Source organism: Anabrus simplex, chromosome 1 (assembly GCF_040414725.1).
Source record: "Anabrus simplex isolate iqAnaSimp1 chromosome 1, ASM4041472v1, whole genome shotgun sequence".
NCBI classification, from domain to species: domain Eukaryota; kingdom Metazoa; phylum Arthropoda; class Insecta; order Orthoptera; family Tettigoniidae; genus Anabrus; species Anabrus simplex.
In genome coordinates, this window is record NC_090265.1 from 1072919145 (window position 1) to 1072991233 (window position 72089).

The 72089-nt window shown below is 38.6% G+C and overlaps 1 protein-coding gene across 1 annotated transcript; it reads right to left on the reverse strand.

The window, feature by feature from the left end:
• Positions 1-1480: 1480 nt before the first annotated feature.
• On the reverse strand, positions 1481-55312 carry LOC136876184 (uncharacterized). The gene is made up of 4 exons (XM_067149925.2): positions 55000-55312; positions 52812-52947; positions 35449-35589; positions 1481-2215 (listed from the first exon to the last, which is right to left on the reverse strand). The coding sequence occupies exons 1-4, from the start codon at positions 55116-55118 to the stop codon at positions 1589-1591; spliced, it is 1023 nt and encodes a 340-aa protein (XP_067006026.2). The 5' UTR covers positions 55119-55312; the 3' UTR covers positions 1481-1588.
• Positions 55313-72089: the final 16777 nt, after the last annotated feature.

The window sequence follows — 72089 nt, forward strand, 5'->3', positions numbered from 1 at the left end:
CTTGTACATTGATTGAGGGAGCCTTAACTTTTAGTAACCGTTATTCACTGGAATCCTGCATACGAAGGAAATAATTCTCGGCCCTCTGGAATTCGGTTGTATACAGGTCTTCCTGTACATTTTATAATTAGCAACTTGTATTTTGTACTCGTTTAATTGATAGTCCATAAAATACAACTATGTTCTTAGTAAGAAATTGAAATATACATAGAGAAAATTATACACTTATTTTATTTAAGCTGGAATTCCAAACCACAAAATTATACTCTTTCATAATACCAATCTCAAAAATTATTATATTTCAATTAGTGTGCCACCAAATAGTATAATGCCACATTAAATGACATAGTTCAGAAATAATTTCATAATACTTACGGTTCATAGAAAAATTAAAATTCTCCTCCCCCAATACTTCCCCGACACAAAAGTGATCGGCTGAAAATGGTCCTCAAGTACAACCACAATCGAAAGGAAGGAGCCCATTATCATACATAGTTCCTGGCTGGTTAATGTGACAGCAAGTCAATAAGTATCTGCAATCAATTTTTATAATTTCTTACAAAAAGAGTACACACTTTTTATTGATACATTTTTCAACATAGTCACCCTGCTTTTCAATGCACATGCTCCACTGTTTCACAACCTATCTGATACCATCAGCAAAAAAAGGTTTTTGGTTGTGCTGGTTCCTTCACCTGTTGATTTCATATGCAGAACCATGGCTAATATGCATATGGTTTGCCATCTCATCAACAGTCACTCATCTGTTATTCAGGATCATATCACGCACTTGTTTAATAATGGCCTCAGTTACAGCTGAAAATGGACGCCCAGATCTCTCCCCATCCTTCACGCCCGTGCAACCCCTTTTGAACTGTTCAATCCATTGGTAAACACTTTGCTGTGGAAAAACATTGTCCCCGTATTGTGCTGACAGTCTTCTTCCTGGTACACCCCAATACCATACAAAAAAAACGGATTACGGAACGCTGTTCTTCCTTGGTGCAAACAGAGAGTGGCGCGGCCATCTTTATGTCACAACAGTGCAAGCTGTACGGATCTGCTAATGCTGAAACATACCACAGACGTAGACAACGGTGTCGTCTAGCGGCTGGTGAGCAAACAATGCCATGGAGCCAACTTAAAGACAATTAGAGCAAAATTGCAGATACTTATTGACTTGCCTGCGTATATGCCAATAAAACGCTGCACTTCTATGATTTTAGAATGAGTTTAAAAGAAAACATTCACTACAAATTGCCCTAAATGCTGTTTGTCATTATCCTAACATAACAGAATCATGCAAGTTTATTGGCAAGTGTGTATTGGACTACTATGTATTAAAGGAAAGGCAAATTTTTATTACAAAATGGGGCCAATTTTCTTCTGTAGAAGAATCCACTCAGTTTTTGTGTCAGGAAGTGTATCTTCAGTACACATACTAAGATTTCAGTCTGAAATGAAAGGAACATTTTTGTCAACAAACTGGGGTTTAATGAATTAACATTACAATACTTTACAAAATTCATCTCTTTTCTGTCCATTACCAACTTATGTAGGTACTTTTGTTCAAGAGAAGTTGCATTAACTAGCTTTCAGCACAAACATGATTAATACATACACATTTATTCACACAACTCAGCTGCACATTTTGCACTGCATGGAGAATTTGATCGAGTTTTTCACTTTGATTTTTCTGGAGTTCATTAAATTTATCATCTATTCTTAAGAATAAAATTTTCTCTAACTGACTGAACCGTTGGTCAATGTACAATTTAAGTTGTTCTGCAACAGCTAACACTTCCTGCGAGTTTGCGGTTGAAATCTTCGGACTAGCAACACTGGGTCTCTCTTCACTTGATTCACATCTCCCCTTCGGTGATAAAGCAGGAATTAAATCTGCAAGATGCCTGGACATATGACTGCCAATGGGATTACACCGAGTCAAATATTCAGCTTCAAATATCTTGAGCAATGCTTGAGGGTTTGGCATTGGCTGTGTTTTGCTCTGATCTCGGTAGGACGTATAGTACATCTGAAGAAACTTCTTGCATTTATCTGCCTTTTCTGTAAGCTGGTGACTGGAATCTTTGAGAATTTTGTTGACATTCTGAAAGTTCACAGTCTTATCAGAGAAGGAAAACTGTTCTGTTTTATCAACTGTTATATGGATACCATACAGCCACATTCTTCCTTTGTTCCTTAACCGTGCAAACTGGAAAGAAAATCACACAATCCACATTATATTAAAAAATCAATGTACAACTTGGAGCTAAGCAGCATCTTATAAAAGCAGAAAATGAGATTTAAAAATCAGATCTAGACTTAGCTATAAGACAAGATAAATACATACAAAACAAAGTTATGGAGCAAGAGATGATGATGATGCTTGTTGTTTAGAGGGGCCTCACATCTAGGTCATCGACCCCTAATGGTACGAAATGTGACGATAAATTAAAAGCCCAAAATCCTCCACTGACCAGAATTCAAAATGTGAGGACGAAGAATGAATGGATGGATATGAATTTAAAACAATCAGTGGATCCTTCCCGCAATACCTCACATTCACAGAAACTGATGTAAAACAATAGTATTACTGACCAAGGGACTGCTTCTATAGCACAATACTGAATCGATGATACTTGCAGTCTAAAGGGGTCCAAAATCCAAGCCATCTGCCCCTCATAATGGTACTTATTGCTAGGAAAGTAGGACCATGGTATTTGTCATGTTGCAGTACTAATCAAAAGTAGCGTAGACTCATGATATTCCACACATTATGCTACTACTCAGAGGTAATGAAATTCGCACATGTAATACAGACCTATAGTGTTTCGCACCTTGCGGCGCCATTTACAGGCAACGCAAACCTATGGTGTTCATCACATAAGTGTACTAACCACAGGGACCCCACACTATCCTGTGGTGTTCCTCATATAGTGGGTACTAAATCATAGGCAAGCCAGAACCATGGTGTCGCACATATAGTAGTACTAATCACAGGTGCTGTAAAAGCTGACATTGCACTCTGTTGCTACTAATCACAAACCTATTTTGTACCTAACATAGTGGTACTATGCGCAAGTAAAAGCGACCCATGGTGTTCACTGCATTGCGGTACAAATGACAAGTAGTCTCATGATTCTAATTTGATCATCCCTTGGTCGCCCCTTTTAGTCACCTCTTACGAAAGGCAGAGGATACCGTGGGTGTATTCTTCATCTGCGCCCCCCACCCGGAGCAAGAGATGGGCAATAGACTTGGCTGAAGGGTGGAGAACTGTTCAAGATGATGAAAATGATGAACAAGAGATGGGAAAAAAAAGAATTAAGAATAGCAGCTTTAAAAAAAAAAAAAAAAAAAAAAAAAAAAAAAAAAAAAAAAAAAAAAAAAAAAAAAAAAAGTTACCAGTACATGAAAGGTCTGGCCTGCACAGTAACTGGAAGGTCTGAATCCACCTGTCAACCACCTTTAAAATGGTTTTCCATTTCTCTGCATAAAAATGTTGAGCATCATTAGTTACTCAGTCAACTTCAGTCATCATCTACATGTACCAGTGTGTGTGTGTGTGTGTGTGTGTGTGTGTTAGAAAACTGTGGTAGAGGGATGACTGGAACAGAGCTTTAACTGTAACTAGTGATCTAAAACAGCAATAGCTGCTTGCCAATTGGATGGCTGTTTAAAAATGTTAATAAATTAGAAACAGTAAGGAACAGAATACCTTCTGCTAAGTCACTGAAGGTAGCAATTGAATCAGTCGGAGGAGAAAAAATTAAGTCACATTTTCTCATTTTTCAGGAAAAAGTAAAAACTGTTTTCCCACTGAAGTACAACAATTGTGTCCTTGTAATTTTGTTTCCTGTTTTAATATAATAAACAGTTTTAAATAAAAATATAGTGCAACACATTAGAAAAATAACATTTTGAAAAAATGGACCTGATTCCTTTCTCCTGGCAGTTTTCAAGCAAGAATTCAGTTTCTTTATTTTTCAATACTACAAAAATGTGTAAGTTGCTATTAGTTTCAACATGAGTCCTATTAACTAATTCTGGTATTAGTAACTATTTCAGGCAAGTAAAAACAATATAACACCTTATTTTAGCATTTCAATAACCCTACACTTATCAAACTGAAATAGTGAAAGAATAATGAAAATCAATGTAACATTCAAGATTCATTTCAGCAATGGTTAAGCAAAGAGTTAGGTTCTTGATCAATTTCAGTTTACCAGAGTCATCCCTCCAGAGACTCTTCATGACTGATCTCAGCACTGCAGTGGATAGTAGGAAAAAACAAACCCCATGGCACTACATCCCTTGAAGGGCCTTGGCCTACCAAGCAGCCGCTGCTCAGCCCGAAGGCCTGCAGATTATGAGGTGTCGTGTGGTCAGCACGACCTATCCTCTCAGCCGTTATTCTTGGCTTTCTAGACTGGGGCCGCTATCTCACCATCAGATAGCTCCTCAATTATAATCACGTAGGCTGAGTGGACCTCAAACCAGCCCTCAGGTCCAGGTAAAAATCCCTGACATGGCCGGGAATCGAACCCGGGGCCTCCGGGTGAAAGGCAGGCACGCTACCCCTACACCACGGGGCCGGCAGCAGATAGTAGGCTACTTCATTATTGCATCATAAAATAACCTTGCTTCTTCACCTTACAAGTATCTTAAAAGTTTCTTTATGTTCTCCATTTTCTTGTTTTGTTTTTTTGCTAGGGGCTTTACGTCGCACCGACACAGATAGGTCTTATGGCGACGATGGGATAGGAAAGGCCTAGGAGTTGGAAGGAAGCGGCCGTGGCCTTAATCAAGGTACAGCCCCAGCATTTGCCTGGTGTGAAAATGGGAAACCACGGAAAACCATCTTCAGGGCTGCCGATAGTGGGATTCGAACCTACTATCTCCCGGATGCAAGCTCACAGCCGCGCGCCTCTACGCGCACGGCCAACTCGCCCGTTCATTTTCTTGTTAGGAACCTTTCCAGCATGATATGTGTTTTCGAGGTTCATGGAGAAGATTGAAGATTGAAACTGTTAATGTAAGGAAGAGCTTTACCTATGCCCAGCTTATCACTGCAATACTGAAATTCCTTAAACTGGGATATGCTGAAATACTGTTTTTGATTACTGAGAATATCACTCTTTGCTGTTTCTTGAGACAAAACATTTTTTGTTGTAGTGATGAGGCCACTATTTATCAAAATTCAATATTATTTTCGTCTCCATCATTATCACAATGTTGTTATGCTGTTGAATATTATATTCACATATTCCTTTGAAGCATATATATTTTCTATCAGTTTTCTGCATTTCTTTCTGGCCTGTGTCATCCCCAGGCACATTCGTATCACTCAGCACACGATTTTTGTTTTGCTCAGGTGCTCCATCTTAAAACGTGTGAAATTTGGTTGTTTCTGTGGATAGAATTTGGGTACAATAATGTTGTATGAATGAACAAACCTCATTTGCTCCCTTTTTGACCTCATCCTTGTGATACAGATAAATAGTGGAATGCTTAGTTTTGAGGTCATAAATGCAAAAGCATTTCACCCACAACTGCCGTAAGTAACATGCTTCCTGCAAAGGCACTTTGGGTAGGGGCAAATTCTGTATCAAATTAAAACATATCCCTCACACATGATTTTCTGCCTTACACTTGGTTTCCTTCAGAAATTTATAAGCCGAGCTCGATAGCTGCAGTAGCTTAAGTGCAGCCAGTATCCAGTATTCGGCAGATAGTGGGTTCGAACCCCACTGTCGGCAGCCCTGAAGATGGTTTTCCATGGTTTCCCATTTTCACACCAGGCCTTTCCTGTTCCATCGTCACCATAAGACCTATCTGTGTCAGTGTGACGTAAAGCCAAAGAAAAAAGATTTATAAAATTTTTTGCTCCATGTTTTGTGAACATCTAGATCTGCCTGCATTGCTCTTTTGCTGCTGTCTGATACATGGGGCGATTTTAATTTACTTCTCCTAGTTCCTCATATTTACTACACATGTCAATCTGAGGACAACCAAAAGGGTAGTTAAAATTTTCTTGGAAGTACGACCTGCAGAAGTCTTATTTTATATCGAAATCTGGATGCTTGTTATGCATAGTCTTTATATCTAATCATGCGTCCAAGTACTTTACTTCATTCCCACCATAACACATACTTTTTAATGAGAAAGAGTCAAAGTGTTCATGTATCAGATTTAAGATATTTGCAGGGATTTTAAACATACATGGATTTTTTTAAAATGTTGATTTGTTTGGAATTTTGCCTTCAGTAAGCAATAACAAAGAGGGGACGTCTACCTATTCAAAACTAGTTAAATAAAGTTTAATTATCTTTATTAACACGTTGATGACGGTGCATTGTTTTCCGGGTTTATTCATTAGGAACAAAGTGAAAAATCAGAGATACGTGAACTCTAATGGATATATTACATACTATTACATATCTTAACACGCTGACTGCCAGGACACATAGCAAGAAATGGCCCGGTGGCCAAAGCATTTTTTCTTCTCTGTATGTAGTAAATAAGCAGTAAAGCAAAATTCAAAGTGATATTTCACCTAAGTGTTCAATGTACGTACGAAATACAATAAAAATTCCCAGCACCCCGAGGTACCGCCGTGGCCCCATAGAAAAGTTCACTGCATGGTTTTGCCTAGATGGCCAGAGCGGTACTAGAAGCTTGCATTGCTTGACAGTACACATTGTAGATAACAGAGCATGCCACGATTTGTTTACTAGCACTTAGGACTACAATCGCAAGGCACTCATCTTACAGTAGGGTGTGTGTGAAAAACTTGCGAGATATTTCTAAGTTACTTTTTTTTACCAGTGAACTGAGAGGTTAGTTATAAAAATGTAACCCTTTTCTTCTCGAACTCGGAAGATAATTACACAGGCCCTTCAGTATGAGAATTCTGGTAAGTAGTGTCCATGTCAAACTGATCTATTACGTTTTGCAACACAAAAAACTCTTCACCAAATTAAATTTGAAATACATTTATTTCCTATTTTCTCCATGCCAAATGCTCAATGGTAATGCAAAATGTTGCTATGTTGTCAATGAATGTTGTCAATTTAGAAAATACAAATACGCTCATGTTTACGCTACATTTACTGTGAAAAGCGTAGAAATCAACTCAGGTATGGGAGCAACAATTTGGAAGGAATCAGTGTGGCCTATTGATTAGGTAAGCATAAGCTCGGGGTGAAAATGGGAAATCACAGAAAACCATAATCAGATTTCCTGACAGCAGGATTCAAACCCACAATATTCAAAATCTTGAGCTTGTGAGTTGGCTAATCCGGCACACCTTAGCGAATGGCCAAACTGATTGGACAAATACTCACACATTGCCAATAAAAGAAGTTTGAATTAATAAAAAATAAAGACTATATTTTGGAAACCAAGCACGCCAGTATTTGCTCCAAGGCCAGACATAGCAAATTCAACAGCTCAGCGGCCCGCCGGCCCGGCAGAGAAAGTCATATAGTACCTAGTACTGCCGTGGCCTCATGAGTCACTCACTCAGCGGTACTATGTACCGCTCTGGCAACCAACGTGTTAAGTACGGCCTATAGGCATTAGGGTGCACTGTGTCCACTGTGTGCTGAGACCGCCCGGTGAGTCTCATCGTCCACAAGTAAGGCACAGGGTTCGCGCGCACTCTGTGACCCGCCAGCGACCTCACTGAAACTGGCGGTCTTTATGCAGAACAATTAGGTGGTGTCATAAAGTTGCACTGGAACTTCTGCTTGGAATGGCTATTGTGGAATGCACTCATTTTACATAATGAAGTAATGGGGAAGAAATTGCAAATTGGAAAATTTAGAGAGGAGTTGGTCGTTGGAATTTTGGGGAAGAGTGTGAGAACAGCAGCTACTCTCTCCACGTCTCCCAAATGCAGTCATATTTTGAAGGAAACAGAAGAAAAAGATGGCCAAAATAGAAAAGTATGTACAAGTTGCGTCAGTTGTTATGCAGAACTAGTGAGCATCCGTGACAGAACTTATGCTCAGAAGCACTGCAAGAAAATGTCCACGTACTGTGAGGACGGTCCCAAGAAGCCATCGTTGTGCCTGCTTTGTTTCCATGAGCAACACTGAAGCGGTACCTCACATTGTTACATTCATTCCCCCTTTCTTTTTTTTTTTACCATCAGTGTATTAGTTTAACAAAATATTAACTGTTTTAATAATCCATGTATACGATATAATTTTCTTTATATTATTATCTATATATTAAAAAAATTGATGAAAACTAAAGTCAGTCATTCCGGCCATTCTATCCGATCGATTTCCTTAATTTTTGTTTTAACTGAAAGGTATTCATGCACAGATTTGTCATCAGGTACTATAAATCACTTAACTTCCGCCTTCCTCAAATAATTTTATTTTTTTTTCAATTTTTTGTCTCTTTGAAGGAATCATATCTTTGGTTCTAATTGAGGTACGGAGTTCGTTTTGGCCTAAGAACACTTAGTAGACCAAGCTCTTTAATTTCAGCTCTTAACTATTCACATTGGTTGATTTTGAAGAAAGTTATGAGTGCACATTCAATTTGACGTTTCATTTCTTCAACATTTTTTCTCATTGAAGCAAGCATATCTTTCGTTCTAATTGAGGTACACAGTTCATTTTGGTCTAGAAACACTCAATGGATCAAGCGCTTTCATTTGAGATAATAACTACTTAAATTGGTAGATTCTGAGAAAAGTTATAAGTACATTTGTCTCCATGACGAAGATCTTTGAAGGACTTTTTAACAGTTTGGTGCGTAGTGTTGTTCCAAGGAACATTTAATTCAATTTCTTTGTGTGATGTACTTTCAAGTGTGTTGTTGACATAATATTACATTCTATTACCACAGCAGATCATGTGCTTTATTTCATTAACTCGAAACTTTGCAAATACATCCGTGAGGATAGTAACGAACAACACCATACTTTGTACATTGCAGGCATAGCCAGCGGAAAACTGCTAGTTATTATTAATAACAACGATGCTGTTAAATATTCAACTCCAATACAACCGAGTTATGAGTTTCTGAACAGTGTTAACCTGAATGTCTCTATTCTTATATTTGTAGATATTTTCTTCATAGAAAATGATTTAAGTAATGGAACAAGCATACTGAATAATTTCTTAATTATCGTAGCTCCTATGTACTCTCTGCATGTCCCACTGTATACGAAGTTAGTTTGCCTTATGTAGAGACGAACCAGAAAGGACGAAAGCATAATCTGTGAATGGCGTGCGATGCGGCTCCAGTACATATATTGTGTCACGAGACTGCTGGCGGGTCTCACTGTCCTGAAGTAAAGATTTGGCGTGACCCACTGGCGGGTCTCATAGTCACCAACATGTTAAATGTTGGGACTAGTTTCGACCCGGATATTTGAATTATCTTCAGTCTTAATCACAAGATGAAAAAAAAACCATGCAATACAATCACCAATAATACACTGAAATTGGCATGCCTAGACTTGTTTATATAATACGCATATGAGCACGTGTGAGTCGTAGGTGAGTTGTAGTTGTTTACATACTGTATGTGTCTGGAATTAAATTAGGTAACTTTTCCTCATTGGGAATAAAGTCTTGAAGTAAAATAGTACATTTAAATGAAAACACAATCACAATTAAAAAGAAAATCAAAATAACACATTAAAAGCTTCTTCCAGTATTATGTAGGTATTACAATGTCTTTTGATATGTTTATAAGCCTTGCACTAGTGTTGATATTAGGTGTTTGACATATAAGTAGATGTGTTGATCCACAAATTATGTTTAGTAGCTAAGGCACACAACTAGCAATTTACTGTGATGTTCAAAGGGGACATTTAGTTCTATACCTCTTATATTTAAATCATTAGAAACTGAGTCTAACCATTGTCATTTTGGTCTCCCTCTACTTCTCATACCCTCCACAGCAGAGTCCATTATTCTCCCAGATAACCTACCCTCCTCCATTCGTCTCACATGATCCCCACGCCGAAGCCGGTTTATGTACACAGCATCCATCGAGTTCATTCCTAACTTAGCCTTTATCTCCTCATTCTACATATCCTCCTGCCATTGTTCCCACCTATTTGTACCAGCAATCATTCTCATTACTTTCATGTCTGTTACTTGTAACTTAAGAATGAGATATCTTGAGTCCATCCAGCTTTCACTCCCATAAAGCAAAGTTGGCCTGAAAACAGACCAATGTAAGGATAGTTTCATACAGGAGCTGACTTCCTTCTTACAGATTACTGTTGATCAAACTGTGAGCTCACTGCATTAGCTTTACTGCACCTTGATTCAACCTCACTTACTATACTATCATCCTGGGAGAAGACACATCCTCAATACTTGAAATTATCTACCTGTTCCAGCCTTGTATTCCCAATCTGACATTCAATTCTCTTGGATTTCTTACCTACTGATACCAATTTTCAAGTTCCAAGATATTAGACTGCAGACTTTCGGCACAATCTGCCATTAAGACCAAGTCGTCAGCATAGGCCAAAATGCTTATTATATTTCCACCTAACTGAATCCCTCCCTTTCAGCAGATGATCCATGTAAACTATAAACAACAAAGGTGAAAGATTGCAACCTTGTCTAACCCCAGTAAGTACCTTGAATCAAGAACGCATTCTATCATCAATTCTCACTGCAGCCCAGTCCGGCTCCATGGCTAAATGGTTAGCGTGCTGGCCTTTGTTCACAGGGGTCCCGGGTTTGATTCCCGGTAGGGTCGGGAATTTTAATCATCATTGGTTAATTTTGCTGGCACGGGGGATGGGTGTATGTGTCGTCTTCATCATTATTCCATCCTCATCATGATGCGCAGGTCGCCTATGGGAGTCAAATCAAAAGATCTGCACCTGGAGAGCCGAACATGTCCACAGACACTCCCGGCACTAAAAGCCATTTCATTTCACTGTAGCCCAATTGCCAACATAAACGTGTTTGATTGATTTTAATAATCTACCCTTAATCCCATATCCCCCAGTATGGCAAACATCTTTACTCTCAGTGTTCTGTCATATGCTTTCTCTAGATCTACAAAACATAAACATAGCTATCTATTCTTCTCGTAGCATTTTTCAATTACCTGGACATACTGAAAATCTGATCCTGACAGCCCCTCTGTGGCCTGAAACCACACTGGTTTTCATCCAACTTTCTCTCAACCACTGATCGCACCCTCCTTTCCAAGATTCCAATGAACACTTTGCCTTGTATACTGACCAATAAGATACCTTGATAGTTGTTGCAATCTTTCCTGTTACCTTGCTTATAGATAAAGTCCTGCACGGATGCAGATATCTGCGAAGTTAGTGTCTTATGATCACAAGTATAAAAATTGGAACCTTCCACCTAATCAATACTGTTATTTATTATAAGGTACCCTTAAAATATTTTTACAATGCAGTACCGGTTTCGACTCTGTGTGTGGGTCATTTTCAGCTGCTGAAGAACATTAGTCTAATTAAAAATGACATATAATATTTAAAACACTAATTATTCTGAATTTTGAATGACTAGTTCTAAATTACACAGATGTGTTACAGTATTAAAACATACTTGCATGAAAAATAAGTCTGAAATGTTCACCAGTTCATTATAATGTCAGTGATCTTGATGTTAATTCACATACTTATTCATCTGATTGCAGCGTTACAATGTTGATACTCTTATTTTTAAAAAAGTCTTAATACTAAGTTAAAAGGTACTGTATTTCGTAAAACTTGCATCAGTAGGAAGTTTAGTAATAAATTATCATAGTCTTGATGTGCTTGTACAATGAAACAGTGTGAGTCAATTTAAAATCTTCTTATGGTTTGCTCAGGGTAAAGATGTCTGGGTTTGATATCCCATTAACTAAAGTGAGAATGTTTCCTTCTTCAAAACTGCGATCTGTTGAACTGTGTCAGATTATCTAAGTAGAAGAAAGAATTTCACTGTTAGCGAATGTCTACAGAACGTGTTATAAAATGTTGATAAAATGTTGCATATGTAAGTTACTTACTTACTTGCTCTCTTGGCCTGTCGTGTGTGTTTGTCGGAAGCACGCCGTGCAATGCTTTGAGTACGCTGGGGGCTGGCTATTGCAGCACTGGAGGGGAGAGATGGTAGGGCAAGGGAGAGGGTTTGGGGAAGGGCTGGGGTGGGAGGGGGCATGTCCTGCGGAGGCTTGGTTGTGTGTTCTTATTTCTGTTTATTGACTCTCTTGAAGTAAATGTTTTTTAAGGGAGAGATGGCGGCATTGAAAAGGATGTTTGTTTTTTCTGTTATTTCATTGAGATTAAAATTTGGGTTGGCAAATTGACCCATATTGATATAGAATTCCTCCAATATATTGAGCCATTAGAATTTATGCTTAGAATTTCCATATCGTTTTCGATATTAGAAAATTTATGTTTATAATCTTCTATGTGTTGTCCTATGTATGAAAACTGATTGTGTTTCATGGCGTTTGCGTGTTCATTATACCGGATGAAAAAACTTCTGCCAGTGCCCCCGATGTAACTGGCCTCACAATTATTGCATTTGCATTTGTTGTACTTGTTATTTTCGTTAACGAATTCAGTATTATGCAGGATAGTGGCATTATTGCATGAAGTTCTAAAGCCTATTCTTAAATTCTTTTAAAGATGTAAGTTATGGGATGGATATTAGCATTGTTAAAAGTAAAAAAATATGTAGTATTTCTTTGTTTTGTTTTCTTTGATTAATTTTGATTTTGGCTTATATTTCATTTTTTGGATGACATTGTTGTTCGAATCTTAGTTGTATCCATTTTTTTTTTTTGGCTATTTCATGGATTAAGTTTAGTTCCTCGTTTAGGTCTTTGTGAGATAAAGGTATATTAAAGGCTCTGTATATCATGCTGTAGTAGGCTGCTTTTTTTATGGCGTTGGGATGAGTGGAATCTTGCTTTATTGTATTTGATGTTTGTGTAGGTTTTCTGTATATTGTATACGTTAGGTGATCTTCATGCTTGGTAACAGATATGTCTAGATAATTTAAAGATGATCTCTTTTGGTCTCCACTGTGAATTTTAAATGAGGGTCCAGTTTGTTTACCTGTTCTAGTATGTTATACTCATCTGTGAATCATCTGTCTAATACAAGAAAAATGTTGTCCACGAACCTACACCAAAAGAAAACATTCTCAATTTTACTGATCTTTGAATGTTCTAGATAGTCTATATAAATTTCAGCTAATATCCCTGAGGCAGGTGACCCAATAGGGAGGCCTTGTTGTTTGTAGAAAGTATCGTGAAATCTGAAATAATTGTTACTGAGAGCAAATTCTAGCAGATTTATAAATTCTTCTATTTCTAAAATGCTTAAGCCACTATAATTTTTTAGATTGGTTTCTATTAGTTTTATTGTTTTTTGTATGGGTATACTGGGGTACATATTAATATTATCATATGATACTAAACTATGATGTTGCTCAATTTTCAATTCTTTTGTGATTTTGCAAACTTCTATTGAGTTCCGAATTGCTCTTTTAGCTAAAAATACGCAGTGCTTCTTAAGGAACGTTTGAATGAAGAGTGATATTTTGTATGTTGATCAAAAATTTACGATGGGCCCCATAGGAACATTTTCCTTGTGAATTTTAGGTCGGTAGTCTGGGATTCATTATGGTTACTTTTTTTTTCTATTGGCTTTACGTCGCACCGACACAGATAGGTCTTATGGCGACAATGGGGCAGGAAAGGGCTAGGACTGGGAAGGAAGCGGCCGTGGCCTTAATTAAGGTACAGCCCCAGCATTTGCCTGGTGTGAAAATGGGGAACGACGGAAAACCATTTTCAGGGCTGCCGACAGTGGGGTTCGAACCCACTATCTCCTGAATATTGGATACCAGCCGCACTTAAGCGACTGCAGCTATCGAGCTCGGTATGGTTAATTTTGAGTTTTCTTGTTCGTTTAGAAGGAAATGGGTGTAAGTAATATTTTTAGATTTTTCTGGATTTTGATGGTTGGATCTTTTTGTTTTATTTGAAATGTGTCATCAAGGAAGCATTGTTTGGTTTTAGTTATGTACTCATTTTTGTCATTTTGTCATTTTCATTTGCCTTTGTTATTAATAAGTTGTTGTTCTTATGTTGTATGCTGTCAATGGCATTTTTGTTGTTGTTGAGTTTGTTAATGTATTGTGGTAATCTTTTTTTTTTTTTTTGACTTAGTATCTAATTTCATTGTGTAGATCAGACAGAATTTTGTTTAGAGCATTTTTGGTTTCTGCAATAATGGTGGTAACATTTTGGATATTGCAGTGTTTTTCCAATTGTGTTTTCGCCCCTTGCTCAATATATTGGTTTCTGTTTCATTAAAGTTATGCCTGTTAAGTTTTTAATGGGCAGCAGAATATGTGCTTACCGTCTTCATTTGGTTTAATGGGGACATTTCTGCTGGGGGCTCTTTCTTGTTTATATTGATTTTGTGAATGTTTCAGTGCATTTAACTTTTTATTTAATGTGTTCCGTTTACAGATTGCTAAATTTATTAGTCTATCTTGAGTAAGTTGTTGAAAATTGCCCCAATAGTTTTAGGGTAAATCATGGGATTGCTTAAGATGTGTTTTGTAGAGTTTTGTGTTGAGAAATTGTTTCTTCCTATGGACGAATTTTATCTTGTCTCTTAACCATATTTTGTTGGTCTTTATCCGTGTGTTATGTATTTGAGTGGTGTTCCTGTGTCTATTGTTACGTCTTTTGAGAAAATTTGGTTAGATCATTCAATAGGCATTCTCTTTGAAAAGCAATGTTTTTGATTATATTTGTTATTTTAATTCTTTAGGTTCTGATAGTGGTAAGCAGTATGTTTTGTCTAGTTGGCTGTAATATCATAATCTAGTAACTTCATTTTCCATATTGATGACTCCAATGATCACAAGTATAAAGATTGGAACCTTCCACATAATCAATACTGTTATTTATTATAAGGTACTTAAAATATTTTTACATTGCAGTACTGGTTTCGAATCTATGTGTGGGTCATCTTCAGCTGCTGAAGAACCTTAGTCTAATTAAAAATAACGTATAATATTTAAAACACTAAGTTACCTATTCTAATTTTGAATGACTAGTTCTAAATTACATAGATGGGTTATAGTATTAAAATATACTGGGAAAAGAAATTTAAAAGTTTAACACGTTCATCAGTTCATTATAATGTCACTGATCATGATGTTCTGGAAAAAGCTAGTTAACATGTTTTTTACTTTTTTATTGCAAAGGTAAAAAAAAAAAACAAGTTAACCAGCTTTTTCCACAAGCCTTCAAGCACAAACATGATTGGGACTTAAAAGAGAAGATTTTAACTTCTCGACTGGAAGCTGACATATGTTTTTTTAGTATTTTAGTTACGAATAAGTTTTAATTATACTTTAATAACATCTCAAGTAGTTGGTGATAAGTTAATCAGTGTTTTTTTTTCAAAAATGCTTCTGAACATAAGCTAAAAACGAGACTTAAAAGACATTTTTATGTTCTTATTAGAAGAAGAGAAATTTTTAACAATATTTTAGTTAAGGACGAGTTATTAATCACTTTTTAAGCATTCTCCACACCCCCCCCCCCCCCAAGGTCGCTACCCCATCCTCTATCAATAGATAAAAAATGTTAAGTTTCCCATGAGAGGTTATCAAGGCTAACATGAGAACATATATTGTGCATACTTTTACCATATTCACACCTAAGGTTACGTGAATATAGCTGATGATGACTGCAAAGCAGTCGAAACATATACTATTAATGATTATAAAAAATTGCCAAAGGCAAATAAAGGTAACCATTAGGTGACTAAATATTTCTTTAATTGTTAGATTGTCATATGGATACGGACATGAAGTGGATAGTTTGAAATAAAAGAGTAGTGATACAAAAATGTTGCAAACTTCGGGCTGGAAAGACTAAGGAGTAAGGAGACAAGCTGCTGAGTAATCAGGATGTTCCAAGCTGTCAGTGGAGAGATGATGTGGAGTGACATTATTACCCAAATAAGCTTTGGTGGAGCTTTTAAAGGTGGGAAAGAACATAGTATGAAGATAAAATTGGAATTCAAGAGGAAAAATTGGGGCAAAGTATTACCAGAACAAAAGAAGAAAAATTATAATAGTTTGATGGAGAAAGAAAGACAATAACAGAAAATGTTACAGCAAATAAAGACCGCCTTCAATCAGTCATCACTGATCTGCATATAGGGTTGTCATCCACAGGGGCAAAACATTGGCAACCAGGAATGAGATAGCTGGAAAATTTATAATGTCCAATAACAGACCATTGTCCGACTCGTTGGGTGAATGGTCAGCGTACTGGCTTTCGGTTCAGAGGGTCCCGGGTTCGATTCCCAGCCAGGTCGGGTATTTTAACCTTAATTGGTTAATTCCAATGGCACGGGGGCTGGGTGTATGTGTTGTCTTCATCATTATTTCATCCTCAGCACGACGTGCAGGTCTCCTACGGGCGTCAAATAGAAAGACCTGCACATGGCAAGTCGAACCCGTCCTGGGATATCCCGGCACTAAAAGCCATACGACATTTCATTTCACAGACCATTTATATTGGTATTATAAATTTACTCATTCAGGACAAATATTTCAGATTCCCTACGGGAATCAACATCTACTGTATATCATCTGATGGCCAAGCAGGCATCAATTTTGGTAATGAGACAAAGTCTCAAGTGCATTGACACTGCCGGTGGCTCCAAGTAGCCTACACAGTGGCCTCCACGGTATGCACTAGCCATGCGTCTTGGTAGGTGTGCTAGGTACCAACTGATGAGCCCAACCTAGCACATGGGGGCGAAACGCTGGCAACCAGGAATGAGTTCGTTGGAAAATTTATAATGTCCAATAACGGACCATTTATATTGGTATTATAAATTTACTCATTTGGGACAAATATTTCAGATTCCCTATGGGAATCAACATCTATATAATTTCCCTAATTGTCCGAAAACGGCTGAAAATATTTGCAGAGACTTGAAAGATACTCTGAAAGGGCTTAGGCGTTTCTCACAAAGACATTAGCAAAATTACTTCTGTAGCAGACCAAGAAAGCAATACTGTTAAGGCTCTTGGCATATACAAATGTCTTCCATGCATGGCCCATATTATTAATATGTTCTTGGGACATGTTATGAGCAAAACCTTTTTGAAAGAAAGTGTTCCTGATGTTTTAGCTGTTATACATTCAGTAAAATCTCTCGTTGTGTACTTTAAGAGAAGAGGCCTATGTGTGAGATTACAATCATCTTTACAACCAAATGGTACCACTTGGTGGAACAGTTATTTTGGCATGCTGCATTCAGCTCACTGCCATATAGGTGGTGTGAAATCAGTTTTAGAGAATGAGGGTGCCTCTGATAAAATGTTTGGTTATGATCAAGTCATTACATGGTTGCTTATAGCATTCCTTAAACTATTTAAGGAAGTCATAATTGATCTTGAGGGTGATGAGGTGTCGACTTTACATCTAGTTTCTGTGATTTTATGCCTTAAAATCCCATTGTAATCTACAGGATGGCAATGAACAGGTAAAATATTTTATTTCTTTTAAATTGTAATGCTAGTCCTTTCATATACTTAAGTGTGAGAATATTTTCATACTAAATGAATGTTCAGTACCTGAAGCTTTTGAAACAAGTTGGTGGTGGTGTCCTTGAGCACAAAATGGAAGCCACTATATTGCACAACATTTCAACATTTTTGGTGCCTAAATATTGCACGTTAATGAAACTAAATGCAGGAGAACAAATGTCTGCCTTTGAGGCAGCTCAACAGCCGTGTGCTGAAGAAAAGATTCTTCATTGTAATTCATTATTTTCAAATTACATATTTCAATATTTCTAACATTAGCATAAAATGTCAATAATTTGAGCATGTATATTTTCAGAGCAGCTACCCAATCAAAATAAAAAAAAGAAGACTCATCCTCTTCATAAGAAGATTCAGGTCAACGTAAGAAAGCAAAATTTGACAATTGGGCAGAAAACTCTCAAATGCTACACAAGGTCAGTAGGTAGTTGCAAGAAGGATTTATTAGCGACAAAAATATACTGCGGTGGTAAAAGATAATTCCCAAAGGTTTCCCCGACATGCCAGTGTAGCATGGAAAGTGCTAAACACACCTACCATGAGTGCCTCCATTGAAACAGTCTTCAGTTGCTAGGAGAAATTAAATCAGTGAAAAACATTCACATCTTGATGCCAAAGACTTAAGACCTCATAGTAGTACACACAAATGTCTGTGCATTAAATATTGGGATGCATTATGTATGAGGGGATCACAAACTAAGAGAATGGCAAAATTATGCTTCTAAACTAAGTGATTAACTTAGGTTTACAATTATTTGTTTTTGTGAGGAGGGTATTACCAAATTATTGAATGTATTTAAAAAATGAACTGTAAAATGAATTTGTTGTTGTTGTTGTTGTTGAGATATTTAGAACTTGTACCCACAGTATCTTTCACATTCTACAGTATGTACCTCTTTGCTTCTAATCCTCTTGAATAATTCCACAATATATTCAATTTATCGTCATATTTACATCAACTGTAATTATGTTTATTTAAATATTGAAATACTCGAAATACTCTGTTCAGAAAGCCTAATTTTTATTCAGGTTACTATTTTAATAAAGAAAAATATTTGTTAATTAGTTACATACTATTCTGTATTACAAAATATAATATATAAATTCAGGTAAGTAACCCTTTTCCTGTTTGCATTCACGCGAGTCTCATACCAACACAATGAACAAGCAAACATAAAACAAAATGCTACACTGTTTAGTGCAGTACGAAGAAGAAAGCAAGCAAGGCGGTTCACTTGAAGCCTGCCCAAGTTGGGCTGAGCTGGACCTGGGCAGGAATGCAGGCTATTTGTACTGTTGTTTACATGCGACAAGTTTGCCTACCTACTTTCCAGGCAAGCATGGGCAAGCTGAAAGCGGAGTACGTACACCTCTGATTCAAACCCTCCCTCTCCTGAATGTCAGCTAACAGCTATGTGACTGCTTGATCATTTAGCAAGTCTTAAATTTATCCCTCCCATCTGCTTTTTATGACTGTTAGTGTTACTGGCATCAGTGTTATGCCTGTCTTCTTTGCAAACCTATTATTAATACTTTCATTCTTTCTGTTTTTTTTTTATAATTTCTTACAAAATTGTCTTCCCACTGTTTAGATTGTCTCTTATTCCAGTTCCTAGCTTTTCTTCTTCACCAATGGTTGGCTGTTGAGAGAGCTCTTGCATTATTGTACCGGTAGTGAAAAAGTAGTTAAAACTTACGGTATTGAAATTATTTAAATTTTGTGTGTGCATGTTCCATTTAGTGCCATGTATGTATATATTGGTGTTTAGTGCTTGTTGGTAGAAATTGGGAGTAGTGTATTTATTTGAATTTTATAACAAGTAATTCATTTGGTGTCAGTAGATTACGTTTTCTAGGTTAAGTAGGCTAGCTAGGTGTACTTTGTTTCGAATTTAGGTTTAGGAAATACTTTAGGTAATAATATTAACTTTTAAAACAATATTTTTAAATAACTCGTTGTAATTTCCGCCGCTACTTTTCCGATATTTCGTACAGATATCCATTCAAACTATCACGAAGGTAATAATTTATTACATTAAATAACATGATAAGCCTGTAAACATCGATTTAAAGAGAATTCACGGTAATTTCACTGGATAATTACGGTACTTAACAGTTTTTTGGATTGTTGACGATTGTTGCTACTTGCACATGATAGTTGTGTAAATAAATACAAAGTCAGCTGATTCATTATTCCGATAATTTGTAGTCTTTGTACTTTGTACTTTCCACCTTTGTTTATTCATCGAGTAAAAGTTAATAATCAAATTCCTATATCCCAATAATATTGCACTTCAAGCCCCCGGCGTGGTTTTGACGGAACTTATAGTAGACAACCTCTTATTCTCAGCATTTAAGGACACTTTTATTCTCCGTCTCGCGTAGTAGGGAAAATAATACTAATCCACCAGCGGTAAAAGTTCACATAACCACACTTCAGCTGAAAATTGTAGTGCAGATCCATTGTAGTGTAGATACAGTATATTTAGATAGTGCCATATCTTGCCCGCTATATTCGTGTGTCATCTTACGTGTGTATCTATTAGAGTGTAGTACTAATAATAATTTGTCTAAACATTTAGCTTTGTTGGTAATCTGTGAGTACAGTAGTTCTTGCAAATTTCATTTCTGTTTGTGCTTAGTAGTGACATACGGTACCGGTATTGTAATTGGGATACGTCTGAAAGTATTTTAAAAATTACTGTAGTGTACTGTACAGTAGTATACGAATAATATCCTATCAGAATTTAGTGTGCTTATTTTATTATTGCAAAATATTTGTGTAGTACTGGTGTAGTAGAGGTATCCGTAGAAACCCTTACTAAAATTCAGTTGTTGTAATTAGGATAGGCTTAATTGCAGTTTGTAATTGTGTAGTTCTTGTGTATTCCTTTCGATATTCAGTAACTAACAGCAGTTTTTATCCTGTTAGCGGTTGTAGGATAAAAAATAGAGTACGACTAAGTAGTACTGTAGTGTAGTCGTATATAAATTACCTTATTGTTGTGTGATCTTTGAGTACTATCCCAGACAATATACCCCTCCGTTCATTTATTTTTTGCAAATAAGTTATTTTAATTTTAATTTAATTTTTTCCGTAAAGAATGGCTAAGGAGCGCGAGTGTACGTACTGTGAGTGTGGCGAGGCATTGAGGGGTATGAGGAAGAAGTTGGAGAGTTTGAGGGAGATAATTAGGATTCTCACAGAAGACAGGAAGGAAGATAGGACTCCCTCAAACAATATACAGGTTACAGTAGGTGTACAAGAGGGAGGAGAAGGAAAGGGGGAGTTGTAGAAGACAGGTGATCTAATGTTCTAAGGGGAAGGAGATTGCAGGCTAAGGGCTCTATTCACGATCAGAATTCAGGACAGGTGTCAGTGCGAAATCGGTACGAGTCACTCCAGGTAGAACAACAGAGGGAAGATGAGGTGAGATGTGTGGAAGTAGGAGGAAGGGAAAAGGTAGGAAAGGGAAATGTACAGTAGAGGATAGGAAAGAAAGGGAAATGTACAGTAGAGGATAGGAAAAGACAGGTGGAACAGGGTCATGGGAAGGAGAAAAGGGAGGAGGAAGTAGCTTCTGCAGCTATCAGGAAAGATAGGGCTGACCAGGAAGGGAGGGGATTAAATGAGGTGGGTAGAGTTGAGACTCTGGTTATGGGGGATTCCATCGTTAGACACGTGGGGAAAGTGTGTGGAGGAAAGGGAACCAGGGTAGAATGTTATCCAGGAATTAGGTTGAGGCAGATGTTGAGGAAAGTAGAAGAGAGGGAGGAGGGGAAGGAGAAGGTGGTAGTTTTTCACGTTGGTACCAACAACGTAAGGCAAGCTGATATAAGTACCAACATAGTTGGAGATGTGTGGGATCTGGTAAATGCAGCACGGGTGAAGTTTAAGAAAGCGGAGATTGTTATTAGTGGAATACTGTGTAGGAGGGATACTGACTGGAGGGTGATTGGGGATTTAAATGAGACTATGGAGTGGGTATGTGGGAAACAGGGAGTGAAATTTCTAGATCCTAATGGGTGGGTAGGAGATAGGGATCTGCGCTCAGATGGCCTTCACTTAAACCGCAGTGGTATGTATAAGTTAGGAAATTTGTTTGGAAAGGTAATAGGAAGGTACATTCAGGGAAACGGGGTGGCCTAGAGAGCGGTGATAAGGGAACAGGGAACTGGAAATCAAGTAGGGATGACATAAAATTGTTAGTGTTGAACTGTAGAAGTATTGTAAAGAAAGGAATAGAATTGAGTAATTTAATAGATATATATTTACCAGATATTGTAACAGGAGTTGAATCATGGCTGAGAAATTATATAATGGATGCAGAAATTTTCTCACGGAACTGGAGTGTGTATCGTAGAGATAGGATAGGAATGGTGGGAGGGGTATTATTCATTCTGGTGAAAGAAGAATTTGTAAGCTACGAAAAAGTTAAAGATGAGACACATGAAATTCTAGGTGTAAGGCTCATTTCTAAAGATAATAGGCAACTTGATATATTTGGAGTGTACAGACCGGGAAAGGGTAGCACTGACACGGTTTCAGAATTATTTGATAAGATAATCAGCTATGTAGAAAACGACATGAAAAGAAATGTGATTGTAGTGGGAGATCTGAATTTACCAGATGTCAATTGGGAAGGAAATGCGAACGACAGGAAGCATAACCAACAAATGGCAAATAAGTTAATATGGGAAGGACAGTTGATTCAGAAAGTGATGGAACCAACCAGAGGGAAAAATATCCTGGATGTGGTGCTGATAAAACCAGATGAGCTCTATAGAGAAACTGAAGTAATAGATGGTATTAGTGATCATGAAGCTGTTTTTGTCGTAGTTAAAAATAAATGTGATAGAAAGGGAGGTCTTAAAAGCAAGGGCGGTTTCTCCATAAGACGGCAGGTTTGCGCTACCCCCATTCATTTTTTATGTTTATTTTAAGTAAAGTTTTATAATTTGGATTACTTAACTACTGTATTTTCATTCAACAAGACAAACCTTTCAAGAGCTTGAAAGAGCAAATAATGACTAAAGAAGACCACAAGCCGGTACTCTTAGATATTCACTGCAGGAGCCAGAAGTTTGCAGCAGAGAGTCAACCTGAGGTCGGATGAAACCTGGGCTGCCCGAGGAGTACGCGGGGCTGATCGACGGGTGCTTTTAGGCTACTAGAGGGGTGCGCGGGGAGAGGAAAAGATAGCCTGGCTTCTTATACATTGCTTAAATGGAGGTTTATCAACCTGGCTCCTCCTACCACGGCCGACTTGATGCAACGCTCTAGCTAGCTCCTTGCAGCGCAGCGAGGGATTCGATCGGCCGTGCTCCTACGTAACCAACTCTAGCAAATTTGCTAAGAGACCATTGGCGCTCAATGTGAGAGTCTGTTATAGAACAGGGATGTCACCTAGCGACATTGGATGGAAGTTCATCTGCTGGATCACAGCCGACTGGATCCCTCTCTGCACTCTGTAAGGAGCTAGCTAGAGCGACACATCAAGTCGGCCGTGGCTGGATATATAATTAATAGCTTTAAATTTGAAAATAAAAACTGCCATTTCTTTCAGTATAGTTGTGGGTTGTGAGCTTTGTTATGTGCGTACAAGCTAAGTAGCTTATTGATTTCACTGTGTAAACATTCGTGTCAGGGTGTGTTTTTGTTATTGTGCGTTTTTATCAGTTAGTGGTATTTTGCCAGATCATGAATTTGGTGCAGTCTTTAATGTCTGGGCCGTTTCCGCAATGGACTGCCGAAGAAAAATCTGAGGTGAAACGAATGGATAGGCCCACGCGGCTTTTAATTTCAAAACCAAATACAATACCAGAATTAGGCTACCTCAAAGTGTTTAATTTCAGTATGGTAAAAGAGTTCTTAAAGGAAAAAATGTTACTGGGTTGTAGTAATATTCCTGAAAATAGAAATGTAAAATGTCTGTTTTATTGTTAATAATAAAAAGTATTGTTGATGTACCTGGATATGAAAATTAGGCTGTAATCATATTATATCAATGGTAAAAATTGTGCACCACTGAACTTTTAAACCACCAGCCGCCACTGCTTAAAAGTAGGACTATTAGGCAGTACCATATGGCTGATAAAGCAGGCATGAGGCAGTTTCTAAAAAGTAACTATGATCGGTGGAAAACGGTAAATAAAAATGTAAACAGACTCTGGGATGGGTTTAAAGAAATTGTTGAGGAATGCGAAAACAGGTTTGTATCTCTAAGGGAGGTAAGGAATGGTAAAGACCCACCTTATTATAATACAGAAATAAAGAGACTAAGAAGGAGGTGCAGACTGGAATGAAATAGAGTTAGAAATGGCTGTGGAAGTAAAGAGAAATTGAATAAAAATGTTATTTGTTTTACGTCCCACTAACTACTCTTTTACGGTTTTCGGAGATGCCAGGAGAAATTGAAGGAACTTACTAGGAAATTGAATCCAGCAAAGAAGGCAGCTAAGGATAACATGATGGCAAGCATCATTGGCAGTTATACATATTTTAGCAAAAGATGGAAACGTATGTGTAGGTACTTTAAGTCAGAAACAGGTTCCAAGAAGGATATTCCAGGAATCATTAATGATCAAGGGGAGTGTGTATGCGAGGGTCTTCAAACGGCAGAAGTATTCAGTCAGCAGTATGTAAAGATTGTTGGTTACAAGGATAATGCCCAGATAGAGGAGGTGACTAACACTAAAGAAGTATTAAAATTTACCTATGACAGCAATGACATTTACAATAAGATACAAAAGTTGAAAACTAGAAAAGCAGCTGGAATTGATAAGGTTTCAGGGGATATACTAAAGACAATGGGTTGGGATATAGTACCATATCTGAAGTACTTATTTGATTATTGTTTGGTTGGAGGAGCTATACCAGATGAATGGAGAGTTGCTATAGTAGCCCCTGTGTATAAAGGAAAGGGTGATAGACATAAAGCTGAAAATTACAGGCCAGTAAGTTTGACATGCATTGTATGTAAGCTTTGGGAAGGCATTCTTTCTGATTATATTAGACATGTTTGTGAAATTAATAACTGGTTCGATAGAAGGCAGTTCGGTTTTAGGAAAGGTTATTCCACTGAAGCTCAACTTGTAGGATTCCAGCAAGATATAACAGATATCTTGGATTCAGGAGCTCAAATGGACTGTATCGCGATTGACCTGTTTAAAGCACTTGATTGGGTGGATCATGGGAGCCTACTGGCAAAAATGTGTGCAATTGGACTAGACAAAAGAGTGACTGAATGGGTTGCTATATTTCTAGAAAATAGATCGCAGAGAATTAGAGTAGGTGAAGCTTTATCTGACCCTGTAATAATTAAGAGGGGAATTCCTCAAGGCAGTATTATCGGACCTTTATGTTTTCTTATATATATAAATGATATGAGGAAAGGAGTGGAATCAGAGGTAAGGCTTTTTGCGGATGATGTTATTCTCTATAGAGTAATAAATAAGTTACAAGACTGTGAGCAACTGCAACGTGACCTCAAAAATGTGAGACGGACAGCAGGCAATGGTATGTTGATAAATGGGGTTAAAAGTCAGGTTGTGAGTTTCACAAATAGGAAAAATCCTCTCAGTTTTAATTATTGCTTTGATGGGGTGAAAGTTCCTTTTGGGGATCATTGTAAGTATCTAGGGGTTAATATAAGGAAAGATCTTCATTGGGATAATCACATAAATGGGATTGTAAATAAAGGGTACAGATCTCTGCACATGGTTATGAGGGTGTTTAGGGGTTGTAGTAAGGATGTAAAGGAGAGGGCATATAAGTCTCTGGTAAGACCCCAAATAGAGTATGATTCCAGTGTATGGGACCCTCACCAGGATTACCTGATTCAGGAACTGGAAAAAATCCAATGAAAAGCAGCTCGATTTGTTCTGGGTGATTTCCAACAAAAGAGTAGCGTTACAAAAATGTTGCAAAGTTTGGGCTAGGAAGAACTGAGAGAAAGAAGAAGAGCTGCTCGACTAAGTGGTATGTATACCAATATAATGGTCTGTTAATGGACATTATAAATTTTCCAGCTAACTCATTCTTGGTTGCCTGCGTTTCGCTATTGTGTGGTATTTTAAATTTACTCATTCAGGACAAATATTTTAAGTTCCCTATGGGAATCAACATCTATATCATCTGATGGCCAGGCAGGCATCAATTTTTGGAAGTGAGACATAGCTGTCCTAGTGCATTGGCACTGCTGGTGGCTTCAAGTAGCCTATGCAGTGGCCTCCACGGTATGCACTAGCCAGCGTATTGGTAGGTGTGCTAGGTACCAACTGATGAGCCCACCCTAGCACACGAGGGCGAAACGCTGGCAACCAAGAATGAGTTAGCTGGAAAATTTATAATGTCCAATAACGGACCATTTATATTGGTATTATAAATTTACTCATTCAGGACAAATATTTCAGATTCCCTATGGGAATCAACATCTATATAATCTGATGGCCAAGCAGGCATCAATTTTTGCTGATGAGACAAAGTCTCTTAGTGCATTGGCACTGCCGGTGGCTCCGGTTAGCCTACGCAGTGGCCTCCACGGTATGCACTAGCCAGCGTATTGGTAGGTGTGCTAGGTACCAATTGATGAGCCCACCCTAGCACATGAGGGCGAAACGCTGGCAACCAAGAATGAGTTAGCTGGAAAATTTATAATGTCCAATAACGGACCATTTATATTGGTATTATAAATTTACTCATTCAGGACAAATATTTCAGATTCCCTATGGGAATCAACATCTATATAATTAAAATGTCTGTTTGTTTGCGGTTAAAAAGTTTTTAAAAAATGTTTGTCTTCGTGACACTGTTCAAATTGTTGAATGTTTCTTCTTCCGTTCCTTCCAGGTAAGTTGTTATATATTATGAGTTTGTTTAAAGTGCCTTTGATTGAGTCTAATGTGGAACTTTGAAGCTGATTGCTGATCAATTTTTGGAAAGGGAGCGAATAGACATAGTTTTTAAGCTGACCAACTATGTAATCATCTGTTCTCATACCATTAACACACTAACCCCTACATTGTTTTTAATATCATTTAATTTAATTGGTATTTTATTAGTTTTTAAGAGAATCAATGTACCTACAAATTAACGTGTTTAAAATCTTAGCAATTCACCTAAGCTTTAATAACAGCTGAGGATGTTCCTAAGTAGGAACGAAACATGTACTGTTGACAAATAAAAATTTGCTAAAAGTCAAATAAAAAAGTATCAAAACGGTGGAAGAATTTTAATATTGTAAATGTCAGTGATTAGATTTTGATACGGAAAATGAAGCTGATTACTTGCAATCCTACACCAAACCGTTATAGATATATGGGAAAAACAACAACTATCAGAGGACGAAACTAGGTTTGATCCATCCTTTACGCAAGAAAGGAAATATAAGAGATGTGAACAATTACTGTGGTATTTCTCTTCTGTCAGTAGCCTACAATATCTTGTCACTATCCATCCTTGAAAGACTAGAACAGCAAGTTGAACACAAACTCGGTGAATACCAAGCAGGTTTTCGGAAAGGCTGATCATGTGCACAACAAATACTTAACCTAAAGACCATAAATAAGATACCATATGCTGAGAGGTTGAACCTATGTATCGACATTTGTAGACTTCAGGAAAGCATACGACTCCATCAACCGTGATGTATTGCTTAACATACTTGCAGAAATGGGAGTCGATGAGAAACTGCTGGCGATAATGAGGGCAACGCTAACTAATACCAAATCCAAAGTAAAAAACCAAGGATGTCTCACTGACACCTTTGAGATCAAGACAGGCGTTCGACAGGGAGATGGGCTGTCACCTCTTTTGTTCAACCGCGTACTTGAGAAGGTAATACAGGAGTGGCGAAAGACGTTAAAAGAAAGAAACCCTTACAAACCCTTAAGGATTGGGACAAAGAAAACCGGAGTGGAAATAGATTGCTTAGCGTTTGCTGATGATATAGCCCTGATGACAGAAAATTTCGAAAGTGCAACAGAACAAATCAATGTGTTGAAGGAAGTAGCAGAACAAACAGGTTTACAAATTTCCTTTCAAAAGACAGAAGTAATGTTGAACATCAAAGATGATACGGCACAACTAATCACCAAATATGGAATGATAAACCGTGTTCATAAATTTAAATACCTTGGGGAAAGGATCCAGCAAAATGGACTTGACAAAGATGCCATAGCAGCAAGAATACAGAAAATGAAAGTCACTTTACAAACGAACCGCACCATATACAACAAAAAGTGCTTTTCTCTGAACACAAAAATTCGTCACTACAACACTGTCATCGAACCAGTATCGCTGTATGCATCTGAATGCTTTATGCTGTCCGAGAAATGTTTGCTTGCGGATTTAGAGAGGAAAGAAAGAGCTCTTACACACCATACTTAGCCCAAACTGCAAAAATGGCATCTATATTAGAAAATCCAGGCAAGAAATATACTCTAAGATAGAGAAGATCACGGACACAATGCGTAAAGGCAGAGTTCGCTTCTACGGTCATATACTCCGGATGATTGACTCTCGAGGACGAAACGTATCTTCAGTATATTTGACTCAAAACCGAAAACGGCAATGCCATGGTACGTTCATGTCAAGAAAGATCTTAAAGAACTGGGCATACAAGCAGAAGATGCACAAGACCAAAATCTTTTCAGAGCAGCCATCAAGACTTTTGGGACTTTCCAATGAACAGAAGAACGCCGTGCTAAACACAATGAGCTAATGAAGACGATTTGGATCAAGCTAGATAGACAGATAGATAGATTTATTTATCATGAACAAATGCTAGAATGTAAAGTGAGGCTTATCGTGGTCCCTAGTTGGCCGATTAGCGAAGTTGAATGAATGAATAAATAATGTTATTGGCTTTAAGTCCCACTAACTACTTTTACAGTTTTCAGAGATACTGAGATGCCAGAATTTAGTCCCACAGGAGTTCTTTTATGTGCCAGTAAATCTACCGACATGAGCTGACATATTTGGGCACCTTCAAATACCACCAGATTGAGCCAGGATCGAACCTGCCAAGTTGGGGTCAGAAGGCCAGCGCCTCAACTGTCTGAGCCACTCAGCCGAGTGAAAGGCATCACCTGAAGTGAACAGCATGTCAAGGAAGTCAATCTGACATCTTCAATTAAAATCTCATGAAACAGGTACCTTTACAACAAGTGCCTTTCTTGAAAATGTTGGCTCAAACTAATTTAACATATGGCAGTTTTGAAAGTTATTTTTATGTCTTTCTGCTGAATTTCCTTAAGCATGCTACCAGTTCTCCAACCAATCTTAGTTCTGATATCAATTTCACAAAGAATAACCTACAATGTTTCTTTCCAATAGGTCCACTTGGAAACACGCTTGTTCAATCGTTGGGCTTTAACTTTTGTCCAGTTCTGTCACATCACCTCCTGGTATAGCACCTTTCTTTCGTCAGTCCAAGGGGTACCTTTCTTCTTCAGAGGCTTTTCCTGGAAACCACAGAATTGTTCAGGATCCATCTCACAGTCTGTCTGTTTTGTAAGTGTGTCAGCCTCAGTCCTTTTATGTCCCTCTCAGTCTTCATCAGTCAGGCCAGATGAATGGGTAGTTTATCAGCCTGTTGGAAAACAATCTTGCTAAATGATTATAGAAAGCTACCCTCCTTTTTGTGGCACATCACACTGCCCCTCTATCAGGGAGCAGAGATCTGAATTGTAATGTCTCTGGTATTCCCCATCTTCCAGTACTGAGCCTAGGCTCTTTCTGGTAATTGTCCTCTCCTTGATTTCCAGTTTTTCAATCAAGCCTTTTCTGTTTAAAGACAGACACTCCATGGCATGCAGAGCTATCGGGCAATGATTGTTAAGTAGGGTTTCAGCTTCAGGTTGTATGGCAAGCATTGCTGATTGTAGATGTTTTGAGTCAGTCAATAGGGCAGTTCCAACTTGTTAACACATCAAGGTTGAAGGCCTTATGCCATACAGGCTGTGTCATTTATTGCGGAGAACGAAGCCCTCACAGCGTACGTTCTCTGGTTTTCATCATTATTACTATGAAAGAAACGTACTATAGACGGCAAAGCTGTGTCGACTCAAGGGTAGTGTGCACATAATGGTGGCCGCGCGCAAACATAGACTGAACTACAGTGATTTATACCAACTGAACAGACCTAAGCGATCACACATAATCTTTATTTACTAATTATTACATAGATGTATCTCTTACACAAACAATTCTGAATGGCCTAAAAAAAACAAAAACCTCAAAATCAGCCATATTTTATTAGTTAAGCTTATACTTTGAATTTTTAACAAAATGAAAAACCTACTCATTTCAATCCACTGCTTCAGAGGTAAGGGTTGTATAAATTGTCTCCTTTAAAAATAAAGAAAAACATTTTGTTTTTGTATTTGGAAAAATCTACTTCCTCTCAGCGTGGGACGACTTCTGCTACCTGGCTACCCTGTGCTGCGGGAGGAATATAGCTCCAAGTGTACTATGAGTAAAGGCTTTTAGTTAATTGGGCGTAAATGACAAGCGGTTCAATTAATTTTACCATAATGTTCAATTTTTTTTATTAGTGCATAAACACAAAGAGCATAATTTACTGGAAATACCTAAGGTCAGTGAAGTGGAGGAATCTTCTGATGCTTTCAAATCAAACAAGAGAGATGGCTGAACCAAGCAGCTATAACCGGTTTGTTTTTCCGTTTTTTTAGTAATAAGACCTCAGTTCAGGTTTCTGTACTATGCTCATTAACATACACAATGGATAAACTACATACATTTCCTCCACAGTACACATTCATTTGCATTCAATCAGAACGGAAATAACATACCGTGTGACTGCATATGATGTTAAGCATAAATATCTGTGTATTCTACTATCACCTTTACGAAATCGACAATAGAAAACAACTGAAAATTTCACACAGGATATAAGCTGTTGTTTGCAGCATTCTGAGACCCATAATCTGCCGTAAACATTTCCCTTTGCCCTCTGTAATTACCCATGTCTTCTCACACAAACCCTTCATCAATAACATTACGGTCAACATTTTCCCACGTATCAAAAGCAACATCAATGTCACGATCACTACTTTCACTCTCAAATTCTATATCCAAGTCCTTGTTTAACGATACCAAACTTTTTGTATAATCATTCGGTAAAACATCGTTCATTTTCAAATTTGTGATCACAAGAAAACGTTTAGCTGCCGTGATGTCAACAACAGAACTTACTGGTTTTTCAGATGCGACGTACCATATACAATCCATAAGAACTCGATAGGCATATACATCAAATGAAAGATCCATGTTTCGCCTATAAATATGTCTTAATATATTCGTAATAGTTCAAGAACTTTTCTCTAGATAAAAGCACAAAGCAGAAGCTGCTATGCACGTACAATGTACGTCACTCCGCGACAGAGAGTGTTGGGGAGTTTGCGTGTAATGGACAGCACTCCATATTGAGTGGTGAAGAGAGGGTAAACAGGAGTAACAACAGGGGTGAATTTTTAAAATGAGTATATCTAAAATATATCTCAAAAACGTAACATGTTACAGACATGAACATTGGTATTTGGAATATCCTGTAAAAGTAAAGAAATACGCATAATTTGTTTTCTGAAAATCCACTTAAGGGGGAAGTGTTAAAGGGAGTGAATTTTTAAAATGAACATATCTACAGTATATCTCAAAAACTTAACATATTACAGACGTGAAAATTGGTATTTATAGTCTCTTTTAAAAATAAAGTAACATAATTTTTTCTTTCGGGAAAACATTGACTGAAAACGGGGTTGTATTCTTTTATGGGGATACTTCTGCAGCCAGTCCCTGCTATGAATGGTGTGAAAATATTGCTCATAGGGTCAGTTGGTGCATGCATTTCAGTGGGCTTGGCAGACTGATGTGTAATAGCAACTTCTGGCTTGGTGAGGAAAGCAACGGGAAACTACCTCACTCCTCATTTCCCTAGTACGCCTCTTCAGTGATGCCTAGGCCATCTATGACAGCTGATGGCGGAACTGTTGAGGATCCAACCAGCCTTCAGGCTGAGGACTAAACATACATACATACTTATATCTCAAAAACTGCAGATGATACAGACATGAAAATTTGTATTTGGAATCTCCTTTAAAAATAAAGGAATATGCCTTCTTTTAAAAGCATTAAGCTCTTCAGGCTTTCTCAGTCGTGAAAATACCAGTGTTTCGCCCCAGTGTAGCAGTATTGATGCATTCTTACGTTTTTGGAAAATCCAATTAAGGGAGTGGGGGGATAAATGAATTGAAAAATGAGTAGAATTCTTTGTATGAGGCTACTTATATCTTGAAATTGAAGGATGTTACAGACGAGAAAATTGGTATTTAGAATTTCCTTTAAAAATAAAGACATATTTAGTTGAATGGGGAAAGTCCATTGTCACTCTCACAGCTTTTACAACTTTTTCAAGGACACAATTGAACGGGGAAAGTTCGTTGTCAACTTGTCTCGCTGAAGGTTTTCAAGCTCTCAACAGAGATAGCCTAGACTCTGTATCATGATCCTCCTTTTACATTATACAGCTCCTGCCAGGTCGGGGCATTCATGGCACTTCTCCACTTTCCTCTCTCCTTCCATCATTTTGTCCCAGTCGAGCTTTCTTCTTGCACTCCTCTTTATTGAATCGCTCCACCGTGATCTAGGTTTCCCTCTCGCTCTCTTTTCCTCAAACTTCATCTCCATCATCTATTTTGATATTCTTTTCTCCTCCATCCTCTTTACATGTCCAAATAATCTTATTTTACTCCTGTCAATTCTCTCATTTAGGTTTTCCATTCCTGACCTCCTTTCTCACATCTTTGTTTCACAATCTGTATTTCCTTGTCTTTCCTATCATACTTCCTAGGTATTTCATTTCACTGGCTTGGATTCTACTCTCCTACCTATTTGTAACTGTCCAGGTCTCAGCTGCACAAGTCAATATGGGTGCATAACAATTTCAAGGCTCTGACCACCAATTTTCAGAATCCCTTTCCCTTGTCTTTCTCCTCTTAATATCACCATGGTCTTGCTTTTTTCTGTGCTTATTTTCATACCGTACTTTTCAATTTTCTTGTTCAGTGCATCAAGTTGTTCTTGTACTTCCATGCTGTTTGTTCCCCAGATCACAATATCATCTGCAAATAGTAATAACAAATAGTCCAGTTTCATTTCTAAACCATTCCATCTCTTTTTGACCATGGTTTCCCAAACTTTCTCACTGGGAACACTTGTATGCCTTTGTTAGATCTATGAATGTCATGACCAAATTCTTTCCATATTCCCAATTCTTCTCCACTAATTGCCTCATGCTGAAAATTGGATTCAATGTAGATCTTCCACCTCTAAAGCCATACTATTCCTCTTGCAACTCTCCTTCTACCGTTCTTCTCATTCTCCAAGTATGTTTGCCACTTGTGAGATGAGTGTGATTCCTCTATAGTTATCACACACATTTTTTGTCCCCCACCTTCTTAATGGCTGGTGTTATTAATCTCCTTCCTCAGTCTTCTGGCACAACTTTCTGTTTCCATATGCTCTTTAACAATATGCACACCCACTGTAGTCGAACAGTTCCAGCAGCCTTCAACATTTCCACTCTAATGTCATCCATCTCTGGTGCCTTCCTCATTTTCATTTTACAGACTGCTAATTCCACCTCTTACTTTATTATATCATCTTCTAGTGCTGAGTCATCACACCGTTTTAATGTCTCCTCTGCACAATTTTTCATATTCAGCAGTTTATCAAAATACTCTCTCTGGATCTGTTATCAACTTCCTTTTTCAGCAGGTTTGTATAAACTCTTCCTTTCTTATTACTTCACATAACTCCATACAGCATTACAAGCACTTACCAGCTTATGGTGTAGAAAGAATGAGGCCCTTCCTATACATCAAGATATAAAGCAGCACACTACAACTAGGCTGAAATCAAGAAAACCTGCATGGAAGACAGCTTTGGACCTGTCTCGTCCTCGGTTCAATTCCAGGAAAGCCTAGAGAGAAGAGTGGAGGATGTCGTCTCCCCGTGGTTTATGTGACATCTTACCCCGAGCATAAAACCAGCTGCCCCCGTGCTGTCTGGTCAACCCTGAACAGGATCCGATGTTGTGTTGGTAGGACTGGTGCAGCCTTACATCTATGGGGATGGGTAGATTCTCCCTGCTGTGACTGTGGTGCTCAAGTGCAGTCTATCAAGCACATAGTTCTCAGAGGGCCCCCTACGTGCATTTCCTGGTTCCATGGAGGTATTCCATGAAGTAACACTAGAAGTGATTACATGGTTAAAAAATTTGGACATTAAAATATAAAAGTGAAGTCCTGATGCTGTTATCAACTCGTATATTTGTATATTCTGTACTATTTTTGTATATTTTGATTGTCATGTACACATCACACACTAATAATAATACTTCATTCGTTTTCTGATCGCAGTGTTCCTAATTCATCTAAATCTCTACAGGCCTTCTGTGCATCATTTCAGTTGAAAATTTGTGATTTTAAGAAGTGTGGTAATTTTATTCTTGTTCTCTGCATCTGTAATTTTGAGTTCCAGCTGTTTTGAGATCCTCTTGAATTTCTTTGATCCAATGCCCTCCTGTCTTCTTTCCCAGATTTCTCATTACTAGTTTTCGTAAAATCCTGTTTTCTGGTAATCGTAAGATGTGAAAGAAATAAGTGATTATTTCCTCGTGCTGGTAACTGGATCAATTGATAGACTGTTTCATTGGGGAGGATTCTCCAGACTCCTTCAACCTGATACTTTTTATTTATACAAGTTCTAATAGTTCTTCTTTCAGTTTTGAGGAGCTGATCAGTTGTTCGTTCATTTTTAATTTGGAACAAGGTTTCGCAAGTTATAGTTTTGTAGTGTTGGGTCTTAGTGTCTACTGACAAACATCTTTTGTTATAAGTTGACCAGGTTAGAAACTGTACTTTTTTCATTTTGTTGGTTCTATTTATCCACGCTGCTTTCTTGCTTAAGTTGTGCATAATGATTTCTCCAAGGTATTTAAATTGTAGGACTATGTTAATTTTTTGATCATTTATGATGACTTCGTTTATGTCAAGGGGTTTCATTGGCATGATCTCAGTTTTCTCAAAGGATATTTGTAATCGTGTTTTTAATGCAGTTTTCTGAAGACTTGTGATCTGAGCACAGACTTCTTCCATGTCAAGGGCTAAGAGAGCTAAATCACCTGCAAACCCTAAGCAATTTGTCCTTATTGAGGGTTTTGCTCCAATTTTGATTTTAGGTGGGTTTTGTTCTTGCCAAATTTTCATGCTGTAATCTAAAGCCACATTGAAAAGCAGAGGGGATAATCTGTCATCGTGTCTGAGGCCTGTATTTATTGTAAAAGCATTTGACGTTACTCCCCTGAACTTTACCTTTGAAACTGTGTTGATTAAAGTTCATTCAATAATTTTTGTTAATTTAGGATGAAGGCCATATGAACTGAGGATTTTTAAAAGAGTGGGCCTGTGTATACTATCATAAGCCTTTTAGAAATCTATGAATGACATAAACAGTTGTTTATTTATGTATTATTATTATTATTATTATTATTATTATTAAAAATTAAATCAAATTAAAATAATAATAATAATAATAATAATAATAATAATAATAATAATAATAATAATAATAATAATAATAATAATAATAATAATAATAATAATCATCTTCTTCTTCTTCTTCATCATCATTAATTGAATATATCAATAAAAATCAACACAAAGTCTAGGTTTGAAACTTTTTACAGAAGACCTTGAATATTTCACCATTATGAACATACGCTGAAGCAAAAACAAATAATCAATTAATTACCTTCAGTAAACAGTCTGAAGAGGGTTGAACAATGCTGATTTCTGCCATATATACAGCCATGTTTTCACATTCATCAATGAATTCACCATGAGCAGTAGTCAGATATTCTCCACACTGTCCATAAACTTCAATTATTCTAGCCTGTAAAGGTAACGAACATAATTAACAAGTATATTTCCTAATGTATTCAGGTAAAACAAAGAGGAGGATAAATGGCAAGTTCTGACATTTTTCTGAGATATTAGGCTGTGTTAATATCTGATCAGCATAATAGCCTTCGGTCAAGATGGCACCGGGTTCGATTTCTGGCCAGGCTGAGGATTTTAACCAATCTGATTAATTTGTCTATTTAGGGCGCTGGACGTTTCTACTTGTATTAATATACATCTTCATTTACAAACATATTCACATACAAACATCACAGACACATGTAATTGTGAGTACCTCCCTCCATAGAGGGTTGACGTCAGGAAAGGTAATTGGTGATAAAACTGGGCTAAATCTATACGAAGTGCTGGCCCCAAATGAATTGTAAAAATGCCAGAAAGAACATCAGGCCATGTTAACATTTTTAATATATCGATATTTCAAACTACACTTTGGTAGCCCTTATCAATTACAATAAATGAATTTCATTTTTTTTTTTCCATATGAATTACAATTTTAAGATCAAAGAATTGAGTTTAAATATATATCCATCTGTTCAATACTGTACAACTACTGTACAACTATTTCGTTATAAATTATGATAAAGGGTCAATTTAATCTTCAATTAGGGCATGTTTCGGTCCTTGTATGGACCATTTTCAGCTGACGTCAAAAGTACAAGATAAAAGAGTACAAAGACATTTAAATCAAAAATAAAATACACAAACATCTTTTAAAACACCTTATAAAATAATTGCTGCTTTGCATCTGAAAAGGATAAAAACAAACTATTTTCTTTGATGTTCTTTGAAAAGCAAAATAAACAAAGTTCAAAAATTGTTAAATAAAATTTAACAAACAGGCAAGTTTAGAACATCTTATAAAGGCAGACCAGAAGGAGGAGTTAGCATCTTCTATGGAGACAATATAGGTACACCAAAACAAGTCCATACAGAAGAAAATCTGATTCTTATTAAGACAGACCGATTAACTATTATAGGTCTCTACATAAGCCCGGCTAGGAATGTGGATGATGCAGTTGAACATGGAGTGAATGCAATAACAAGAGCAAAAAATGACTCGACAGTGATTCTTGGAGGTGACTTCAACTGCCAAATAGATAAACAGGACTATAGGACAGAACTCATTCTCGATATACTACAGGAAGAAGGCTACAAATTAATAAATCAGGCAGATGAAGCAACCTATATAGCTCCTAATAGCAGAAGTACTATAGACCTAGTTTTCGTCAAAGGTAGCCTTGTGGTAATGTATAGAAACCCAGTTGCCATCCTGAAGAAACATGTACCTGTTGCCATTCTAATCGAGATAGGGGGACAAAACCTCATAAACATGAAGAGCCTACAGCAGTACATCACAAGAAAAATTTGCCCAGAAATGCTAGAGAAGGAAAATGATTAAATGGAATCCCGCAAATGATTAAAGAAGGTCTATTGAACTTGGCACTAGACATTGTTCTAAGCACCCTCAAGGAAGCACAAATCTGGTTGACACCAAGAACAGCCAAACTGTGGTTTGATAAAGAATGTTACAAACTCAGACAAGAAACTATGGAACTCCTCCACACAGCACGACAAATGAATGAGAACTCCATATTTACAGAGTATGCAAAGAAGAAAATATACAAAAAACTGATTCAACTAAAGAAAGCCCAGTATTTAGAAACCCAGACACTAATGAAAGCAGAAGAAGCCTTAAAAGATCCTTTTATAGCACTCAAGAAAAGGTCCACAAGTGACACTCCTGAACTTCCAATAACATCCTGGCAAAAACACTTCTCTGAGACCCTGAACTAGCAAAATCTTGAGATGGCTCTCCCACTCCGAAAGAATATAAATAATGCGACTTTTCTCATAGATCAGGAGGAAATCAAAATGACAATTCAAGCCTCAAAAAACAAAAAAAGCACCAGGACCGGATGATATATTCAACGAAAATTTGAAAGACTCATGTGACCTATTGATACATATATGGTCCACCCTATTCAACACATGCATGACAACAGGAGAAATACCAGAAATATGGAGACAGGCTGATATAAGGATGCTCTACAAAGGCAAGGGAAACAGAGAGAACCCTGATGCCTACAGAGGCATTGCTCTTGAAAATAACATCTTGAAGATATATACCAAGATTCTAGAGAATAGACTCATTTTAGAAACAGCAAGATCGATACCCGAACAGCAGTTTGGCTTCATGAAATGCAGGGGAACTCTCAACGTAATCCAAAATCTCATCGGCAGCATACAGAATGCAACGAGACATCCAAAAGGGAAATATTACGTTGTTTTTGTTGACTTCAGCAAAGCTTTCAACCTTCTAAACAGAGAAATACTCCTTGGTAAACTGGGAAGCATAATCAGATCAGATAATCTGCTGACAATAATGATAAACAACATCCTGGCACACAACACAGTCACAGTTCAAGATGGCAAGACATCTTCGGTCCCCATAATACAAACAAATGGAGTGCTTCAAGGTGATCCACTCAGTCCCCAGCTATAGGCGGTGTTGATATCATAAACACCACTCACAACACTTCGGTTGCACTATATATGTATGCAGACGACATAGCCATAGGTTCAAACAACAGAGACGAACTCCAAGAAGTAATGGTTAAACTTGAAGGCTATGCTGCAGATGGTTTTCCGAAAGGGAAGAAGAATCTCACACAATGACAGAATGCAATGTGGCAGGAAAGACATAGAAATCGTAAAATTGTTTAAATACCTCGGAATAACACTTCAACCTTCAGCCACCTCATTTAGAAACCATATAAAGGAGAGGTCTATGGCAGCAATAAAAAAAAAAAAAAAATGAAATGGCGTATGGCTTTTAGTGCCGGAAGTGTCCGAGGACAAGTTTGGCTCGCCAGGTGCAGGTCTTTAGATTTGAAGCTCGTAGGCGATCTGCGCGTCGTGATGAGGATGAAATGATGATGAAGACAACACATACACCCAGCCCCAGTGCCAGCGAAATTAACCAATTAAGGTTAAAATTCCCGATCCTGCCGGGAATCGAACCCGGGACCCCTGTGACCAAAGGCCAGCACGCTAACCATTTAGCCATGGAGCCGGACATGGCAGCAATAAAAAGTATATATATCAGTGAACCCACTAGATTGTCTATATCCACAGCCATGACTCTGTTCTACACCAAGGTGCTTCCAGTACTAACCTATGGGCTAGAACTAATCTGGGAGAATCTAACAGTAACTGACTTAAAGACCATAGAAAACGTTAAGGCTAGATTCCTTAAAAGGATTCTAGGAATCTCCAAGATGTCACGCTCAAGACTGGCATACGAGCTAGCCAAAGAAACATTTCTAATAGAAGATTTGAGAATCAGACTGCCACTCCCATCCACACAGCAGGAACAGAAATTGCTCCTAACCAGACAAAGGAAAAGGGCAGAGATTGACTCAGACTTCTACTCAACAGATGCCATGTTGGACCGAAGCTGGACAGGAGCAAACAACGACCTAAGAATCGCCTTGAACAGACTAGCGGTACATGGATTTCACCAACAACTATGTGCGCGCCGAGGTTTTCACGACTCGTCTCCACAGTGTGTGTGTGTTGTGTAATAAGCACTGTGAACTGTACCATTTCAACAAATGTACGAGAACAAAATCATTACTGGAATATTGTAAATCATAACGGTCTGTATACCATAATGGCCGTTCGGCTGCAATATATTCTTATTATAAAGTTCTTGCTGATTAGTGTCTAAAAATAGGATAAAAGATTGATACTTTTGGTGTTCAATACAAAGCAATAAAACCACTGGTGAATAAATCAAAACTTAAGCATCAGTTTTTTATCCTATTTTTAGATGCTAACTGGTGTTTCTATGAACTGCACTGTGTGATCCAAAACATACATTCTTCTGTTGTCTGGCAGCAAACAATGTTTGGCAAATTCTGCTAATCTGTAGGCCCTCTTCTTTCCTGTTGAAACATTAGTCATGTTTCATTATCTGTATGGCTTCTCGGTAGAGATGAGCATGATACTGATGGTTGATAACCAGAATTTGAAATTTCATTTCATATCTGGCATTTGAACAGCATCCCACAACCATTTCATAATGGAGTGAGAAGCACTGGGAGCTCTCTCATTCCTGGATGTGTTCATGAAGAGGGAGGGCTGCCATCAAGCCCAGACAGCAGGCCTAGGAGTTGGTCTCTTTCAATCAATCATCAACTATCTGCATTTAGGGCTGTTGCCCAGGTGGCAGATTCCCTAAAATTGTTTACTTAGCCTTTACTTAAATGTTTTCAAAGAACTTGGAAATTTATTGAATATTTCCCTCGATAAATTATCCCAATCACTTATTCCTTACTCTATAAATTAATATTTGCCCAATTTGTCTACTTCAATTCCAATTTTATCTTCATATTATGATCTTTCCTACTTTTAAAAGCTTCACTCAAGCTTAATGGTTTAATGTCATTCTACGCCATCTCTCCACTGATGGTTTAGAATATAATGATCAGTCAACCAGCTTGTCTCCTTACTCCCAAGCCTTCACAGTCCAAAGTTTGCAAAATTTTTGTAATACTACTCTTTTATTGGAAATCATCAAGAACAAATCTTGTTGCTTTCCTTTGGATCATTTCCAATTCTCATACAAGGTAATCCAATATACTTGAACCATACTCTAAACGGTGTCATAACAGAGACTTATACACCCTTTCCTTTACATCCTTACTACAACCCCTAAATACCCTCAAAACCATGTGAGGAAATCTGTAATCTTTCTTAACAACCTTCTTAATAGGATTCTTCTTCTTGCTAGGGGCTTTACGTCGCACTGACACAGATAGGTCTTATGGCGACGATGGGATAGGAAAGGCCTAGGAGTTGGAAGGAAGCGGCCGTGGCCTTAATTAAGGTACAGCCCCAGCATTTGCCTGGTGTGAAAATGGGAAACCACGGAAAACCATTTTCAGGGCTGCCGATAGTGGGATTCGAACCTACTATCTCCCGGATGCAAGCTCACAGCCGCGCGCCTCTACGCGCACGGCCAACTCGCCCGGTCTTAATAGGATTACCCCAATGAAGATCATTCCTTATATTAACACTTCAGTACTTACACCTCATCAGGTACTATCACCCCATTAACACAGTAATTAAAACTGAGAGAATTTTTTCTCTTGGTGAAACTTACAACCTGACTTTTCATCCTGTTTACCATCATATCACTGTCCGCTGTCCATCTCACAACGTTGTCTAGGTCCCTCCGAAGTCGCTCAACAATCCTGCAACTTATTTACTACTCTGTACGTTGGGCTCATCAGTTGGTACCTAGCACACCTACCAAGATGCATGGCGAGTGCATATCGTGGAGGCCACTGCGTAGGCTACTTGGAGCCACCAGCAGTACCAATGCACTATGAGAGACTCTGACTCATTACCAAAAATTGATGCTTGCTTGGCATCAGATGATATAGGTGTTGATTCCCATTGGGAATCTGAAATATTTGTCCCGAATTAGTAAATTTATAATACCAAAATAAATAGTCCATTATTGGACATTTAAATTTTCCAGCTAACTCATTCCTGATTGCCAGCATTTCGCCCCCATATGCTGGCCAAGCAGGCATCAATTTTTGGTAATGAGACAGTCTCTCATAGTGCACTGGCACTGCCAATGGCTCCAAGTAGCCTACGCAGTGGCCTCCACGGTATGCACTAGCCATACGTCTTGGTAGGTGTGCTAGATACCAACTGATGAGCCCAACCTACCACACGGGGGCGAAACGCTGGCAATCAGGAATGAGTTAGCTGGAAAACTGATAACGTCCAATAACAGACCATTTATATTGGTATTATAAATTTACTCATTCAGTACAAATATTTCAGATTCCCTATAGGAATCAACATCTATATCATCAGGATACTCTAAGTCGGCGAGTGTCGGCTGCAGGATGTTGCGTAACAGCTGTACGTAATGATCCAATGTTACTGTTACAGTTCTGTCCTCCTCTTCAACAGAGTAAGGGTCTACAATTCCGAAATCAGCGACAGCGCACCAAACAGTAACACGCTCGCTGTAGAGAGGTCATTCATGAAAGCGCGCTTCATCACTTGCCAGGAGACTGGTGTCAGCTGCTACACCTTCCAGGATAGTCTCACAATACACTCTGCGGTTGGCCCAATCACGTTCACTGAGTTTCTGAACACCCACCATTTTGTACGGACGGAACTTCATGCCTGCGTGTAAAATCCTCCTTACGGTGCGATCCGAGAGTCCCATAGCACATGAATGCCTATGCACCGAACATTGAGGAGATTGCATAATGGCGTCTCACTGCATGGACGGTTTCTGGTGTTCGAACGCTACGAGGCCTACCAGGCGGCTTCGTTTTCACACTCGAACCACTTTTTCTCAAACTGTTCACCCATAACAGAATGGAGTTCCTGCTCAGAACTTTTTCATGTCGATCTAAGCCAAAGTGTCTGCAAAACAAATGCTGTGTTGTGGTAACAGAGTCACCATTTTTTAAATAAATCTCAATCACGAAACCTCGGTGTTCAACACTCCATGCCATGCTGGCGACTGGCTGGCTGACTGACTAGCCCAGACAAGACAATGCACGTGTTCTCCAAGGCCAAGGCCAAGACTGCACGCACCACGACAATAACACCTGTTTGAAAGCTGTGGCCAATACGACCTTTAGTTCGCTCCAATCTACTGTATGTGACATAAATGGCAAATGCTATTCTTTTAAACTACACAACAAAATTGTGAATGGCTTGTTGCATTGCTGAGTTATTTACGTCTGAAATTCGTCAAGTATTTCTGCCGCACCCTGTGTAATATCAGTTGCCATTAGTCCTCCAAAATGTCTGCAAATATTTGAATGTGTTCTTGTACAGAATTGCTTTACTAGTTGTTAATCATTTATACTGTGATATATTGAATATTCATTCCTACAGTCACGGCCTTTTTGTTGCACTTTTCTTATGCCGCTGCGAATCAATTTACAAGTTGTGTAATTTACTATCTCGTGTATTTATTTAATCTTTTTATATATTCTTCTATTGTATACTTATTTATATGCTGTAAATAGCTTTTCTTTCTTAAATTCTTCTCTCGTTTTTAGCAATTTTATGCGATTTTTAGAGCTTCTTGATCGGGACACGTCCACTCCCTTGAGTTAGTTTTTCAATTGTGATTTTAAACAGTGTAGGTCTAAACAATTCAAATATCTATTTTGTCTTGGTCAGTACCACCATGATCTTATTCATTCTGACTTTGCGTTATTCTCAACTTCCCTGACATTTTTTCTTGGTAGTGGCTTTATGTCGCACCGACACAGATAGGTCTTATGGCGATGATGGGATAGGAATGGACTAGGAGTTGGAAGGATACGGCCATGGCCTTAATTAACGTACAGCCCCAGCATTTGCCTGGTGTGAAAATGGGAAACCATGGAAAACCATCTTCAGGGTTGACAACAGGGAGATTCGAACCCACTATCTCCCAGATGCAAGCTCACAGCTGCGCCCCCCTAACAGCATGGCCGACTCGCCCAGTCCTTGACATTTTACAAAATTTATTCATTGTGTCTAACTTCATTTCTAGTAATCACATTCGTCTTAATTCGATTGAGCTTGATTGCTGGAATAGTGGAATGGCACAATACCAAGTAGTAATCAATGTCAATGGTTGTCCTTTTAAATTTGAAATAGATTGTGGTGCAGATGTAACAATTCTTCCTGCAATTAAATTTACTCTGAATCAAACGTAGTTGCCTCTTGATAGAATCCTCACTGGCCTGGGTAATAATTTTGCATTGTAAGCTGAAATTGTAATTTACATTGCAAAAAAAAAAACACGAAACCAACCTGACTGAGCATATATTTTTTTTTTAAATTCCCTCCAATTTGCTCTATTTAATTAACATCTAGATAACATTTACACTTTTTGTATTAGTGGTTAATGAATCCCACAGGAGGTAATCTCTAACTTCAAGGTCTGGAATGTAGGTTAGGATATTCTTATCTGTAGTATTTTCTCTGATTTTACACACCATCCTCGCCACTGACACAATCTTTTAGGTTATCATTTTTCACTCAAAAAAACCTTACAAGAACTCTAATTATTTTTAATTATTAATTATTTAATTATTATTTAATTACTGAGTGGTTCATGTTTGTGGGTTACTGTAGTCACGTCCTAGTTCGTGGACCATGGGCAACGGCTGAGTGGCCTAGTAAGTGGTCCTGAGAGTCGGGATACTAGTTGCTATGGAATGGGAGTGGGCATCTCGGACATATTCTGAGTCGTGGCCCTCCTTGTGCTCAGGCGGCTAGGACTATACAATTCACCGGTGGTCCATAACCCGTTAGAGGAGAGATCCTCACTTGGACTATGTGTAAGTAGGGCAGCATCCTGCTTCATGAATTTACCGAGCTCAGAACACTTTAAGCAAGCCTCGGACCTATGGGAGTAATGGAGTCCCACTCCCATTTGACAGGCGAGGGACTCCTTGGAAACAACTTGGCGAACGAAATGGATTTCGATGGGGAGCTATCAATATTAATGGGGCTTATGGAAGAAAGAAGGTAGAACTGGCTGAGTCAGCAAAGAGGATGCATCTGGATGTGCTAGGAGTAAGTAATATTCGGGTAAGGGGAGATAATGAGGAAGAGATAGAAGATTATAAAGTGTACTTGACGGGTGTTAGAAAGGGAAGGGCAGAGTCTGGGGTAGGGCTCTTTATCAGGAATACCATTGCACGCAACATAGTTTCTGTTAGGCACGTAAATGAGCGAATGATGTGGGTAGATTTGTCAGTGGGAGGAATTAGGACAAGAATTGTGTCCGTGTATTCACCATGTGAGGGTGCAGATGAGGATGAAGTTGACAAGTTTTATGAAGCATTGAGTGACATCGTGGTCAGGGTGAACAGCAAGGATAGAATAGTGTTAATGAGCGATTTCAATGCGAGAGTTGGGAATAGAACTGAAGGATACGAAAGGGTGATTGGTAAATGTGGGGAAGATATGGAAGCTAATGCGAATGGAAAGCGTTTGCTGGACTTCTGTGCTAGTATGGGTTTAGCTGTTACGAATACATTCTTTAAGCATAAGGCTATTCATCGCTACACATGGGAGGCTAGGGGTACCAGATCCATAATATACTATATCTTAACAGACTTTGAATTCAGGAAATCTGTTAGGAATGTACGAGTTTTTCGCGGATTTTTCAATGATACAGACCACTATCTGATCTGTAGTGAACTAAGTATCTCTAGGCCTAGGGTAGAGAAAGTGAAATCTGTCTGCAAACGAATAAGGGTAGAAAGTCTCCAGGACGAGGAAATTAGACAGAAGTACATGGATATGATTAGTCAGAAGTTTCGAACAGTAGACAGTAAGCAGGTTCAGGATACAGAAAGTGAATGGGTGGCATACAGGGATGCTGTAATAGAAACAGCAAGGGAATGCCTACGAACAACAGTGTGTAAAGATGGGAAAAGGCGAACATCTTGGTGGCATGATGAAGTGAGAACAGCCTGTAAACGTAAAAAGAAGGCTTATCAGAAATGGCTCCAAACAAGGGCTGAGGCAGACAGGGATTGGTACGTAGATGAAAGAAACAGAGCGAAACAAATAGTTCTTGAATCCAAAAAGAAGTCATGGGAAGATTTTGGTAATAACCTGGAAAGGCTAGGTCAAGCAGCAGGGAAACCTTTCTGGACAGTAATAAAGAATCTTAGGAAGGGAGGGAAAAAGGAAATGAACAGTGTTTTGAGTAATTCAGGTGAACTCATAATAGATCCCAGGGAATCACTGGAGAGATGGAGGGAATATTTTGATCATCTTCTCAATGTAAAAGGAAATCATCATGGTGGTGATGCAAACAGCCAAGCTCATGGGGAGGAGGAAAATTATGTTGGTGAAATTATGCTTGAGGAAGTGGAAAGGATAGTAAATAAACTCAATTTTCATAAGGCAGCAGGAATAGATGAAATTAGACCTGAAATGGTGAAGTATAGTGGGAAGGCAGGGATGAAATGGCTTCACAGAGTAGTAAAATTAGCGTGGAGTGTTGGTAAGGTACCTTCAGATTGGACAAAAGCAGTAATTGCACCTATCTATAAGCAAGGGAACAGGAAGGATTGCAACAACTATCGAGGTATCTCATTGATTAGTATACCAGGCAAAGTATTCACAGGCATCTTGGAAGGGAGGGTGCGATCAGTCGTTGAGAGGAAGTTGGATGAAAACCAGTGTGGTTTCAGACCACAGAGAGGCTGTCAGGATCAGATTTTCAGTATGCGCCAGGTAATTGAAAAATGCTACGAGAGGAATAGGCAGTTGTGTTTATGTTTCGTAGATCTAGAGAAGGCATATGACAGGGTACCGAGGGAAAAGATGTTCGCCATACTGGGGGACTATGGAATTAAAGGTAGATTATTAAAATCAATCAAAGGCATTTATGTTGACAATTGGGCTTCAGTGAGAATTGATGGTAGAATGAGTTCTTGGTTCAGGGTACTTACAGGAGTTAGACAAGGCTGTAATCTTTCACCTTTGCTGTTTGTAGTTTACATGGATCATCTGCTGAAAGGTATAAAATGGCAGGGAGGGATTCAGTTAGGTGGAAATGTAGTAAGCAGTTTGTCCTATGCTGACGACTTGGTCTTAATGGCAGACTGTGCCGAAAGCCTGCAGTCTAATATCTTGGAACTTGAAAATAGGTGCAATGAGTATGGTATGAAAATTAGCCTCTCGAAGACTAAATTGATGTCAGTAGGTAAGAAATTCAACAGAATCGAATGTCAGATTGGTGATACAAAGCTGGAACAGGTCGATAATTTCAAGTATTTAGGTTGTGTGTTCTCCCAGGATGGTAATATAGTAGGAGAGATTGAATCAAGGTGTAGTAAAGCAAATGCAGTGAGCTCGCAGTTGCGATCAGCAGTATTCTGTAAGAAGGAAGTCAGCTCCCAGACGAAACTATCTTTACATCGGTCTGTTTTCAGACCAACTTTGCTTTACGGGAGCGAAAGCTGGATGGACTCAGGATATCTTATTCATAAGTTAGAAGTAACAGACATGAAAGTAGCGAGAATGATTGCTGGTACAAACAGGTGGGAACAATGGCAGGAGGGTGCTCGGAATGAGAGATAAAGGCTAATTTAGGAATGAACTCAATGGATGAAGCTGTACGCATAAACCGGCTTCGGTGGTGGGGTCATGTGAGGCGAATGGAGGAGGATAGGTTACCTAGGAGAATAATGGACTCTGTTATGGAGGGTAAGAGAAGTAGAGGGAGGCCAAGACGACGATGGTTAGATTCGGTTTCTAACGATTTAAAGATAAGAGGTATAGAACTAAATGAGGCCACAACACTAGTTGCAAATCGAGGATTGTGGCGACGTTTAGTAAATTCTCAGAGGCTTGCAGACTGAACGCTGAAAGGCATAACAGTCTATAATGATAATGTATGTATGTATTATTTAATTTTATTATTTTTTATTATTATTTAAGTATTTAATTTAATTATTAATTATTTTTAATAATAATAGTAAAACTACAATGATAATACTAGAGGAACACTAGGGGGGATTTGAGCCAATGAAAGAGCAATGGTTTTTCAAATGCCTCGCATTGTGTACTGGAGTGGAGACTAAGTGAGACTTCATTAAGATAAGTTCCAAATGTCCAATCCTAGGTTTTTGGACAGAAATTATCATAAATTTTTCCAAATATTGAGTGTGACTTGATAGAATCTGATGATGTTTAATAGTGGGTTTTTTTTTGTCAGGTATGTTATAGTGCAATTTTATATTGAACTTGAGTGTTCAACAGACATACTGAAGAGCCTTTAACTCTCTTGGTGCCAGGCGGTAGTACGAGCACCCGCCCTTTAAATTGCCAGAGCCGATCTGGTCGGCCTTTAACAATCCAGTCGGAAGTTGCCAGAGCCGATTACATCGGCTGGCTTAAAATTCTGTGATATACATAATTTTGAGGCAACCTATAGTGACGTGCATACTTTTGTTACAACCTGTAGTAAAGGGGCTACACGTTATTGTGTGCCTGGTCTTGCTTTGGTAGTTCTAAGAGGGTGTTATATCTTTCACAACTTTCACAAGAGTCGTTTCGTGTGTTTACAAATACCGCTAACCGGTCAGTACGGGATTGCTCCTCAGTGAGTGGATTTGTAAAAGGAAAATAGCAAGTTGTTCACGTGATATTTTTTCAGCAGGTATTGATGACAATAAATTAATGCAGTATTTGGAACAATGCGAAGTTAACGCGGATGATTTATCGGATAGCGATAGGGAATTTAGTTCAGAGAGTAGCGACGAAATTATACCGGACACGTCCGCGGAATCACCGCAGCTAAAGAAGAGACGTTTAATTGTTTCTAATGGCACTAAATGAATATGGTGGTAGATGAAACCAGTGATAACGAATATGATGATGATGTCCCTGGAGAACATTTTGTGGAAATTTGTCCCAATTAACCGGACAACATTCCTCAAACTCCTGTCTACTTCAAGGAAGTTCTTGGACCTAAACATGCTGTGCCGTCTGATTCTCCGCCCATATCATAATTCAATTTACTTTTCACTTACTCTCTGCTAAACCTTGTAGTCACATATAGTCCTCTATCATTACCTAAATGCCGGTCTCCGCGGGCCAAGTGTAGCGTGCCTGCCTCTCACCTGGAGGTCATGAATATTCGCCTGGTCCTGAGGGTTGGTTCGATGATGATGATGATGATGCTTGTTGTTTAAAGGGGCCTAACATCGAGGTCATCGGCCCCTAATGGTACGAAATGAAACGACAAAGTAAAAGTTCAAAATTATCCACTGACCAAAATAAAAAATGCCATGAAGAATGAATGAACGAATGAATGAATGAACATGAATTTAAAACAATCAGTGGATCCGACTCAAAAAACTATCATAGTTAATAGTATTACTGACCAAGGGACCACTTCCAAGGCAAATCGAGGATGCTTGGTGTCTAAATGGGTCCAAAATACAAGTCAAAGGCCCCTCAGAATCGTACTTATCGCTAGTAATGTAGAACCATGGTATCTGTCCTGTTGCGGTACTAATCAATGGTAGCAGAGACTTGCGGTATTCCACACATTATTGTACTACTCAAAGCTTATGAAATTCGACATTAATACAGACCTATGTTTTTCTCACTCTGCGGCGCCATTCACAGGCAACGCAAACCTATGATGTTCATCACATAAGAGTACTAACCACAGGGACCTCTCCCTATCTCGTGGTGTTCCTCATATAGTGGGTACTAATCACAGGTAAGGCAGGTCCATGGTAGCTATCATCCCATGGTCCCGCTCATATGGTGGTACTAATCACAGGTACTGCAAAAGCCGACCGCGCGGTGCTCCTGTGTGCTACTAATCACAAACCTATTTCGTACCTAATATAGTGGTACTACGCACAAGTAAAAGCGACCCTTGGTGTTCTCCGCGTGGTGGTACTAATCACATGTAGTTGCATGGTTCGAATACAACCATCCCTTGGTCGCCCCTTTTAGTCGGCTCTCACGACAGGCAGGGGATACCGTGGGTGTATTATTCGTCTGCCTCCCCCACCCACAGGGGGTGTGAGTTTGGTCCGCGAGAGGTATTTTATTTCCCTCAAGTCCGCCGGCAAGCCGGTTAGGACCCCCCCATCTGCCACCTGGGATGCGCCACGTGGGAGTATCACCTCTCCCCCTGCTACGCCTGCGTAGCAGGTTCGTGGAAGGGTTGGTTCGAGGTTCACTCAATCTAAGTGACCTTAAGTGATTGCACTTGAGGAAATATCTGAGGGTGAGAGGGCGACCCCGGTCTGGAAAACCAAGAATAATTACTGAGAGGATCCATCTCACTGACCATGATTCACCTCTTAAACTGCAGGTACCGAACTGAGCAGCGGTCGCTTAGTAAGCCAAAGCAAACCACGGCTTTAGTGACATACATTTCTTAATTTCGTAAATTCTGTTGTATTGTAAAATTATTTTTCTAATATATACTACAACCGAAAACGAGAAACTATTTTTTTCTGAAAAAACTGTAATATCAACTATTATTTTTCACTTATTTAATAATTCAGAATTATTTTTATGCTGTGTTGTCCGCACGTAGAAAAATTTGTCAGTATTTGCCAAACATCGATACATACACGCGAATTTTATCGGTGAGTAAAATTGTCTTGTTTTTACTAGTGACATATGTTTGAATTTATATTTTTTTATGTTTTTATTTTTCTCGTTCAAATTAGTTATTCTGTAGAATTGTATTTAGAAGTACATTATACATTATTACGTATATGCTTTTATATCGTAAATTATTTTTTTAAAGTAGATATTGAGAGAGAAAATGCGAAAATATTTTTCTCTTCCTAAAAATAAACGTTATAGACAACTATAAATCAACAACAAAACGTTTCTGACTCTTTATATCACTCCAAACCAGACTCTTATTCTACGTAGTCGATATGTAGAAAATTTCATGCCGGTATTTGACATGCACCGGTAGATATACGCGAATTTTAAAATACATGTATTTCCACTGAAAACGGCCTGGCACTTTACAGTAGTAGAGGGGAGGCAGGCTCTGGCCTCTTCTAGCTGATGGGGAGCGGCAGACCAGATCGGCTCTTGGCTCCAAGAGGGTTAAGTTACTGCAAAAAAACTTTGACAATGCTGTGAGACGGACAGCAGACAATGGTATGTAAACAGGATGAAAAGTCAGGTTGTTTCACCAAGAGGGAAAGTCCTCTCAGGTTTAATTACTGTGTTGATGGAATGAATGTACATCATGGTGATCACTGTAAGTACTGTAAGTAAGATGTTCATTGAGGAAATCACATAAAGAAGGTTACAGATCTCTTCATACGGTTATGAGAGTAATCAAGGGTAAGGATGTCAAGGAGAGGGCGTATAGGTCTCTTGTACAACCCCAATTAAAGCATGGTTCAAGTGTATATGAGACCCACACCAGGATTACTTTATACAAGAACTGGAAAAGATCCACAGGGAAACAGCACAAGTTGTTGTGGGTGATTTCCTACAAAAAAGAGTAGTGTTACAAAAATGTTGCAAACTTCGGGCTGGAAAGACTTGGGAGTAAGGAGACAAGCTGCAAGCTGCTGAGTAATCAGAATGTTCCAAGCTGTCATTGGAGAGATGATGTGGAGTGACATTCTTAGCCAAATAACCTTTAGTGGAGCTTTCAAAGGTAGGAAAGAACATAACATGAAGATAAAATTGGAAATCAAGAGGAAAACTTGGGGCAAATGTTCATTTATAAGAAAAGGGGATTTTGATATATTTTCAATTTCTTTGAAATCACTTAGGAAAGGACTAGATAAACAACTGATAAGGAATCCGCGACCTGGGTGACAACCCTCTATGCATATCAATGATGACTGATTGAAGGCAGTCTTTATTTGCTGTAACATTTTCTGTCAATGTCTTTCTTTATCCATAAAACTAGCATCATGTTTCTTCTTTTGTTCTGGTGATACTTTTTCTGGTTGGCAGCTTTCCTTGCTCTCTGATAGTGTCAATATTTGAGGTTTGAAACATAGTCACATATGTCTGTAGATAGAGACTGTATAATCCACACACTTCCAGAGACACTAACACACACCATGTGCGATGAACAAGAATTAGAGAGAATCTTCATATATTAATATGGTGTCCAACAAGAAGTGCATATTGTTGCTCTCTAGTGGAAATGTTGTGAAATAAATTAACTCTCTAATTTAAAATCAGAAATTGATTGTGTCATATGTGACTCCTCCACCCAAAGCTGTGGACCCTGTAGTCACAAACCTGACTATTAAAATATGCAATAATTAATGGCATTTATATCTTTTTCTATAAATTAATAAAGTAACCCATTTTAAATTTTCAAACAACATTTGGAGGTCATTCAAATAATACAGCTTTGGGGAGGGAGTCTATACACAAACATGTTTGTGACTCCCATCTGCCAAATATTGTCATTCAGCACCTTCTCAGAACTCACCTACCAGGTATACTATGATATCAAAGATGCAATTTATGTCAAGGTCTCAACTTTTGAGATAAAAATGTTAAGTACAGTGTTTGGTAATGAAATTGAAGAAAAAAATGTTCACCTTGGTTTCAAAATCTGTGGAATGAACCTGATCATATAATAAGTAACTCTTCTTCCAGTTCCTTTCTCTATTCTCTATTTTGTAACTTCCAACTCTTTGTTGGCCCTTGTCCATTCACCCCTTGGCTTCTTCAACCTTAAAACTGCTATTAAACAGTCTGTGTTCTGTTGCTACTTCTACTCCCCTAATAATTTTATCATCCACAACATTACTCCAGATAACTGGTTATACTTTATCCATTCCTCCACGTATTTGGCTTCATTCATTTCTACTTCTGGTTTGGAAGGTAATCATGGAAACCAAGTTTCATAAGAGTAAATGATTAAAGATTTTAAATTCGATAAATCTTTTCCCATTATCATGAACCGTTCTTTCCCTCCACAGCTGACCCCATCTCTAATCTGTTTGACTTGTATTAGCCTTCCATTCAGATTCTTCCTCATGATCCATATTTTCTCACCTGAAAACCAAGCCTTGCCTGGAAACCTCTGAAACTCAGTATAAAATATCTGTGCCTACCACATCTGCATAATCTGTTACAGCATACATTTGAAGTATGCACATTTTCTTCTCTTTGAGTTCCATGTTCAACACTATGAACCTTGAACTAATAGGGTCTCAGTCACACATGTCTAATTTTATTTAGCAGAATATTCCAATGTGTATGTTCTTGTCCTTTTTTAGTTGCCTTCATGAAATCTTTATGCACTTTGAATCATTATCTATCATTAGTGAGCGATTAGCAGGGGGATAAGCTGTTTCCAGTTACTTCCAAGCCAGAAAGTTCCAGATGTTGACACTTGACACTACTTGGGCAGGTGACAGCAATAGTGATGTTAATGGTGATCACTTCCAACAATTGCTGTGAGATCACACACTTCTCATACACCAAGGTATGTCTGTTGTAAAGTTTATTAAATTCTTACCATTAGCTTGATTTTCATAAGCAAAAATCAGAGGTCAAAAATGAATGGAACACCCTGTACAACATATTGTATGTTTATAAAAAAAGTTTTAAAAATATTAAATTTAAGTAGCAATTTTAATTCACAGTTCTTACCTCTGAAACAACAGATATTTCAGTAATTGCAACATTCTTTGATAACAATTTTATCTCAATAGTGCAAGGTAGATCAGCATCATGAGTTCCTAGCTCGATGCAAGTTTCCAAACTCACTATGCACTCCAGATCTTTCCTGAAACACAACAGAAGAATTTATAATATTACTGGAAATAATCCAAATAATCAAGAAGACATGTTTCTTGTATGGAAGTTCCCAAAGCATTGTGTTTCTTGACTCATAGTGAATTCATGAAGAGTTTAATGTACAACTGAAAATTCAATATACGATCTATAAAAAAAATTATGTTTGCAGTGTAACTGAATACCTTAAATAAGTATACAGATAAACATTAATTTACACATTCTGATTTTTTTTTTTTACATCTTATGGCGACAATCAGATAGGAAAGGGTTAGCAGTATGAAGGAAAGGACCATAATCTTAATGAAGGTACAGTCCCAGCATTTGCCCGGTATGAAAATAGGACACCATGGTAAACCATCTTTCGAACCCACTGTCTTCCAAATGCAAGCAGGTTGCTATGTGACCCAAACCGCGCAGTCACTTGCTTGGCTGCACTTTCTGAGACTATGCCCTTTTACTCATCTGTTTCCAACAAATACCCGATGAGTCAAAAGAATCTCTATTCATGCACTAGTGGCGGAGAAAACTACTTGCCTTGAAGGCAAAATTTCCTTCCAGCCAGAAGAGAAATCCCCTCGTCACTACTAATTTGGAATAGAATAACATGTTAATTTAATACTAATGTTATTAACTTAACGACCCACTAACTACTTTTACGTTTTTCGGAGATGCCGAAGTGCCGGAATTTTGTCCCGCAGGAGTTCTTTTACATGCCAGTAAATCCACCAACACAAGGCTGACGTATTTCAGCACTTTCAAATACCACCGGACTGAGCCATGATTGAACCTGCCAAGTTGGGGTCAGAAGGCCAGCACCTTCTGGCCCGGTCCATTTTAATTTACTGAAGATGAAAAGGAAGGAGTTTTTCTTAACAAACAGCTCTTTTCAGGTTTTAATTTTGAATACTTTAGTGAGTTTGTGAAGCTAATTTAGAATAGTCCAAAATGGTAATTCTAGACCAGGTCATAAGTTTTTTATAATTTTTAATACAAGTTGCTTTACGTTGCACCGAACAGATAGGTCTTATGGCGACGACAGGGTAGGAAAGGGCTAGAAGTGGAAAGGGAGCAGCCGTGGCCTTAATTAGGGTACAGTCCCAGCATTTGCCTGAAGTGAAAATGGTTGGTTTTTTTTCTAGTGGCTTTACGTCGCGCCGAAACAGATAGGTCTTATGGCGACGATAGGATAGGAAAGGCCTAGAAGTTGGAAACGGCCGTGGACTTAATTAAGGTACAGCCGCATTTGCCTGGTGTGAAAATGGGAAACCACGGAAAACCATTTTCAGGACTGCCCACAGTGCGGTTCGAACCCACTATCTTCCGAATACTGCCCGCACTTAAGCGACAGCAGCTAGCGAGCACGGTCAGGTCAGAAGTGAGTCAAAGGCCACAGTGTTTATAACGACTGTTTGGCTTCTTGGTCCTCATAACCTGCTTTAGAATTGAGATGCCCAGATCAGTAGACTGAGCTAGGAGTATTCTATCCTTGGTCATCTTGGCTATATCATTTATCTGAATTCTAATAGTCGGAATACAGACGTATCTTTCTATTAGATCTCAGTCAGGGAGTTCGTGTCATCTTTATTAGTAGTTTGTTTTGAAAAAACTTTGAAAACAATTTAGGAAGTGGAGTCTTGGAAATATAGCCACAGGCCTCATAGCCATAAAGCAGTATGAGCCTGATACATGTTGAATAAATATTACTCTGGTAGGAACATAGAGTCCATCCGGAAGGATTATTTCATAATGATTCTGGACGAGAGATATGTTCAATACGCCTGCCAGGGTCCAACCCCCCCCCCCCCCCCATAAGTATATTTACTTTTATAACCTAAAGCAGTGGTCCAGGCGCCATAATCCATTGCTTCTGTCTGTTAATTGAAATAGAGATATATTTATTATGTAGCAGAGGTTTCAGGTAGGTACACAAACTGCACTTGTAGGCTCTTGGATAACACTTTGGGATACTTGTAACTTAAAGCACACATAAATGGTCTGGGGAGAAAAAGTAATCAAAGTTGAAGCAAAAGTGTACACTCACATTCCCCTTTCGCCACTTTTTGCATCGTATGACAATGCATTTTCAATACTTCTACCGTTCTGTACGTCCCACGAACAGGAGATAGATATTTCGTCGTTATCTGGCATCTCATTCGCCATTTCGTCGGATATGCCAAGTGCATTTAGCCACTTATTTTAAAATGATTCTTCACTTTCATACATAAAGATCAGTTTCTTTTTAACAGTTGTCCTCAGATTTGGTAACGTAAATAGCTCACAGAGTTCTCGAACACATTTTAGCAAAACCTGTCAAACACCAAAACAACACTTCTTCTTCTTCTTTCTAGGGCTTCTCTTGTCTTGTCTTGATGGGATAATTTAATGGGCTTCGCTTGGGAGAGGTATACCCAGCCACGCAACCTAAAATTAAACCAAATACAGTAGAGACAATACGCGACACTTACGGATTTCGCCCTGCTAAAATGGAATACAATTCGACGGTGGCGTTCCTAGTGACTTCACCTGAACAAATCGCGCTAAATTCAAATAACAATGGAAATGTATATACGGAAATGGATAAATAAATTACGACCAGAAAGAAAGTGTTATTAAGATATTAACTTCGAAGTTGCTAAAGCAATTCTGGTTAAATGAATGAAGAATTATTTAAAACGTTATTATTCAAAGACTGAAATTAGACACATAAACAAGATATGAAATGGGCTGCTGTGAAATGGCTTGATCTTTAATTTATGCATTACTTTTTTAGCTTTAGCATTCCTGTCTGAACTTTTACGGTTGGATTTGTCTTTTTTTCTCATTTAAAAACATTTTATCATCACATTAAGACACTTGTCAATAAAAATATCAGCACATTCCTTACACACATGATGCAATGAATTAACAATTAAAATCTGGACAATTTTCCTCTTAATATGAAGCCTACTAACAGAAAGAAAATCTATAAAATCCCGGCTTTAATCTGAGAAGAGGGATAAAAGAAAGAAAAGTATGAAAATGTTGTCGATAGTGATACTTTAAGGAATATTTACGTACAATTAGGGCAAAAATGTAACATACCCTTGGCTGTATAGTCGAGGATTTCTAAAGTCGCTGGCATGGAAATGATCTGAACAGATCTTATAATTCTTATATAAGCGTAACCTCCCTTCTTTCTTGTACACCTTATCCAAATCACTTCTGTCACATTTCAAAACCCACAGATCACACCAACAACACATCGGTATTGAAGGTTAACTGCTGCACTATAGAATAAAATATGCTTATTACATTTTATGCCAGTTAAAATATGGGTCGAGCAGGCCAGAAGATTATGAAGTACTATAAAAATCTCTGTCGCTGGAAGAATATATATGCAAACACAATATTACTTACATGTTCTTGTCACGAGGGAACCTGAAGAACGACCGCGCATTTTTCTCTACTTCGTAATTACTGCAGCCAAACACAGCACACACCTTTCCCCTCATGTTGAGAGGAGATATCAAGGAATGACACATGCTACTATTTAATTACGTCAACTCACTGTAAACGCATAAATAACACCAAAAACTTCACACAAAAATACGCGTGCTCTTATGAGAGAATCAGTACCGGTACTGTTCAGGTCTATCCGCTAGAGAGAGCTCCAATAGCTGTCCCTCGATATCTCGCTCAGTGTCGCGTATTGTCTCTACTGTATTTGATTAAACACAAAATATAGAGGAGGCGGAACCACAAAAAAGAAAAAGTAAAACAGGGGGTTATGAATTCAACTACAAATCTACCACACAGGAAAATCACAAGGACACGAGGTACTAGACTTCACGCCAAAGTTAGTCATACTTGGCGACTTTCTACCAATCACACACATGACCGGGTCGACACATAAGGGAAAGAAAAAGGAACATAACCTACACTTACAGAGGTTAGACGCGACCAACTTCATCCGAAATAACTGATCCGGCGTGCACATATGGCTAAGCCTCATACGTATAAGAGTAATATGACGTCGAGTATAAGGATGTTTTGTAAACCACGGAGAACGTGGGACATTCGGTAGGAGTGTGAATACATGCCGTCCTGTACGACACGCGGGGTTACTCCACTCAGTCTGCCAAATCTGTCGTATCGTCTCGCGACAACTGCTCCAAAACTCCATGAAAGGAAACATCAAAGAAAACGTCACACCCTGACCATGTGCAGCTGCTTGAGCTAAGAGATTAGCCTGTTCATTACCCGTGATATGTGAATGACCCGGAACCCAGATTAATGTAATCTTTTTACCTCGTTGGTGAAGATCGAAACAAATTTTTCAAAGATTTTGAATGTACCAATGGGATCGGGAACTGGGATTTTTTAAAGCCTGAAGTACACTCAAGGAATCAGAAGCAATGCAGGCCCCGATTTACAAATGGGCAAATGGGCAAATGCCCAGTGCGCCAGTTTTTGAGGGGCGGCGTCAGGCGGATAGAGTAAATATGGCCTGCGTGAATTACGCCTTAAATTCATTACACTCAAATTAATTTTACATTCCACAAATTATTCCAATTATTTTATTAGCCTATATAAAACACTTTAAACTATTCTAACTTTAAAACCTGAATTTAATCTATATATTTACATTTTATAAAGAAAATGTGTCGTATTTCTAAAATTATTTACTTACATACAAACTGTCAAACTGAACCAACGGGGTTTTAAATAAAAATAAAACTGATTCTTATTTGGCTGTTACTTTTATTTGGCTTGATAAGTTTAATTATGAGAATTAACTGTATTTGCATAATGTGCTGTTTTAAAACTCATTATCTTGAAAACTGTAATATTTAATTTGTAAACAATTATTTTTAGGAGAACAGGAAAACGAGCAGTTGGGGGGGGGGGGTGGCTAAATATTGTTTGCCCAGGGCGCTAACTACTTGAAATAGGGGCCTGAAGCAATGTATACATTATCGAGATGTGAGTACTTAACATATTGTAGGGCTTGATGGATTGCGAAAGCTTCAGCCGTAAAAATAGATGACTCTGATGGGAGGGAGAATTGTTTGGATAGAACAAGATCCGGGGAGAATAAGGCCGCCCCCACACCTAGGGGATTGCTAGTTTTGGACCCATCAGTATAGAATACTGCTGCTAATGCGTGAACATCCTGTGACAAAATGCGATGTACATATTTCCTAGCACTTTGTGTCCGGGCCGGGGCAAATGGTTGAACACCTCCTGATGTTGGCAGTATCATGTCAGGGACATAATAGCTTGCCTGAAAGGGAAAAATGTAGTTAGCTGTGGACGGGTTACGCCGAATAGAGTTACGAAGATAACTAAATTTCCAAAAAGCCCATGCCAGCGCGGGAGATCTGTTTAAAGGTGTACCCATATCTTGATAATAACGAACTAGCAAGGATAATTTAGGGATGAGAGGGTTTGAAATGACAGATAGAGTCCGTAGAAGAAACTTGGTGGCTAGCAATTTTCGTCGCAGTTTTAAAGGAAATTCCACAGCTTCTATCAGTGTGGCATTGTTGGGAGATGACTGTAGAGCCCCAATGCAAAGTTTAACAAACTGTACTTGAAGTGAATCCAATTGAGTAAGTTTTTGATTGGCCGCCGTGTCGATAAACCCCGAGCCATAATCCAAGGACGATCGAATAATGTTACGATATAACAGAAGCATCGTACTGGGATCGGATCCCCAAGATCTCTGGCGTAGAGCAAGAAAGATTGTTTTTTGGGAAGGGACTTATCCATCAGGTATTTGACTTGGGTGTGCCATAGTAATTTCCGGTCAAGGTAAATACCTAGATATTTAGTAGACTGGACAATTGGGATCGAAAACCCTTGGAATCGAATAGGGGGTGTTCCATACGCTGAGCTCAAGAGAAAACAATCGCACGACATTTGTCGAAGGATACTTCGAAGTTATGATCAGTGAGCCATTTACCAAAATCCAGAAGCGTCATATGTAATGACTTATAGACCTCTTCAAGTGATGGAAGACTGAGATATATCACGAGATCGTCAGCAAATTGGATCATACGTGCTCTGCGTGTAATAACGTTCTCGAGGGACATCGAATAGATTGAGAATAAAATCGGACTTAGGATATCTCCTTGAGGGAGCCCCGTAGAAGTCATACGTGTTGAGATCTGTGGGAAGTGTTTGAGTTGAACTGTTCTGTGTCTTAGCATGTCCAATAGAAGATTAATAAAGAGAGGCGGGAAATTGTAATTGAGCAATTTTTGGAGTAAAATTTTTAGGTCAAGATGATCATGATCATGATCATTGCCAACAAGGGTTCCTTCCGACATCGTGCTAAACTGATATCTGTAACCAAAAGGTTAATGGCATCAGAGGCAGAACGACCCGGTAGGAAGGCAAATTGATATTTTGGTAGCAAGTTATAGAAATCGAGAGACCATTTTAGGCGTTCCAGAAGATTTTTTGGAAAAGTTTTCTAAGGCATTGTCCCAGGTAAATACCTCTATAACTATCAGGAATGACAGGATTTTTACCTGGTTTCAACAGGGGGCTAGATAGAATGCGTTCCAAGTGGAAGGGGTTCGAGCCGTCTCAAGGCAAAGATTGAAGATCTGTAGTAAATGCTGTCTAGCTAAAAGAGGGAGCTGCTTTAATACAGAATACGAGATCGCATCCCTTCCAGGTGTCGAATTTTGTGATGTGTTGATGACCAGGTTTAATTCTTGGATGTCAATTTGCTCATGAGCGACGAAAATTTATTAGAGCTAGGAGCGATAACGAAACTATACTGAGGTTCGACCGAATCCGGCGTTAGTTGAAAAAAGGTTATCAACGCATCCATATTGAAATGTATTGTAGACGGGGAATTAATTAGGCGGTTGGATAGACCGGCTATTGCTCTCCATATATGTTTTGAAGGTGTCTGTCTATTTAAAGAGGCAATTAAGTTTTTCCAAGCTCGTCTGCGTTTATCATTAAAAATCTTTTTCGATTGTGCTACTGTGACTTTGTAGTGTAAATAAGATTGAAACGTACCCAAACGTCGAAAGGAGCGCAGAGCCGCTTTCCGGCATGATATTAAGGCTGCGCATTCCGCGTCCCACCAACGGGCATAATGGATAGATTGGGGTCGGAAATGTGGTTGTATTGGATGGTAGAGATCTAAATATTCAGTGATAATAGCTGTGAAGGTAATGTAGGACACCGGTTGACCTGCTAAGGCAGTAAACTTGTGGACTAAAAACTGTTGAAACTGTGAGGTATTGAAGGCGCGCATTCGTCTGCTTGCTTTAACCGAGGTCGGAGCGGCTGGACGACTGTCAGCCAACCCATTCAAGATAGGGAAATGGTCGCTGGAATGAGTGTCCTTAACGACCCCCCATTCCACGCGGTGCGCCAGATTGCTCGAACATATGGTTAAATCAACTGCACTTTTATTTGCAGAATGGGGCGTAACGCGAATAGGTGAACCATCATTCAAAATACGAAATTGATGTCATTCTGTTATTTTAGCTATTTTATTGCCTTTAGGGCACGAAACGTCACATCCCCAACGCTGACGGTGCCCGTTTAAATCGCCCCCGAGGAGAAAGGGCTGCGGCAGTTGTGCGAAAAAATTCGCCCAGTCAGCATATGTGCCTTGGATACGTGGTGGGCAATAGATGGAAATAAAATGGATGTTATCGACCACTATAGCGACCGCCTGTGTACCAAGTATTCTATAAGTCAAAGATACCGACGAGTATTGAAGTCTGTTATCTACCAAAATACAAACGCCGTCAAAACCATAATTGTCATGAAGAATAACGGTATAATGGGGTATATGAAAACGTTTGGCCGAGACAACCAAGTTTCACTGATTAAAATTATGTGAGGTTTGTAAGAATCATTGAGTAAAAATAAATCATGTCTCTTGTGAATGACGCTACGTGCATTCCACTGAAGAATTATCATTTAAGGAAATAAATAATGTTAATGAGTGTAGTAGAGTCTTACCTTCCTACTGCATAGTGAGGAGCCTTTTGACCATTTATCATCATTTTCAGCAGTCCTGGCATAAGCAGAGATTTTGTCTGCAATAGCTGCAATGGTAGTCAATGCCGTGTTCGAGGCCCGGGAACTGTCTTGCTTCGAGTATACAGTCGAATCTATCTGTCTGGAAGTGGCCGGTATGTTCTTCCCAGATACAGAAGGAATAGGATGTGTAGCAGGTTTGACAGAGGGAGGCTGTTTTAGAAGTGCCCGATATCCCTGGACATCGTAACCTGGCGATCGATTCGGACTCGGTGGAGGCGATGAAACAACCACCGTAAATTTTCGTTTTCTCGGCGGCGCGGGCTGAGTAAACGGAGAAGTACTCTGAAGAGGAGGAAATTGTTGTAGGGTCAAAAGGGGGTTGAATCGATTGGCTACCGGAGTAAAAAAGGACTCGGAGGATAAAGGAGAAACTTCCAAAGCCTGCTTTTCCATTTCCTGTTGTCGTTTATGTTCTGGGCATTGAAGCGATCCTACTGAATGTTCCCTGAACAATTGAGACAAAGTTTGGTAGAATTCTTACATTCTGTAGTTTCATGATCGTGGGCGCAATTGGCGCATTGAGGGATTTGAGCCCTACAGTTTTTTCTAGTATGGCCATATCGTTGACATCGCCGGCAGATCGTCGGTTGAAAGACAAATGGTTCGACCTGGGTACGAACCCGATAAATGGAAATGAAGGCAGGTAGAGTCTGGCTGCGAAACGTGAGTTTAATGGTACCAGTTGGAATACAACTGACCTGTCCATCCTGAACGGAGCGTCGTTTCATTCTCTGAGCTCCGACGAGAGGGGCGGTCGATTCAGCAACCTTACAAATTTCATCTACCGACAAATCTTTATCAACCCCTCGAATAACGCCTATCTTATATAGCGACGCGGAAGGAATAAAAGCTTTCAGATGTTTTTCTTTTAAGATAGAGTTGGTGAGAAAGAGATTAGCTTTTGTTCTTGTCTGAAACTCAATTTGAATCCTATGGCGACCACGCCTAGCAATTTGAGAAACACCCTCAAATTTACGATCATAATTTTTTCCCCAAAGCCATGGGATGTATGCCGCCCAATTTCTTATTTTCATCAATGGCCTCCACAAATACTAGATAGGGGCCAGTGTGTGTATCATCGTATGTCTGGGTTTCAGGTTTTAGAGAATACACATCAGCATTAGTAGAGGGAACACGGTTACTATCAGATGGGATTGGGTCATTTAACACAAGTGTGTTATCCACAGAGAACTCACGACTATCAACTTCAACAGACTCTCCTCCATACTCTGTCCCCCACTCGACTCCGCCATGAGGTTAGGAGTGAGTTGGGAAATTAATATATATAATACGTACAAACTCTCGTACCACTCACAATGAAGCTAAGAAAGATGAAACACGTTACCAAATCCGAACCTACTAACACACTACGCTGAGTAATACACTAGCACCGATAGTCACACGTCCACTCGCCACCGAGAACCAGCGCGAACTGTTGAGCTTCTCTTGTCTTGTATTTTCTTGGTAATTTGATGAGCATCCAGTCAAGACCAACTACAAATACATCAGACCGTAATCCAGAAGAAACATGGCGGACATCGGTGTCCGATATGAGAGGTTGAGGGGAAGGTTATGCATGTTTATTTCGAGTCACCTATAGAAAATATCACAAGTCAAACGTCATGAAATGCAACTCACTAACTCAAAATATGAATAATTAAACACCAAAAGTAGCGTTATCGCGTATTGTAAGTCTAAATGTAATTTCAGGGGGAAAAATAATTGTATCAACATCAGGTTGAAACAGACACAGAGTATAAAAATATTTCACATATGAATCTCTGGTCAGCAAATAAGATGTATAGATGTCAACAAAGAACATTATTAACCTTACATGAAATACTATATTGAGCCATTTCACCGTTCTATAGTTGCAGTATTAGGAACAAAAATGGCGTTCCAGCCATTAAAGAATTAAAATAAAGTAATTAGCAGCGGTACGAGCTGAAGAGACAATAAATTCAACCGGCAATCACGAAAAGAACCACTTTTAGAAGGCGGTGCGAAATAATGACGAAAAATATTGAAATATTGAAATATTGAAAAAAAAGTCTTCCATTAGAACAAATCTCAATCCAGCACTGCATCAAAGAAAGGACGGAGTCGAGTAAAGAAACCAGCTACTTATCGGATTCTTTAATCAATTATTGAAGAAAAGATCAAATCTGCGATAACCCGCTTAACATCAGCTGTGGTTGACACATATACGTGAGATTATAGACCAGCTGTTAGGAAACGTCAAGTTGGATCTGTACTACGTTACGGTTGGGCTCGGAACATTGTATTTGCCCGATACTGCACAACTTCAAGAGAGCTGAATTAAACGGAAAATAAAGTGCAATTCTAAAAGCACGTAAATTCACACCGTTTCGGCGAGCAAGGCAGTTGAAATAAGACGATATTTAGAGCTGTTATAAGCAAATTAGACGGACAAAATTACATATATACTTTTCGCATTAGCACTACTAAGCAGATTACAGCATGTATAAATTAACTAATGCCTTGTGTTATTCTGTCCTTGACGCAATGAAGACCACTATGATGTTCTAAGAAGCTGAGGCAGAGACTACTCCGGCTATGGTGGCGCTTCACGAGATTGATGACCCAGGAGGGCGGTAATCAGCTGTGAGGACGAAATGGACCCGATTACCTAAGCCGAACCATGGAGCGAGGCCTACCATCCCATGACGATTAACAGCGAGATGGAAATCAATACCCAATAAGCAAAGTTAAGTCCCCATTTGAGTCGTGTCGTAAGTAGAAACCTTTATTCTTTTGGTTAATATATAATGTGCATTATGACATTGTGTGTGCGTAGTTAATATACGAGTGTACTTACAAGGAAATAGGTATTCATCTGAAGTTACCGTAAATCCCAGACATAGGTGTAAAATACCAGTGAATGCCGTTCGTAAGTTTGTCAATATGGTATTGGAGAAGTGATTGATATTTTTCTTAATTCGTTGTCAGTGAAGTGTTAGAATATTAAGTGGAAGCTAAAATACATGCGTGATGGCTTTAACAAGATAACAAGCGTAAAGATCGTATTTAGGGAATGTTTACCATAAAATATAGTGGCACAGTTTTAAGGTTACGATGTGCTGTTCTTTCATACTATGACAGTAATGATAACGGTTTTATATGTGTAGGTTATGGCACATATGTTGCGTATTTTGATGAAACGAGTGCTTTGATTATGAATGCTACGCGATAATTGAAGTGTTAAATGGTGAATGTAATAAGTATATGAGTTGATAGTATATTTTGATGGTGATAGTTATTGTTATTTAGGAAGTTGGTCATAGTATTCTTCGAGAAATGGTAGTATGTGTAGGTTGCACATGCTAAGGTATATGTATTGAAACGTACTGTTTCCGATCGCTATTTTATTCCCTAATATATATATAATACAGATTAGGATACGATCTCAATGCCATCACTATAGAATTAATTGAGTAAGTAGGATCATCAGAAGAGCCGAGAGGCCACCTACGTCAATATTTAGGCCTTCACTGACATATCTACGATTGTTTCCATGTATTCCCACATACAGAAACTTAACTTTTAATTTTATGGGAGCAGTTTAACACATCACTGGTAACTTAGTCTTTCATATGTGGATTTTAGATGAAGATAGAGTCTTCCTATGTGTCAATTTGTCCACCTATGGTATTATTCGTTGGAAGGTTAATTGAATACACTTGGTAATGCTATATTAAGTCATATACGCACTTTAATTGAATTTCAACTATGAATTAAAATAATAATTGAATGATTTAGCCACATAAACCTTACAATGGAATTAATTTGAGAATACTTACGACTTAAAGTGGACTTAGATTTGCTTATATGGAGGTCAGTTGATGTGAAATATGAAACATACAAAAATTTGAAACCTCAACTAGAGAAAATCCCTAATGGACAGACATTATTTTCTCACACGATTTTTCTACTGTGCGTGGACACTGATGTGAAGTGTTCAGCCGAGTGATATGCATTTCTTTAATTGCATGTGAATTTAGGTTCAGACGATTGAATTTTGGTAATTTTAAGGAGCAATCCAGCTTAATATGGAAAGATTCCAGATCTTAATTAATTAATTAATTAATTGATTGATTAATTATTGGCCACTTTCTTTGCGTTTTCACATTTTCAATTGAAACCCAATTTGAACATTGTATATAGTAGGGAGTATAGCTTGTTTTACTTAATTCATCTGGATGCATCCAATTATTACAATTATGTTGAATAATTTTACTTGATTGTATAATTTTTTTTCTTTTCATTTAATTCTCTTGGATACTACTTAGTCACGATACAATTCTTCGACAGGCCAGGATTAGGATATAGATGAATGAGGCCTAATTTCATTGATTTATGAGAGGTTTTTCCAAAACTGTTTTCTTCAATGCAATATAATTACGGCATTTAGAGATGCTGATTGCGTAGGAAACCAGCCACAGTGTATAAATAATTTTTCAAGATACTCTACCTTTATTTCAAATCATACTTAGACCAATTTATTAATAAAAGCTGAGTAGTGAAAACATTAAAATTCTTTCAATGTCTACTTAGAATAAGTACTAGATATAAGCTTATAATGACTAATTCTGATTGCGATTATGATGATGACATGCACGGAATTCTTGACAAGCCATGATAATCTGATTTTACGATAAATTTCGGTATCATACAAGTACGGTATCCGACTGATAACGTGTTGAAGACGTTCATCTACGTAGGTTGGGATTTACCGTAGGCCATCGGTGTACTTTCTCACGCGGAACTCACAACCCAGCAATATTTGGCAGATGGAATTGTTATTAAGAGCTAGTCTGGAACTCGTGTATCCCCACCTGGACGCGGGAGTGGTGCAATATAACACTACCATTAACCACAGCCCATTGTGTAAAACACGCAAACAAATTTCTCCAATAAAATTTCAACCCCCCAGAATCCACCTGTATTGTTGAGTAGGTACAAGCGATATTTGTATGATACACATGACCATCTAAATCACTCGTCAACTTAAAACTCACCAGAATTGATGGCATAATTGTATTTTATATAAAAACATAATCCTCACGTTCACTCACGGGAAATGGGGTTAGGATTAGTTTACGCATGTTCATTGTAAAACGTTGAAAATTAATTACATCATTCTTGCACCACCGTTTAAGATTAATTTAGTCTCTAAATCATAAATCTTGGTCATGATTTTCCGGACCTTTCTGGGGCTGATTTAATTTTCTCTGTAGTAAGGTGCGTTGGATGATAAGGCAAATGCTAGGATAGGCATCATTAGTTTTAACTTCGGAGGTTTGAGCGGCACTCGAATGAGATCACCACCTTCTATGGGTAAATAATGTCTTCCCTGACAATACATTTGATTTCAAGAATGATAAAATGATTAATGTACACAACATTATTAGTCCTATGATTCGGATCGAAGTTTTCCTTACGAATGCTCTTAACCCAATTTTTCCGTAATACTAGGTCTTCTAGAAACGGGAACACTGAAGTTCTTACTTACATCCAGGCACACAGCACATTAAACTATAAACATATTGCATACGAAACTAAAAATGAAGAAAATACTTTCAGAGAAGAACACGAGAATCAACATTAACCAAATCACCAGCGATATTGTTAGAATAAATCAGCTCTTTAAGAACAAACAACTTATTACGGCACTGAAAGAGGATCTATAACCTTCTTAAGACTAAAAATAAATATAATGTACGATTAATAATATTCAAATTTCCGTAAATATTTGGTAACAACACGGCTTACACAAATTAAAACAAACGCATGCTAGCACTCCAGCTGCCGCCATTATGGACAGTTTCGATAGGTCGGTTAAGGTCTGAGATATTATAGTTGTCTTGATCCAGTCTCTCGAGTCGAAGAGAATATCGAACGGGAATTCTCAACTCGAAATCGACCAATAGCAATCGCGAGATGTTTCAACCAATAGGAGCTACCGTATTTGTCACGTGGTGTTCGGTGAAGTGACGTGAGGTTCAACAGCGGCGCATGGCGGTCGTAGGGTAAAGTTACTCAATCTGAGCGGGCCGTCGGAAGCGTAGGATCTTTGCGACTGTCACCCTCCTGTCTCGCGTGTTCTGGAAGAGTACGGGTCTTGTAGTGTGAGTGTGTCAAATTTTTCTCAGTGATTAACTTGTGCAACAGAGTCCTCCTGTGATTTTCCGTTGAGGATGAATTCCGACAGGGAAGATGGTGGAACCAATCGACCACCTAATCTTGGTGTGAAACGCACAGTTGTAGATACCCATTCTAACCTCAGTCGCCCTGACTTACCTCCTACTAATACTTTAGGTAGTGCTAATCAATCTAACGATATGGATCTGGAGAATAATCCACCTGAAGTAGAACAGGAAACATATTCCCTCTCGCATTTGGTCCTTATTTTGTTCTTGTAGAATCCACGGAAAATAAAAATGTTGCCGGTATGCATCCCATCAATCAATCAATCAATCAATCAATCAATCAATCAATCAATCAATCAATCAATCAATCAATCAATCAATCAATCAATCAATCAATCAATCAATCAATCAATCGATCAATCAATCAATCAATCAATCAATCAATCAATCAATCAATCAATCAATCAATCAATCAACACTGATCTGCATTTAGGGCAGTCGCCCAGATAGCAGATTCCCTATCTGTTGCTTTCCTAGCCTTTTCCGAAATGATTTCAAAGAAATTGGAAATTTATTGAACATCTCCCTTGGTAAGTTATTCCAATCCCTAACTCCCCTTCCTATAAATGAATATTTGCCCCAGTTTGTCCTCTTGAATTCCAACTTTATCTTCATATTGTGATCTTTCCTACTTTTATAAACGCCATTCAAACCTATTCGTCTACTAATGTCATTCCACGCCATCTCTCCGCTGACAGCTCGAAACATACCACTTAGTCGAGCAGCTCTTCTTCTTTATCTCAATTCTTCCCAACCCAAACATTGCAACATTTTTGTAACGCTACTCTTTTGTCGGAAATCACCCAGAACAAATCGAGCTGCTTTTCTTTGGATTTTTTCCAGTTCTTGAATCAGGTAATCCTGGTGAGGGTCCCATTCACTGGAACCATACTCTAGTTGGGGTCTTACCAGAGACTTATATGCACTCTCCTTTACATCCTTACTACAACCCCTAAACACCCTCATAACCATGTGCAGTACCCTTTATTTACAATCCCATTTATGTGATTACCCCAGTGAAGATCTTTCCTTATATTAACACCTAGATACTTACAATGATCCCCAAAAGGAACCATCACCCCATCAACGCAGTAATTAAAACTGAGAGGACTTTTCCTATTTGTGAAACTCACAACCTGACTTTTAGCCCCGTTTATCAACATACCATTGCCTGCTGTCCATCTCACAACATTTTCGAGGTCACGTTGCAGTTGCTCACAATCTTGTAACTTATTTATCACTCTATAGAGAATAACATCATTCGCAAAAAGCCTTACCTCCGATTCCACTCCTTTACTCATACCATTTATATATATAAGAAAACATAAAGGTCCGATAACACTGCCCTGAGGAACTCCCCTCTCAACTATTACAGGGTCAGACAAAGCTTCACCTACTCTAACTCTCTGAGATCTATTTTCTAGAAATATAGCAACCCATTCAGTCACTCTTTTGTATAGTCCAATTGCACTCATTGTTGCCAGTAGTCTCCCATGATCCACCCTATCAAATGCTTTAGACATGTCAATCGCGATACAGTCCATTTGACCTCCAGAATCCAAGATATCTGTTATATCTTGCTGGAATCCTACAAGTTGAGCTTCAGCGGAATAACCTTTCCTAAAACCGAATTGCCTCTATCGAACCAGTTATTAATTTCACAAACATGTCTAATATAATCAGAAAGAATGCCTTCCCAAAGCTTACATACAATGCATGTCAAACTTACTGGCCTGTAATTTTCAGCTTTATGTCTATCACCCTTTCCTTTATACACAGGGGCTACTATAGCAACTCTCCATTCATGTGGTATAGCTCTTTCGACCAAACAATAATCAAATAAGTACTTCAGATATGGTACTATATTCCAACCCATTGTCTTTGGTATATCCCCAGAAATCTGGGGCATTGGGAAAGCTCTTTTATGATACTAAAATTCCAGGTATTAAAACGATTGTAAGAAAAGGGCGAAATAGAGTCCAGGTTGTTTTTCAACATGCTAAGCAGGCGAATGATTTTCTAAATCACCCCATATTACGTGATAAGCAACTCAAAGCCTATATCCCTTTCTCGAATGTTTTGAGAGTCGGCCTGGTAAAAGGAGATGATAAATCATTGGCGGTACAAGAAATACACGAACTCATGCAGTCGATTTTCCCAGTTAAAGGGTGCAAGACTAAATCGGCGAGTTGTAACGGAAAATGGCATTGAATACCTGCCAACAGGTTCCGTAAAGGTCACGTTCCGTGCGCAAAAATTATCACATCAGGTCACCGTTTTCAGTGTTATCTTAGATATCCACCCTTTTTCTTTCAACCCCTTAATATGTCAGAATTGGGAACATGCATCATTTTCAAAAATATTTTTTTTGAAAAGTACACCAATGAAATAGTACGTAAACGTATTGCACTGTGGTATGTTGCCTTGTTTTCTACCATTAAAAAAATATTTAATAGTGCCTTTCCGCAAGGCGAGTGAAACGGCCTCTGACGTAAGCGGCGCGCTGTGACGTCACGATCCAGTACCGCATGGAGCTCTACCAGCCGTTGTGCATCAGCCGTTTCTAAAAGCCGATTGTTTATTATTCATGATTGCGAATAACTTCGAAATGACAGAAGCAAGGTTCAAAACAGCACAGTCAGACAATCTACCATGTGTGGATGTCATCATTCTTGAAAAATGTGACTTTTGTTGCCGCAGAAATTCGCGGATAACAAGCAAGTTTGTAAGTGGCGTCTTTTATATACGTGCAATGTACTGTAACCCATAGTATTAGGATAACAACGAACGTAGATAGATATCACATCACTTTCAACATTTCCTTCTAGCCTGATTCCCCTATTAAAGAATAACATTACATTTTCGGGCTTTCAGCATTAGTAAAGTAAGAAATCGGATTTCAGTACTAACATAAACATATAGGTAGCATTATAGTACTAGTCCGCTTCTGTGGTGTAGTGGTTAATGTGTGCCACTCCCGGAGGCCCGGTTTCGATTCCCGGCTCTGCCATGAAAGTTGAAAACAAATAGTACGAGGGCTGGAACGGGGTCTACTCAGCCTCGGGAGGTCAACTGAGTAGAGGGGTTTCGAATCCCACCTCAGCCATCCTCGAAGTGGTTTTTCGTATTTTCCTACTTCTCCTCCAGGCACCTAAGGCCACGGCCGTTTCCTTCCCTCTTCCTTGTCTTTCCCTTCCGATCCTCCCATCCTCCAACAAGGCCCCTGTTGAGCATAACAGGTGAGGCCACCTGGGCGACGTAATTGCCCTCCTCACCAGTTGCATCACCATACTCAAAGTCTCACGTTCCAGGACACTGCCCTTGAAGTGGTAGTGGTGAAATCCCTCGCTGAGTCCGAGAGAAAACTAACCTTGAAGGATAAACTGATTAAGAAAGAAAGAAAGAAGGAAAGAAAGAAAGATCATAGTACTACAGGGCTATAATCTATCATTCCCAAAAAAATATATATATTTATGGTTGGGACAACTGGCCTACCCACTTCCGGGGCCCATGAAAGAGAATTAAATATCTTTGTGGAGGGAAAAAGTTAAACATGATAAAGATAAATATGACTTCATCTAGTTTTCACAAGTCGGGCTGAGTGGTTCAGACTGTTGACGTGCTGGCCTTCTGACCCCAACTTGGCAGGTTCGATCCTGGTTCAGTCCGGTGGTAGTTGAAGGTGCTCAAATACGTCAGCCTCGTGTCGGTAGATTTACTGGCACGTAAAAGAACACCTGCAGGACTAAATTCCTGCACACCGGCGTCTCCGAAAATCGTAGAAGTAGTTAGCGGGGCGTGAAGCCAATAACATTAATTACATTTGGCTTTTAACAAGCTGAGCATATCAGGAAAGAAAAGTGTCCTGGTGACATTTTAGTCGCTCAATACAGGAATGTCTTTGGGTGCTGTGACTTTTACTTTTTTTTTCTTTCTTTACGTCACACCGTCACATATAGGTCTTATGGCGACGATGGGACAGGAAAGGCCTAGGAATGGGAACAAAGTGGCCGTGGCCTTAGGTACAGCCTCATTATTTGCCTGGTGTGAAAATGGGAAACCACGGAAAACCATCTTCAGGGCTGCCGGCAGTGGGGTTCAAAACCCACTATCTCCCGGATGCGAGCTCACAGCTGCGCGCTCCTAACCACACGGCCAACTCGCGCGGATTTTTACCCTTCGGTTTATTGACTTGGCTTGTATAACCTAAAACTAAGTTGGATAATATTTTAAACACCTACATCACTATTTTCACCTGTGTGCAATTATGTTATTTATTTCATTAATGTTATGATAATTATTATAATTGAGCATTGTTAACTTATAAGACCCCAACAGACAAGCATTGGTTTTGTGTAGAGTTATACATTTGTTAAATTCACGTTTTCCTTTCATGATGTACACGCCTATTCTTTGTTACATTATAGAGTATTTAGATATAGCCTAAATTTCTTTACCAATTAAGCTCTTCAATAAAGACATACATAACTGTCCCATGCCAAGATAGAATTAGAGCTGTCAAAATGGTTCATAACCCCTTTGATTTATTATCTTGACATGGATCACCCAAAACATAGGTTAGGTTTGGAGAATACTTTAATAATCAGCATTATTCAATGCACTGTTTATTACTTTCATATTCCAAGATGTAATTGAAGCATTTAAATAAAGCATCGTACATTAAAATTTAAAGTTTTACCACTAGAACAGCTGACATGGAAAAGTGATTTGAAAATTCAAACAAATTCATCTTACGTTAAAATCTTCAAAAAAATAAATTGTAGACTTTTCCGATATATCACCAGCATTTCTCCGGCTCGCCAAAATCCATTTCTCCCTATTT

What these genes read in the sequence shown, in the direction of transcription:
- LOC136876184 (XM_067149925.2), bottom strand. Translation starts at nt 55,118, where the DNA reads ATGGCGAATGAGATGCCAGATAACGACGAAATATCTATCTCCTGTTCG. An exon ending in AAAAGTGGCGAAAGGGGAAT is followed by an intron (nt 52,948 to 54,999) that starts GTGAGTGTACAC and finishes GTTGTGTTTCAG; the next exon opens with GAAAGATCTGGAGTGCATAG. An exon ending in CTTCAGACTGTTTACTGAAG is followed by an intron (nt 2,216 to 35,448) that starts GTAATTAATTGA and finishes TTTTCTTTCCAG; the next exon opens with TTTGCACGGTTAAGGAACAA.